This window comes from Anthonomus grandis, chromosome 11, assembly GCF_022605725.1.
Source record: "Anthonomus grandis grandis chromosome 11, icAntGran1.3, whole genome shotgun sequence".
Classification (NCBI taxonomy): Eukaryota; Metazoa; Arthropoda; class Insecta; order Coleoptera; family Curculionidae; genus Anthonomus; species Anthonomus grandis.
The window spans coordinates 13,218,802-13,290,890 of NC_065556.1; the positions used below are offsets into that span (position 1 = coordinate 13,218,802).

Here is a 72,089-nt window from a genome sequence, read left to right on the forward strand (position 1 = left end):
TAAGATATAGCTATAATTAGTTTATATATTTATAAGGATTTTATTTATTTAACCTCCTAATAGATAAAATTAAACATGTGTATATATAATTTTTTAAAAAGCTACACGTGTTTCGCTTCTATCGGAGCATCGTCAGGCCTAAATATACACCTACACAAATAACATTACAACTGATGATGCTCCGATAGGATCAAAACACGTGTAGCTTTTTAAGAAATTATATATAATGGATGAAAAATGGATAATATGTTAAAAAAAATATAACAAAATTCTAATTTCCTGGAATAATAGATGGATGACTATACTAATAAAATATCTGTTGGTAAGTTTTTAATTTGTTATATGTGACGACAAGCCAACACAAGAAACTGGTATAATCTAATGGTCTATGATAAGCCACTTTTTATAATTAAAATTCAAAGTGAGTAAGTATTTAAGTCAGGACAAGATTAATGTATGATTAATTTTTATAATTGTAATAACGAAAACTAGAAAAAACGTTAGTGACTTTAATCATATATATTTAAATTAAAAAAAACTGCTTTAACTTTTAGTGAGAGTAACTAAATAACTAAAATAAATTATAATACTTATTGACATCATCCAATCCTAAAATAACTAATTTTAAAGATTAATTGTTCTTGATTTAGGATAATGTTTAAGTAACATCGATTAAACATACCTTATAATATAAAAAGCTATTTATATATTAAGTTAAAAAAATTCTATAATCTTTGTTTCTTGTTTAGTAAAATAATTAAATCTACTAGCAATGATCATCAGACTACATATAAGACATAGATTTATTAAACTTTAAATAATTATTAGTTTTTATAGTAAATTGGTGCTACAAATTTAGTTGTATAAAGGTTGTTTAACAATAATCTCAAAAAATTAATAAAAATTGAACGAGAACTCCAACTTAATTGCACTTAATCAGCCGTCTTATATTTAAACACTCTAATTACGAAATTTAAATACCTTATATACAAGGTATTTTTAAAGTTTTAGTAATTTATTTTACCATCTTGTAGAACTCGTCAAGAGAAGTTAATATACCAAGAATTACCTGTATGAAACTTGCATAATAGGAGAGTAACTTCACATTATTAAAAATTATTTTTTTAAATATTTACTTAGTTAAATTATGTTATATGGTTACTGTTTTTACAAAAAATGTTTAAAATTGGCCCCATTCGTTCAATTAAAATACAATCTTGCTCGGCGAATCCACGACTTTTTAAGTTAAATCTGATTAATACCACAAATTTTTATTGATACCACATAAATAACTAAACTAAACTATAATATCAACTGACATTATACAACCCTAAAATAACTAATTTCAAAGATTACTCTAGTTGTTGATTTATGGCAATGTTTGAATAACAACATATAAAGATATATTAAAAAAAGTTTCATTAGTGATATTGCGGATGACGTATGTATGTTTTAGTTTCCAACTGACATCATCTAATTTTACTCTACTAAGCCGTTTCTTATTTAATACAAAAAGTTAATCTGCTATTGATAAGGCACCAGAGTAATAAGATATGGATTTGTTAAATTATACCCTAATTAAACTTGATAAGAAAAGAGATCTTTATTGATTAATTTAAATATTAGTTATCCTAATTGCATCCATAAAATTTGTAAAAAAATATATAAAGCATTAAAAAGTTAGCACAAAAAGTATCATTTGATTGTACTATGTAAGCTATCTTTTGATTAATAAAATAAATTAATCTGCATAATAATAGGCAAGGTCAAATGTTTAATTTTTATAATAATTGCAACTAAAATTAACAATATATGTTTTGTAACAGTACAAAAAAAAATTATCACATTTTTTTTAGTTACATTTAATTAAAATTATATAAACGTAAATAAAAACTACTCAAACCAAATTAAATAGGCGTTACTTATTTCACTATAGAGCGGATTATAAAGGATTTGCACTGAAATATTAAATTAACCTATATATTATTATTTTAAGTTATATAATTTTTAATATCTTTGTAAATGTCAATAGGTCATATATGACAAAATTCTTTTAGTCGTTTAAATTTAGTAATAAACTTCTTATTTTATTAGTCACCTTCAAATGTCTGTCTAATCTAATGCCCAAATATTTTATTGTGTCGGCTTCTGCTATTAAAATGCCTGAATATTGCTTAGGTGCACACTAATATAATATGAAACGTAAGTACTGATCAACAAAATTAAATTCAATTTCTCAGCAATCCGTAGTTTAAATTTAAAAGATAAGACCAAAGTCTATATATTGTAAAGTTGAAATATGTAGTCTTTGATAAAATGTTATTTAAGAAAAGTTAATGCCGTCTGAAAGGATGTATCACAACATACCCCATCCTATTTGAAAAAAAAATTGGGGGTCGGACCTATAGTCATGGAATTCAGGTGTAAATATGTCCCCCTGAAAACAAAAGTATACGAGTCCGACTTTTTTAAAATTTTTATTCAAACATTCAAAGCCGGTAAAATTATTTATGAAATAAAAAGAGGCAAATATAATTAATTTTAGTAAGTGAAAAATAATGGTGGAACAAATAATGGAAAACTTAAAACTTCTGATTAGATTTATAGAAATTGAAGGTTTCGTTTGTCGGAGGAGTAAACAAATTACCTAAGTTATAACACAGTGTCCAAATTTCTATTCGTAAAACGCAAATAACAGAAATATAATTTATTGTTTATGAAATAAATCATTTCAAGAATTGTTCGTTCTTGACGTAAGTAACCGAATCAGATAAAGCATATGAAAAGTTCCTAAACTTTCATTGATAAAACGCAAATAATTAAAATAAATAATGATATTAAATCACGTTGCCCAACAATCAAATATGTAATTAATTTCAAGGATTGTTCATTGATATAAGGCAATATTTAGCGTGTGCATTACATCGATTAAATATTAGCTAAAAAGAGAAAAAAATACACTAATTTATACAATTGATAAAACTTTTATTAACTTGACATTGGGGATGACGTAGGTAAGCTTTAGTACTTATGCATGCGGCGGTCGGCAACGGTTTGGTGAGGTTCAAGGGCGATACGTAGAATCCCCAGAAAGATTTCATTTCACGGTCATACTGATAAAAAATTATAGTCGAGTATTACTGGTGAGTCGACGCAGTCAGTGCCGGATTTACAAATATTCCGCCTTACGCCCTGTGTAAAATGTCGCCCTAAATAAAAAATTATGAAAAAAAATAGAAAAAAAATTACGAAAAAAAATTCCGTGCCACGCCCTATTTTAACACCAAAAACGTCACTGAAAATACCATCATTTGTAGTACAGATCAAGGCATTACTGAGTCAAAACGGTCTTAGAATACTATAATATACCTAAGTTTAAAAATCGAGATCTGAAGTAATAATTATATTTTGTTTAAATTTGATACCGATAAGTAATTTTCAGACTGTTTTTTTTTTTGACTTTTGGGTTAACAATCCATTTAACATGGGATATGTGGGGGGTTTATAACGGAATCTGCGTGACCCTTTCACTTGTTCCGGTTTATTCGGGAAATATATAATAAAAAACTAGAGGAATTTGTTATTTATTTGTAATTAAAACTACACTTTACATTATTTTTCGCCCGGATTTAACAGCAGCAAATGATTTTATACTCGTTTTAAAATCTAAACTGTTGGTTTATTCAGATTCTACTATTAAAATTGTCAGAGTATTCAACCGCTCTTGTTTCATAGTTGATCTTAGGTGCGTTTTTAAACGTTTAAGGGTAGAAAATGAGCGTTCTGCTGAACAAACGATTCTGCTGAATTCCAACGGGTATTCGCTAGGGCTGTAACCTTTCCACACTCCTGTTTAATCTATATAGTAAACAAGAGAGGATCTAATCGGCAAGAAGGAAAGAATAATGATTAATAGGCAAGTTTTAAATAAAATATGATTTGCAGATGACAGCATCGTAAAAACAGATAACCTTAAAGATTTGAAAATGCTTGTATTAAAACTAAGCGACTCATGCAAAGCTTAGTTTAAAGATGTACCAGAAAAAAACTAAAATTGTGCTAATACCTTAGGAGGGAATATAAAGTGAAATCTTATAATAGACAATGCCTCTATAGAGTCAGTGACAAAATAAAATATTTGGGAAGCTAGATAACTGAATCGCTATATCAATTACCAGAAATTAGAGCACGAATAGAAATAGCTGAAACGGCTTTTATTTAGATCTAAAAATTTGCCTCACATAGGAATATAATTTTTAAACTCAGTATTTTAATTAGTCAATTATTTTAAAAGTTAGAATGCCAAGAAGCTACGTATTTTCAATACTTTTCTATGGTGCGGAGGCCTCGACGCTGAGAAAGTTTGAATTGTATAAGCTTGGGATATTTAAAACGTGATGTTATCGACACGATGTTGAAAATTACATAAATTTATAAAATCATCAACGAGTAACGCCTAAGAGTTTAAAAAGAGGAAGCAATAACACTTAAAAAAAAAACTTGAATTCTTTGGTCATGTACTAAGAGGATCGAAATATATGCTACTTCAGAATAGAATAGAGAAAAACATGTTTATGTGTAGCTCAAGAACTTAAGAGATCATTATTTCGATATTCTATTTACATCCAATCACATTTTTAGACCAGCTGCCAATAATATGGGAATTTTTTTAATGTATTCCAACCTCGGGATTCGTTCTTTTACGTTCTATCTTCTCGACGAGAAGGGGAAGAAGAAGATGAAACATAAAAGAACAGAATTGTCAAAATGCAAAAATGTATAATCATAATCAATCAAAATTTTTTAAAAATTTCAATTTACAATCATAAATACTCTAAATAACCTAAGAACTAAATATTAAAAATCATTTATAGCGGCGTGTATTTCCTAATGTGTAAGAGATCATTTAGAGCGATGAGGCACATCTTCTTGTGATTTGAAAATTGTAAGATAGACTGTTGAACAAAAATGATGTGATGTTCACAATCAAGAACACTATAAAGTTAAATATAGTTCGCCTTTAAACATGATAAATTTTTTCTGGGAGCAGTTTGAAGATATGGTGGATTTGATAATAAATATATAAAACTATTATTATCTTTAACTAATTTTTAATTATCCACTACACGCTAAGACTTGACCACTTTTCTTTAATAATTTTTAATGATATCTTTTCTTTAATAACAATGAGCTACTCTTTAATTTTTAAGTTCTGCTCCTTTTAAATATTTGTGGAAACTCAAATACCCGCATAAGAATAATTTTAAATTATTTTACAATAGTTTAAAAAAAAAATCAAAATTTGAGTAGTGTTGAAACATGAACCAAAAGAGAAGAATGCATAACTTAATGGTATGTGATATGGGTTTTTTTATTTATTATTATTCTTTAATCTCTCTAATATGCAGCAACAAATATTACTATTTTTATTACTTTTATTTAAATATCAATGTGAATTCTAAATTAATTGAAAGACATGCTGTCTAACTGATTCTATATTATCAGCACTTATCTTTTAAATAAGTCTCTATTGCACTACAGTTAACGCACAGCGAACCTTACACTATAATTACTTTAATTATTCTAACTATTATATTATATTACATTATTCTATGTAAAGGATACTCTTTTTTAAGTTCATGAATATCAATTGGTATAGGTAAGCGGATCAATTGTTTGGAAAATTTGTGGTTAAAGACAACTTGCAAACTATCAAAGTACATACAAAAAATAAACAAAAGATCACAATACATAAAATATAAATTGTACATGGTCGTAATATAAATGTAAGTATAGGACCTAGTTTTCGTACAAAATAGAAAAAAATTAAGTACAAAAAAAGGGAAAAGTAATGTAAACATTTTAAATAAATGAATATTTGTAATGTGTTCCTATTAGTTATACCGATAACCAACAGACACTTTGACTGTTAGAATAATTAGAAGAGCATCCAGATTTCATATTATAAGCTTCATATTGCTTAAGAATTATGAATTTAACAAAATTATTTAAAACATGCCCCTAGATGGATAAACATCTGTTTGTGCATATAATACCTAACACTATGAAAAATAAATTATATAAACAAAACCAAAGTAATAATAATAACAATGTCGCCGGCGTAAACTAATAACTCGTAATAAATAGGATTACTAGCAGTATATAACAACTCCAATTAGCAAGATAAATATCAAATTAATATTTTAATACATTTTTAAAAGAAAATAGAAAGAAGTTGGTAACTGAAGCGATACATAACCAATTCACTTAAAAAACCTAAATTTATCTAAATTTAAGAAACATTCTGAAGTTGTCGTATGTCATTTGAGAGAATATTATAGAACTTTGGAGCTAAAAATTTTATAAATCTATGCTCTAAATTTTTACGAATGTTTGGTATTTTTAAATGTCTGTTAAAATTATTTCTTGCGTAATGTTGGTGATTTACATATGTTTTAAAGTGGTTTGTGTGCATAGATACATATAGATAATATGTATATGGATCGCACATTAAAAATATCCTCAGAGTATAGAAGTTGAGTCGAGTATCTTTTTTCTTTTTTGTTTATAACTCTCATAATATAATTCTGTACAACGTTGAGTTGTTTCAAAGAATTATTATATAGGCCTCCCCAGACGATCACTCCGCATCTCAGAAGAGATTCAACCAACGATCGGTAAACCAATAAGAGTAATTTGCTGTTTAAGATATTCTTTAGAATATGAAAGCAGAATTAGGATTTGCTGATCCCATTTTAGGTGCTTAGCTGGTGCTTAAGATGGATGGAGGTTTGCAAGCTTATACACAAAAAGTAAAAATAAAACTGAATTCAAAACCTGAAAAAATTCTTAATTGATTAGAAATTGAAATTGTAGAAGATGCGCAAATAACGACTTCTTAAAAATAACGTGAATCAACATTATCTAAAGCCATAGCAATAACATTTCTTCAGCAAATTGTAGAGATAAGAATAACCTTTCTTAGTTTTTCACAGGGTAAAAGAAACCCTTTTTCCATAAGTTGTTCTTAGCAGCATTTTTTTGTGGAAACATTTTAATATCAGCCATCAGTCACGTAGTCAAGTCGATCAACTATCTGGACGATTTCTTGCAAAAGGTTATAATAAAAGTTATTGACAATATTTGACATAATTGACATCAAATTTCAGTTTTTAGCGTAGTTTCTATATTTATCATTAATAACAGGAAGACATATCCTTGAATCATATCATTTGTTTATAATGAGAATGCAAATGCCTGAAAGTAACTTTTGCTATTTTTTTTTAATGTTAAGTGGAAATCTGTAAGATGAGTGAAAGACTTAAAATCATCTGACTGTGTAATCTGGCCTCGACGACATTCGTGGCTCACAGAACAAATTTACAAATCGCTTGTTTATTAATAAAATAATAATTGGCGACCAAGGTGCCGACCTTGGCATTAACATTCGTAGCTACGGAGCGTGAGCGACAAAAAAAATGATCGTTTAATGTTTGCGTCGCGTCGATTTTACGATTGAAAAAATATAGTGCAATTTTCACCTTCGACGTAATAATTTATTTACAACTGCTGATGATGTCCATAATTTAAAGTGATAAATTAATAATTTAATATTATGCCATATAATATTTTTACCTGCTGTGTTTTTATTACAGATTCTCTACAGTGCCTATTTGAAAAATACGATATTAATGTCAATGCCAATACTTTCCAGTTTGAAATCAAAAACATATTGCATAAGAAAAATATTACTGCAAAGGAAATAAAAGATATAAAATTATTTATTGCCGTTTTTTAGTTTTTGTGACGGTCAAGTAATAAAAAGCCTTTTGTTTTCATTTTAACAAATTATTATTATTAGCCAATAAACATTGCGTAAGTCTGAAATATTCATTAACCATTTAAAATGTTTAAACTCAATATATCTCTTTCCCTTAAAAGTGTGGCAACGTAGCACTTTAGCCCTGGATGCTGACGTAGGGTAGATGCAGGCTGGATAGATGCAGCTGAGGTCAAGGCCAGCCGATCTGAATTAACCAGTGTAGGCGCCACAGAGAGCTGAATATGATGTTACCATTAAGCATTTATGTAACTGGATGCTCTTGACGATATAGTAAAATTTAAAATTCGTGCAGACGAATATGAAATAAGCCGGACAGCAAAAAAACTTATGTGAGAAATTTATGCATCGCTATAAAGTTTACACATAAGTTTTTGTTTGAGGTGCGATAATTAAATTGGGCATTAACCGTTTTCAGGAATAGTGGTTAAATAATAATATTTTTTGATGTACAGGCTGTCCAATATTCCACACAATTGGGATATGTCTAAAAATTAAAAAATATTTCCAGAAAAAGAAACAAAAATTTAGGATTTCTTTTACGTTAGTTAAAGCAGTGGGGCAAAATTATAAAAAAAAAATTACACCTGTTCGAGGCCTTATATGCTGACAATGAATTAAAATTATTGATACGACGTTTCGTATTTTGGTAAACATTTTTTTCCTATGGGCGCCATATTTCATTTTACCAGATTATAATAATACATTTTAATTACAAATAATAACTTTTAATAACATAAATTGCGCTTTAACATTTTTAGGATAAATATGATATTCAGATGTAAACATTTTCCATCCGTCTCTGTCTTTCTCATGGAACTGTAGTTTTGATCAGGGACTTTAATGTATAATTTGTTGGAACACTTAATTTCCTATTTTTAAAGGAATAAAACTAAAAACCATAAGAGATTGTTTTAATATAAATGCCCTCAGAACATTATACAGGGTGCGTCAATAAGGCGTACGGTAAAGATAGCGTCTAAACTATAAAATATAGAGCCAAAAGTTCTATAGCAACGTTGCGAGGTTGTTAAAAATCTACAAACTAAAAATATTATTACATATACAGGGTGGGCCACAGAAAAATATTATTACATATACAAAGTGTTTCAAAAATTTGACCCTCAACATGGAGATCTCGAAATCTATTAGACATACAAAGATAATTAAATTGCGGCAAAGCTGAGAATTTTTGAGCTTACCAATATGCCGTTTAAAAAATTTAAAAACTCCAAATGATGCCGAATATATTAGAAAAAATCCGAAATTTTTAAGAATCGATTTTTTTTTCTGCGCTTATTTCTTATCCGATTTTAAATTAATTTGCAGTTTCGCACTGTCATTTTTTTCGTGCTACCTGATGGTGTTTTTACATTTTTAATACGGTTAATTTTTTGCCGATCATCAAAAAATTAAATTTGCCACAGTTGGCTGTGATAAACTGACAAGACAATATATAAACTGTCATAAATATCACATGTTTTAAATATTTGTATGTTTTGTTAGTATTTTAGTACAAACTGACCGTTATCCTACTAATAATTTAAGCAATTATGGTTTTTGCGAATTAAGAGTAACAACATATAGTTAAAATTTAATGTATTATGGACCGATGACAGTACATCTACGAATTTTGAATTTTCCAAGTATTCTTATATTATTCCAGGCATTTAAAATAAAATATTGTTTTATTCCGAGGCTTTAGGGTCATTTTCCAGGTGTTTTAAGTATTTCAAATAATAAATTTTAATATTTTAAGGTAAGGTTTTGTTTCCAATTTTTAATTTCAAAAATTTTGAAAAATTAAAAAATTTTCCAGATTCTTCGAACTTTCTTATAATATAATATTTCAGGCATTTGGAATAAAATATAATTTTATATTCCTAGACCTTAGGGTAATTTTCTACATCTTCCAATTATTTTAATGAAGTTTTCTTTTAATTTTAATGTTCTAAAATAATTTTTTGTTTTCAATTTTTAATTTTCCATTTTTTGGAAGTTTTAACTTTTTCCAGATTTTTGGAGTATTTTTATGATATTCCAGGCATTTGGATTAAATCTTGTTTTATTCCAGGACTTTGGGTCAAATATTACGTTTTACAATTATTTTAAAGATTTTTTTTAAATTTTAATGTTTTTGGATAAGTTTTTGTTTTCATGTTTTAATTTCAGAGTTTTTGAAATTTTTAAAATAATTTTTAAAATTCTCCAAATTTTTTCGGTATTTTTTTACTCGAGGCTTTTGGAATAAAGTCTAATTTTACTCCAGGACTTTTCTTTTTAACCATTTTCCACGTCTTCTAGGTGTTTCAAATAACTTTTCTTTTAATTTTAATATTTTAAAATAAATTTTTGTTTTCAATTTTTAAAATGAGTTTTTGAAATAACGGTTTAACATTTATTAATATTTATTTATAATTTAACAGTTTCCAGAGCTTTTGAGTATTTTTATATTATTTCAGGTATTTGTAAACAAATTTTGTTTTATTCCAAACTTTTCCATATCTTACAGGTACATATTTGTAATGCATACGAGTATATGTATATTATTGCAACATAATGATTTTATTTAATTTTAGGTTTTTTATTTAATTTATCGCTATTGCGTTTTTAAGCTTTTTTTTCAAATTTGGAAAATTGGTTTTGGATTTTTTATAGTTTTCCAAGTAAATGGAGAAATTTTTAAATTATTTCAGGGATTTAAAATAAAGTTTTATTTTATTCCAGGCTTGTAGAATCAGTATTTTCTAGATGCTTGGTGTGATTTTTTATGATTTCCAGGCTCTTAACGTAATTCTGTAGGTTTTCCAGAAAAATGGATTAATTTTCTATATTATTTCAGACATTTGAAGATAATTTGTACGAAGATTTCAATAATTTTTTTTAATATTTTACAGGAATTTTGCGTAATTTTCTGTCCTCTAGGCATTTAACGTAATTTTGTAAAATAAAATGGAAATGACGTCAAATAATAAGAATGTAACTGAAGTGATGTGTTTGTACTACTACGGTATTGCATTGCTAGTATTTCTGTGTAATGTGTAATATTTATTGACAGTTTAAATATTGTCTTGTCAGTTAAAGCCCAGCCTACTGCGGTAGATTTAGTTTTTTCCTCAAAAATTCAGGTTTTTAAATATAAAAACTATTACTAGTGATACATTAATTAAAAGGAAATTTTGTAAAGATTTTAAAAATGCAAAAATCGAATATAGCGCCTATTAGAGAAAACAAAGTTGATGATGGTTGGCAAAAGACAAAACACCATCATGTAGCAGAAAAAAAATTTCCGAGATTTTTATGTTGAGGGGCGAATTTGAAACACCCTATATATATTTTTTAATCGAACGGCCTATATATTATTTCACAAAATTATTAGGCATGAGGAGAGCTTTACTTTGATATAACATTTTTAGAATTTGAATGCGGCGTTGCCACACAATCACATTTTTAGTGATTTTTTGTCTTTTATAAGGGTCGTTTTAAAAACTACCTACGGATTCAACCTAGACTTACGAAATTTGTATCACAGTTAATCTAAGATATGTGTTAAAAACCGGCAGTGATATCTTATCATTTTCGTATTACAGAGTGATTGTTACAAATTCTTAAATTTATCCAAATTAAATACGCAATATCTCATAATTCTTTAAAGAAACACCTCGTATATTTTTATGATATTAAATTTATCTGTAAAATAAATTAATTTTTTGTTAAACATGTCTTCTACCTAATCCGTTCATTTTTTAAGATATTACGAGTTCTGTATAAGGTAGTATAAGGTTAGTCCTAAAAGTAATGCTACAGAACTATTAGATAGACAATAATAATGCATTCGTTTGTTTTATCGATTTCCAGAAGGCCTTTGATAAAGAAGTTATACTTTATCCAAACAGCATTAGGGCGGGTTAAAGCTATGGAGTCAGACGAAATCAAAATACAGAAATAGTAGGGGAGCCACGGGAATTTCGCGGGTATTGTTGGAAGTAAGTTGGCAAGGTGTTTTTTATTAATCTATAAGACGTACTAATTACGAAAAATGATCTTGCCACCCCCTTAACAAGTGGGGCTTCACGCCCCCCCCCTCCCCACACCCCCATAAAGGGTAAAAATTTCTTTCGAAGATATATCCATAACCGTTCGAGATACACAGTTGCGGTTTTCACTGGTGGGTTTGGCTTGACATTTAGAATGAAAAATATTATATGGACTTTAACAATATCTCATAAACTGTCTAAGATATTTTAAAAAATAGGCATTATTCCATAATAATATTTAAAGAAAAGGCAAAAAACTTAAAAATAGTAACAGATAGAAGAAAATTGTTTAAGCAAAAATTGTAGTCTGCTTTTTCTTCTTTTAAATGATATGCATATTACCTAGAAATGTACCCCCACCACTTTTTTATACCGACCAAGTCATTCCCAATAATTATAGGCGAATTCAATCACAATATTATAATCGCGACATAGCGCGAAATCTCAGGCATTTTTCTATAAATCTATATCGCTTACTGATTACTAAAGTTGTCTTACTACCTCAAGCAACCTCAGCTATACCTCCCACCCCTTGTTAAAGGGACAGTTCTCTCACAAATATCTTCGAAATTGTTTAAGATACAAACCTCGTTTTTACACTCATACATTTGTCGCTTTAAATTGATATCTAACAAAAAAAGAAGTTTTAGAATATGGCGTATAATACTTATTTAATACAAAAATCAACTTATGAAAATACACAAAATGATTATATAATGTTTAGGCAATTTCATCCTCTGAATCCTCACTGTCTATAACTTGATCATGTTCTGCTTTATTCTGGAAGATGTCTTCATTGCATGAACAAGCTTCTGTGCATCTTAAATTATTTAAAATGCACTTGCATTGTTTTGTAGTACATCCATTATATAGTTAATTATATAGTACATCGGGTGCTATGTTTGGGCACGTTGTCAATGTTGGAACATACATATTTCCTGATTTTGTCCAGCCATAATCATCTGGGTCAAGTTGGTTGACCATATTTTTATCAGAATTAATCCAAATATAGGTCTGTAATCTTGCTCTTTTTAGAGCGGGGATGAAACTTGATTGTGTTGGAGGAAGTTGTTCACTTTCCATTTGATGTTTGGAGAACAACCACCATCTTAATTCTTTGAGCGTATTTAAGTTGGATTTTGATGAGTACACTAAGCATAAAAATTGCTCAATTTCGGATAATATTTTCTGCAAATCAACTTCAATATTTCCAAGATCTGCAAGGGCTCTTAATATGTTTTCAGCAACCAAGAATGTTTTGAAAAACGAAAGTTTTCCTAAAAATCAATGAATTCTTAAAAGTAATTTGGCAATAGTTAAAAAAAAATGCATACCTTTTCTAACAAATCCCCCCGTAGTGTCGCATCCAGATAAAGCATGAAATGCGGGCAGGGCTTCTCTTTGAAGCATCAATGTTCTCTTTACTATCTCTGAAACATCTATTATTCTTTTATGTGTCCCTGTACCAGTTTGAAAATATATTTGGCATCGTAAACTTTGGTAATATTTTACCAGTAGAATAAAAACATCAGTATCCAGTGGCGAAGCGTGAATTTTTTTTTCGGGTAGACAAACAATAAAAATCGATAATTAGAAAAAAATTTGTATTCAATATTATTCACTTAATTGAAATATAGAATGAAAGCGCATGAAATATTAACTCAAAGAGAAAAAGTATGTAGTGATATAAAAAAGAAAAAAATAATTACTACAAGCATAAAAAGATATAGATAAAAATAAATACTACTTACAAAAAAAACACAACTAAAATACAATTGCCAATATCGAACAGTCGTTCATAAATAACCACTAAAATATCCACTAAAAAAACCTTTTCTATACACCCAAAAATAAAAATACTTATTAAATTACTATAGCACGCGTTCGCATCAAATGCCAAATGCAGATTGATCAAAAAACAAAACTGAAGATGTATTGCGGCCGACCAGATCAAGCGTGTCCATAAACAATAACCCTCAACAGCATAATAAAATAGCTGGTCGACTTCGATAGACAAAAGCTCGAATGTCTTTTCCGCGAGTAAATTTTGCATACGTAAAATAGGCTGAATACTGATACGGCCGGGCCTCTGTCACCTGCCTGATGCGTATTATGATTCGATTAGATGCTCCAAATTTCGGAAGACAAATATCAATGTGTCTTCCTGGGGCTCGTATACATTAATTGGGTGTCAGCCCTGCATTTTTTTTTAATTGGTGCGTCAGGCGTGCCTTAGATATTATAGATAGATAGATATTATAGCCGTTTAGATACTATATAATAATAGTAAGGAGAGCGACTACGTTTTGTGTTAATTTTTTTTAAATTTAATTCAACAATTACATGAAATATTTACGTAATAAATGAATGACAAATAACTGGATAATTATGGGTAGACAGTGTCTACCTTGTCTACTCATACGCTTCCCCACTGTCAGTATCTAAAAAATTAAGATAAATTTACGTAATGGTAATTAAGAAATAATAAATTTAGAACTTACCTGGCGAACACACTGGGATACATGTAGAGTTCTGATTTAATACATTATTTGAAACATATGCTGCATGTAAAATAATTTTTGTGTCTGCTTCTTCTTGATTGCTTCCAAGAGAATCAACAAATCCCGTTTCCTTAGAAATGCAACCAGTACCATAGGATATCAAGATCTTTTTGCCGGTAAATACACTAGACTGCACAATTTTATTGGCCAAATATTCTGTTAACTGATTTTTTGTTTCATTGTTTGATAGGATGTCTTTCATAGCTACATTAGATATGTTCGTTGAATTTTTAACATAGAACTGTTTTGATTTACCATACCTTCGATCTCGAGTAATTTGTTTTAAAGAAAAATCATCGTATCTGTCGAAAACAATGTGTACTTCATTATATTTCTGATATTTTGTGTGTAGACTTTAAATAAAATAATTAGCATAGTCGGAAAATGTTTGAATATGTTTTGGCTTAACACTAGAATGCAACTCCGCCATGCCGTCAATTATTATAGCATTGTATTTGTTTGAATCAAATTCTACAAAATCTAAAAAAGGAGAAGTCAATTACTTACTGACTGAAAATTACTAGTTATATCGACAAACTTACTACGATTTTCTTCTGGGACTAAATCTTCCAAGGCATGCAATAAATTGGCTTTATCACTGTGCATATGCATTGATCCACCAAGGCCAAAAAGTGCTCTGGGAACAGGTGAAAGTTCGTATTTTCCAATTACATCTTTTAGGTTTATACCCGGTCGCGATCTGCATACCACAAGCAGGCGGGAAAATAGTGATCTATCCGCTTTAAATTCCTTAACACATGTGTCTTTTTTAGGCACTACCTTTTTATTTGCTTCTCTACATAAGTGTAGCCTAAGTTTTTTTACTGGGGCCCAAAGATTTTCTTCACTGGTGTATATCCAGTTTTGCTTAAATTCTTCAAATTTTTCAGAGCCAATTTTGCTTAAGTCGCATACATCTTTTTTAATCTCCTTCTTCATTACTGCTCCTGAATACATGTTGACGCAATTTTTGGTAGACGCAATTTTTGGTATCCAACAGGCCATCTGGTTTGGTCTTTGATACCACGCTTCTGATAGTGGTGCTAGATCTAAAGGCAGTTCTAATATTGTACTTGCTGGCAATGCGTGGGATTTGTTCCGATGTACCCCTAATGTAAGTTATGGGTAGAAGTCTGGTTGTCGTGGTGGCCTTGTCTCTGATTTAATTTGGACGCGTCCTTTGGATGGTCCTACTTATTAGCTTCTTTGGATATCCATTTCTTCTTTCTTTCACAGAATCAGGGGATCTTCAGCCAGCCAAGCGTCGATATACCCAACATCTGGAAGCCTCTACTCTCAGGACAGTGTAGAATCTAGAGAGAGGCGTGTCCTCCCCCCAACTCATTTCACGGATGACTTTCCTTTCCACATCGCTGCACACATCTAGTATATAAGCCTTTAGAATAGTAGTTTGCTGTCAGTTTACACTTGATAACGGTTGGAGATACTTACCAACCGAAACGTCGTGTTACATTAAATAAATAAGACAATGCAAGTCCGACAAGATGTTTTTTTACCCTCTAACTGTCTCATTTCACATAAGTACCAAGCAATCATTCCTGAATAATTGTGCAAATCCAATGCAAAAAAATATTTTACAAAGATTTCAAGGAATGTCAAATGAAGAGTCCAATCTGCTGTTCGGATAGACCTTACTTGTAATAGCATTGCCTCAACCATTTCTATGTATTGCCAGATCATTTGAAAGGTTGCACTGCTCTCTAGCTTTTTATTGAGTTCTTCAATTTTTAGTAAATTTGCAAAAAAAAATAAAATTTAGTTGTCTGTAAATTGCGGAAGTGGGGGTGGATCTACAAAAAATTGTCAGAGACATTTTTTTATTTCAGAAGTGCTAAAAAACGTTTTAGTTACAAAACGAGTGCTCTATCTATAACGGTTTTGAAGTTACCAGATTTTAAAGAAATTTGCTTCAAAGGGGTGCGGAAGGGGGTAGCTCCACAAGAGGGGAGTGACAAGATAATTTTTTATAATCAGTAAGTAGTGTAGATTTATAAAAAACAACTTGCCAACTTCCTTCCAACAATGCCCGCGAAACCCATTTTTCTGCCCGTAGCTCCTCTACTAAAACGCGTCATCGTCACAAGGCTTCGCTCTGTCCCAGTTTGTGTTTTCGAGGGTGTTGAAAGAGAAAAAAAATGGGCAAATATTGGAGGGATACTAATTAATAATCTTAGATTCATAGACGATACTGCAATAATGGCGGAGCATGCAGAAGAGCGATACACCCTACTAAAGAGAGTTAACCGAGTACGTGACTAAGTAGGACTTACCATCAAAATAAAAAAAAAACGAAATTGACGATAAAAGTAAAAACTCTAGTATTCACCCTGTTATCACTCTAAATGGAAAATAAGTAGAGAGAGTCCAAAAATATCAAGGAAGAGTCATTAAGCTCGAAAGGCATTAATCTTCAATGTTCACAAATAGAAGTTTGCGCCTACGAATTAGAGTAAGGTTCATGGAGTGTTATGTGTAGTCAGTGTTACTATATGAGGTGGAAACCTGGACCTTAAAAGCCCAAACTGTCAAAAAGCTAGAATCGTTTGAGATAAGCATATATTGGCGCCTGCTAAGAATATCCTGAAAACATAGAATACAGAAATACTAAGGCACACTGGACATGAAAAAAACATACTAAAGAATATTACGATCCGTAAAACAGCATACATACAACGATAAATATATACTGCTACAGGACATAATGCACAAAAGAATAGAAGGGAAGAAGGGAATAGGAAAAAAGAAAAAATCCGGCCTTCTTAATATAAGTGAGTGGACAGGAATGAATGTTGAAGAACTGTTCCTTGTGGCACGAAATAGGGACGCATTCAGAAATATCGTCGCCAACCTTCAATAAGAAAACTTCATCAGAAGAAGAAGAAGAATAAAAGGAAGAAAAAGAAAAGGAAGAAGAATAAGAAGAAGTTGGTTTTTGAGTTGTTTAGTGTTTTTTGCGTATCCCTTAAGGTCATCCACATAAAATAAATGGACTATTTTGGTTTCCCAATAAATTACATATGATAATCCTGTTGCATTGTTGCTCATGTTTAGCGACAAATAGCACCATAAAGGCATCAGATCTCTATTTTTTTGGTTTAGTATTTTTTCCTAATTTATTAATAATACTATTATTAATATTATTTTTATTATTATTATTATTTTTAACGTTATACAAGGTGTTATAAAATTTGGTGCAAATATTTTGAGAGCATATTGTTGGAGTTAAAATAACCCTTTTTTTCCTATAACCATGTATCCTAAAATGCCTTGCCTTAGAGCTATTGACGGCGCTTGGAATTGCTTAAAGAAAATTGATTATTTGAAACCATATTTAAAATAAGGCGCTAATTCTTCTGAAAATATGCATGTCTCTGTTTTTTTGGGAGCTCTTTTAATTTTCTGTCCTAAAAGTTGTGTAAATATAGTTTTAAGAAAGGATTCAAGGAAGCTTGCCCTTCTGATGGCCCCTATCTTATGTTTCATTTTATGAGGCATTATTAAACCCGATTTTTGTTAAATTTAATTAATTTTATCAAGAAATATAAAAAACTATAATTTAAGCTTGTAAATGTAAAAAACTTATTGGAAACATAAGATGTCTAGGTAAGATATAAGGTAAGTCCCTCTGAATCCTTCTCTAAAATTAAGTATACACATTTTTTGGAACAGAAAATATCTAATGTAAAAATTATTTAATAACTATAGTCAGTGTTTCAAATAACCGATTTTCTTTAAGCAATTTGCGCGGGCTGTAGCTCTGAGGGGGTGCATCTTAGAACAACACATGTTTATGCTCTTAAAATATTTGCACCAAATTTTGTAATACCCTGTATATTCAAATATACATTCCTTAATCTCCTAGACTATAAGCTGCAAGGAAAGTGACAGTATTAAAAGTGATAGAAACCACATCCAAAAGTAGGTCTATGAACTCGACACTATCTTTCTGAAGCAAAACCGAGCCGGTTGCATATTTGCCTGGCCGCCTTTAATAACAACATTATGAAGGAAAAAAATTATAAGATTGTTGTTGCCGGATAAGTGGGTCAATTAAAATGTAAAATTGTTTGGTGAGACGCCGTTTACTTTTGGAAAGAGAGAGTTTATTTTTACGAGATCCGATCGTATCTCGATTCTCGTCGCCTTGTATTTTTTGAGAAAGTGTAATAAAGTATCGAAAGTTATACATATTTTAATTATTTTAGTAGTGCGTACTCGATTTTATACCGGAATTAAAGGGCCTTATTACACCTATAAGTTATATAGCCTTCAAGTGACATAAGCTTTTATCCTAAAGATATTAATAATTATTTTATATAGTTTTGTTATTGTCTTCCGATTCTTTTACTGCTAATACTGTAGTCTTGCAATAAAAATTTTAATTTTACACTGATAATAAACTAAATCAAATAGTTTTTATTTATCATAACTACATTGACTTGCATTGTTTACGCTTTTGTATAAGAAATTAATTGTTCTTGAAAAATTTTAAGGTTTAGGTCATCTGGTTCATTATTTCATATTCGAGGTTATGTCACATATAATATTTGGTAAAATTTATGTTTAGTTTCGTAGTTAAAAAATCAATTTATTATTTTTCATTTATCTATACTATAGAACCATGTTTTCAATTACATCTTGAAGTTTTTGTTTAAGATTTTATAGAAGAAATTTGTAAAATTTTGATATTATTAAATTTTGTGTCCAATTTCTTTTTTCATAAACAGGTATTTCTAGTTTATTGTGTTTTTACCAGGTGTGTGAGTGAGAGACTATCTGGAGCAGTATTTTTTATTAATTGAATTGATTTTCAAAAGTATACTTGTCTAATTGAAAGGAATAGCAATTTCTCACACTATCCCAACCTATGAGGCCATTAGTCAGTTGCGATTGGAACTGTTTAAAATGTAATATCTTTAATTGGTTAATCTGTTTAATAATAATAATAATAATAATAATAATAATAATAATAATAATAATAATAATAATAATAATAATAATAATAATAATAATAATAATAATAATAATAAGCTTTATTTCCAACAGGTTACATATACCCAGTTAGAGGAGAATCAATTAAATATATAAATGTACAAGTACGAATGCATGAACTGTGTGAAATCTATGAAAGTAGTGAGTTTGAGAAAATAAATAATAAAAAATCAACACTAAATTAGGATAAGAATCAAGAATTAATTTAAATCAAAAGAGAAACAGAAAAATATGAGTAAATAAATTTATTTAAACTAAAAACTAAATAACCTAGCCTCCCTCACCGACCATACGCAGGTGACTCAAAATAAGTGCCAAATTGTCATAGTGAATGTCACAGGAATCAGCAATAGTGTTAAAGTTTTGACACATAAAGTGAATAGGGCTCTGGTACAGAATGTTGGACCTGACTGCGTCCAAGTTAAAAGCTGGACACTGTCTAGATCCTGGGCGTGGTATATAAAAGCAAATCCTTTGCAAAAGGGATGGGCAGTCAACTTTATGGTTAAGTAAATTAAACAAGAATTTCACCGAATGCATTTCTCTCCTCTTCGCAAGTGACCGTTCAGTATATCTAGAGAGCAGCAGATTATGGTCAAAACCCCTTGGAGGATAGACTCCATCATCCTTAAATGCCAAATATTTAAGGAATCGCCGTTGGACTGATTCTAAGAGGTGAATGTGCTGGTTGTAAATGGGAGACCAAATGAGGGAGCTGTACTCTAGCCTGGATCTAACAAATGCATAGCAGAGAGTTTTGGCAGTGGCAGTGTTTGAAAAAAATTTGCAATTTCTAATAATAAAGCCTAGCATGCGAGTAGCTCTAGAAACAGTGTCTTCGATGTGACGGATAAAAGAAAATTTTTGGTCAAAGGTGACTCCAAGTTCCTTAAAACAGGTAGACCTTTCCAGAGACTCTCCATTAACTGAGTAATTAAAGACAACTGGACTTTTGATTCGAAAGTAGCTGGCCACATTACACTTGGAAATATTAAGGTTAAGCCGGTTCAAAGTGCACCAGTGATGTACAGTATTGATGTTCTCTTGCAGTTGACCACAATCTGCTATAGAGTCAATTCTATGGAAAAGCTTTAGGTCATCAGCATATGCTAACCGAGAGCAATTGAGGGTGGAGATCAAGTCATTAGCAGAAACGTTAAAGAGAAGGGGGCCCAAGTTAGAGCCCTGAGGAACTCCAGAGGTGGGTGAAAAACAAGCAGATCTAAAGCCTTCGACCACTACAACTGAGAGCGGTCAACTAAATAGGAGTTAAGGAGCTTTATCAAGCGATCGGAGAATCCAAACTGGCGTTCAAGCTTATTTAATAGAATGAAGTGGTCAATCTAGTCAAAAGCCTTTTAAAAGTCTGTGTAGGTAACATCGACTTGACCTCTATCATTAAGTGCTTCGCACACAAACTGAGAGAAAAATGCTAGGTTTGTAGTACATGAGCGGCCAGAAACAAAACCATGTTGATCGTTGGCCAGCATGGACTTAACCCTGGGAAAAATTAATTTGTTAAGAGTCAACTCGAATAACTTTAAGAAATTGCACAGAATGGATATAGGGCGGTAATTCTCTATTGTTCCAGCATCGCCCTTTTTAAAGATAGGGCAATGGGACTTTGGCTTGCTTCTAGATATTGGGAAAAATACCTGTGTTAAGGATCAGATTAAAAATGTGGAGCAGAGGGTAAGTGCAACAGAGCAGTCCTTAGCTAAAAAACTAGGAATTAGATCTGGGCCAGAGGTCATTTTGGTTTTGAGACACTTGCTCACCATTATAATGTCGGTAGCCGTGAGCGCGACGACGTCTATGCAAGTTAAGGGAGGTTCAGAGACGACAGGATGATCGCTGGGAAGTGAGTTCGTGCATACACTCCTGAAATAATCTCCAAAAGCGGACACAATGCTGTCAGGCGTATTGTATGATTGGTTAGAAAGCTTCATTGAGCCGGGGATTTGAGACTGATTACGTTTGCTTCGAATAAAAGACCAAAATTCACTCGGATCGGAGGTTATTTTGTTCTCAATACTATAGATGTACATTTTGTAGGCTTGTGTAGTTAGAGCTTTAATTGTCTTGCGCAGAGATCTAAACATCTCTAGGTGATGATTAGACTTGGAAATCTTAAAATCACGAAATGCTCTTTCCTTTTTATATATATTACGAATTACGTCCCCCGACAACCAGGGAGGGAAACGTCTTTTACGTTTTACCTTAAAGGGTACCGCTCTAGCCAAAGTGTTGTTCAGTATATCATAAAAAACATCACATGCAGAGTTGACGTCCTGCTGCACCATGACAGGCGACCAATCAGTATCTAGCAGCAGCTGATACAAAAGCGGAAAGTTAGCCTTTCTAAAATTAAATTCCTTTATTTCAGCTTTATTAAGGGGTAGGTTATTGAGAGAGATAAGGCCTGCATGGAATTCAAATGACAGAAAAGGATGGTAGGTATCCTCCGGGACAAGAGATTGCAAAGATTAAATCCAAACAGCGAAGATTGTTATTTACCACGTTATTGAATTGCTTATAGTTTAGGAAATCAAAAAAATTACTTAGATGTTGACGTTTACTATTGGGAGATACCGAGTGTTTAATATAAGTGGGGACATTAAAGTCTCCCAGGATAATCACATGTTCAGAATAGATTACATTAACCATGGAAAAGGCTTCGAGAAAGCGTTCTAATTGCACGGAGTCGATAGAAGGAGGGACGTACAATACAAAAATATACAGTATGAAATGATTAAATTTGACTCTACATCCTACCAGGTCGATTTCCGGTATTTTTTGGCTGATCGCAGAGAGGTCGAGGGCTTTCGAGCAGAGGTGGTTCAAAATCCCCAGTAGAACACCACCACCCCTTGAAGCAGCAGCAAGGTCAGTTCTTCTGTCAGAACGGTACATAACGTATGAGTTGGGAAGGATTTCACCATCAAGTATATCACTTTGGAGCCAAGTTTCTGTGATGGAGATAATATCATAGCCAGAAGTAGACGCAGCACTAAAGAAGGTATTGGTCTTGGAGTGTAGGCCGCGGGTGTTCTGGTAATAGCAAGAAACTAGATTTTTTAAGGAGTGGGAGGAGGGGGAGGGTGGGTGCCCTTGGTTTTTTGCCGCTATTAAGGGAATACCATTGCTATACTTAATGAAGAGGTTATCCTCACCACGGTCCCTGCGCAGCCTTAGTTCTTCCTTGACTTTATTAAGGTGTTCCAACTGAGCTGGGGTAAGGTCAGACTCAATGTATATCTTTCTTCCTGAGAACTTACTCCTGTTTTTCAGTAGGAATCTGACATCCCCATGGTTCGCCAGTGTGATCTTAACTGGTCTGCAGCCATTACAGTTGGGTTTTCTAAATCTAGACGCCTTGGATATAGGAATATTACGGCCACACACATTGTTAAGCAGAGTAGAGATGTCTGCTGACTTTAGGTTAAAAAGCATTAAATTGCAGTTACGTTTTTGCCTCTCCATAATTTCCTGCAACACAACATTACTAGCCTCGGCGAGAGATAATAAAAGGTTAAATTAAAGGAGATAATAAAGGGTTTAAGATAGATAAAACGTATAATCAGATATCTCATTTTACTCAGTATTTATTTAAGATATTTATCTCATCTTAGATGTGGTTCACTCAATATTTAAAAATGTCTAGCTTTATCCATATTACCGATACTAGTATTACGTGAACTTAATTAACGGTTTATTGGTTGAACATTATAGAGACCATTACACACCTCCATTATAGGTCTCTTATTTTTTTATAATTTCTGTTAATGATCTGAAAAATTGTATTTAGGATAGCAGTCATTATTGTGACGATACCCAATTTTTTAAAAATTGTATCTAAAAATAATGATACAGCCATTGAATCCTTAAATCTTTGTTACATAAAACTATGTTAAACATTATACAGTGCATCCCAAAACGCTCGGACCCGTCCATTTTAATTTCAAGTTTCGCATTTTTCTACGTGAAGTTTGTATATACAGGGTTGCTCAAAAATAAATTACGACCATCAAATTCATTTTTTCAAATAAAAGCACCATTTTTTATTTCATTTTTGAATTTCGCGTTGAATTCTACATATGTTTTATGCATCATGTCCTATACCTAAAGTTAACAGTTATCGAAAAAAAGACGATTCATGTAACAAATAAAAAAGAACAAAAATTAAGTTATATGTTCAAAATGGTTGCTATTTCAAGACACATCTAAACAATATAATTTCAGCTGCTTCTAAATCTTTGAGATTTATTATTCGCAATAGCAAGAATTTTCAAAACCCTAACGCACTAACAATTCTGTACTTTAGTTTTGTTAGATCCAAATTGGAGTATGGTTATCTCATTTGGCATCCAATTTATCGGGTCGATATTATAAAGCTTGAGTCTGTGCAACGCAAATTTTTTAAATATTTGGCTTTGAAAGAGGAAAGTGTTTATCCTGAGAATTAGACAATTATTTTTTATTAGAAAGGTTTGGAATGGTATCCTTGCAAACCAGAAGGCATTGATTAGGAATTACCTTTTTATATAAACTTTTAAATAATAAAATTTATTGTAGCGAGTTACTAAGCCGATTTGGTACATAATTCCCAGGTTAAACGCAAGGTGTTCCTTAACTTTTTATTGTCAACGTACTAGAACTTATATGCTAACTAGAGCGCCAATATATTATATCTGTTATTTGTTTAATACTTATTGTACACATTGTGATATTTTCTATGATTTTTTGAACGCAATAATTAGCAAGGTTCATTGATCTACTACTATCTTCTATTGTTTACTTATTTTGCAGTTTAGGTTAGGGTTGTAATATAAATATTCAGTAATTTTGTTAAAATATTTTGATTGAAGGTAAAATATATTTTATATTAAGGTTGAAGAAGTCCATTTTTGCAGTGGGCTTAATAGGTCATTGGGTAACTAAAGATACTTCTGAACTGAAGGTCTCAGTTCTTATTTACAAAACAATTATCATATTGTCGGAGTGATAATTGTTTTGTAAATAAGTTTTTGTAAATCCACGTTTGGATTCGTCCGTTCAATCGGAATCCATTCGTTTTAACCTTTTAACCTTGTCTGAGGCACTAGATCTATATTGGTATTGACGGAATTCCTTAATTTGTTACCCCTGATGATGGACATGTTATAATTATGTCCAAAACATGTCGGATTAATATTTTTTTTTTAAACAAATTTAGTGAAGGATGACCGAAGTATCTTTAATAACCCATTGATTAAAATATTTGTTCTCTTTTGTTTTTTTATGAACTTTATCAAGATTTATTTAATTTTGTATTTCTTGTAATTGGGTGACTTACCAGTTGGAAATATATGACTATTTATTTAATTATTCCCTTTAGTCAATTGTATAGTTTAGTTAGCATTTAAACTTTATTCAGCCATACTTTATAGGATTATAGAATTCTTCCGCTCTATTAGTTACATCTTTAGTACATAAGACCACTTGTAAGTTGTTTTAGTTTAGTTTTAATCTTCTTCCGAATATGCTAACATCGCGGCATCGTTATCAAAATACGTGTCAAGAGTAAAATAAAGAGTTTGGGTTACTGGTAAAACTTTTTATGATTTCAATTCCTATTCGTATTAAAGGCTTTTGCTTTAAAATAATTTATAATTACGCATCAGTCTGTAAACGTCATTTTTAATATGAAATTTGGTACAAGTAAGAATCGGATAGGCTTAGCCATAAGACATAAGATATGCCTAAAATTTTATGTAAAATATTTAAAAAAAACTAGGGTAATCTACTTAAAACTACAACGAAGTTGCCGGTTTTATATAAAAATGTAACATCACATTTCTAAACATATTTTTACTCCTAATCCACGTTGCCAAATTTTAAAAACCCATTTATCGAGAAATCAATCACCGCAGTTCACACATAACGACTTCCCACAATAATTTAGGGAAACCGTAAATTCAAAATTATTCGTATAAGTCTTTTAATGTAAATAAACGTAAGTATTAACTATTGTTGTTATATTTTATATTCAGTGAGGACACGCAAGTTGGAACAAATTTATTTAAAATTCAGGGGTGTTATTTTTCGATTTTTTTTGATGATGAATTTATGTATACAGGGTGGACCAAAAATGAGCTTCGACTATCAACTTAATTTTTTTAAACAAAAACACCCATTTTTTATTTTATTTTTTAATTCTGTATAAAATTCTAAGTATATTTTGTATACCATGTCCTATACCTAACCTCAATATTTATTAAGAAATTTGCGATTAAATTTTTTATAAATAACCATGAATTTTTGGAACAGTTTATGAAAAAAAAATTAAAATAAATTTTCAAATTTTTGATAATTAACTTCCTGATAGTAACCGAGTCGATATTCAAATTCTTGTAATACTTTACTTATTGTTTAAGGCCGGATACATTTCGGCTCTAATTCTATGTTTTAATTCTTCTAAACTTTCAGGTTTATCAAAATAAACTTTAGATTTAAGATAACCCCGTAAATAAAAATTCAATGGGGTTAAATCTGGCGACCTTGCTGGCCATTCAATAAAACCCCCTCTTCCAATCCATCTATTTGGGAAAATGTTGGTAAGGTAATCTCGTACTGTTCGCGAATAGTGTGGGAGAACGCCATCCTGTTGGAACCATATCGAATCTGCCGGTATAAATGGGTTTTCACCATTTGGCTAAAGTGCAATTAAACTAGGTACTATTTGATTTTGAAGCAACTGTTAATATTTTCAGAGGTAAGTGCGCCCTTAATAAAATAGGGACCGACAATTGACGTGTCCACAATTCCTGCCCATACATTTAACTTCTTGGGAAATTGTGTGTGACTTTCCATACTCCAGTGTGGATTTTCTGGTGCCCATTACCGAAAATTTTGCCTATTTACAGAACCATTAAAAAAACTTGCTTCGTCGGAAAAAACAATCTTACTTATACATTTATTCACCATTATTTCGCAAAACTCTATTCTGCGGATGTGATCATTTTCAATAAGCTCCTGAATTAAATGAGTTGTATATGGATGCCATTTATTCCTATGCAAATATTTTAGAACACATGATTTATTAACCGACTGATCTGCAGCATCTTGTTGATTGAGTTGATTTATGTCGATTTTCTTGTAAATCGAGCAAAATATCTAATTGTCTGTTTTCTGGAATCGTGGGACGGTCCAGGTCATATTCGTCTCTAATATGACCAAAATCTCTTAAAAACTTTTTTCAATTTTGTTAACCGAATGTATAATACGGGTACTCCGGGTTCTTATTGTTAAACAGATCGCAAACTTCGGCCTGTGTTCGAGTCTTGTCGCCATATCCTACCATCACCAAAATTTAAATTCTTTGTTTTTTAGTTTAATGCGCCCTACTTTTAAACTTTGCAACTGCACTTGACACTTACTAATATTGCCTAAAGTAATACATACTGTTTCCATGCGATTAAATGGTGACAAGGTGTCAACAATCACATGTACCTGTTAAAAAACTATGAAAAAACATGTTTGAATATGCTTAAATGACCCAAACAGTTGCAAATTTATTAATAAGATTAGTATTAGGTATAAGACATGGTATACTTAAAATTCTATGCAGAATTCAAAAATGGAATAAAAAATAGGTGTTTCTATTTAAAACATTGAAATTGATGGTAATTCACCCTGTATACATAAATTCATCATCAAAAAAATTGCTGTTTATTCCAACTTGCGTGTCCTTACTGTATACGTATTTTATATTACGTATTTTTATTTACTGTATTTCGTTTTAAGGCAAGAAATACTTTTTTTTGGAATTGTTTTCATTGATTGAGAGACAAAAGTCAAACGCATATTAGAGATGGTGGAATGGTTTACCCATACCCAATAAAAGTATTGGATTGATATCCATTATTTCGCCTTTTAAAAGACGTGTTTTTCTCCGAAATAAAAAAAATACATACATATATTATAATGAGAAAAATAATTAAGCTAATATTATTTAAGAAAAATATTGTCGTGACAAAGACTTCAGAGTTACCATTCGCACAACACCGTCCTTACCTGGGTGCGTACTACCAATTCAACTCAAAGCCCATTCAAGGATCGGTCTTTATTCATTTTTTCTGAGCACGAACAACCCTTTACGGAGATTGGAAAACTTTATTTTTCACCAATTAAAAAATAATAATAAATACTTAAGTGATCCCAAGGTACTGCTGGAAAAATGCCGAAGATCGGATGTTCACCTACGAAAGAGAAATTGAATAAAATCAAAAGCAGTAAAAAAACACAGAAATTATGAAGCATAGTATAAGTAGGTATGATGTTAATAATCTATATATCTAGGATATATTTAGCTAAATAGGACAAAATTAACTTCGGATTTAAGCATACAATTTTCACTGCAAGTTTAAAACTACTGCTACTTTGAACTATAGGTTTAAAATTCCCTGAACTCATTAATCCAATAATTTCCAAGTTAGGAGAAGATAAATATAGAATTTTCTAGGACAATGTAAAATTACTCCAGAAATCCCCTTAATTCTCGCTAATTTCTATAAAACTTAAGTCATAAGAAAGAGTTTTTAATTCCAAACAAAAACCGTGTTTAAAACAAACTTCAATTAATCCAATAGTTCTCAAGTTAAGAGAAAATGAAGAAAAATGTTTCCGAGAGCAAATGTTTTTTTTTTAGATTTTGTCTGAAAATTTAGTCATAAGAAAGCGTTTGTAACTCTAAACAAGAACCACGTCTACAATAGAGTTATATAATTTTGAAATTTATTATACGTAAAGCAACCTTTAAGGAACTCTAACAATGTAACAATTACTGAAACTATTTTTTTTTTAGTTTTAGTTTTATTTATGAAAAATATTAGCACATGTGGCTTATTTGACGACAAAAAAATACCAGAAGGCTAATTTTTGCATTAGGTTTGAAAATACGTCATGTTCTTTTAAAAGGACAGTAGTAAAATCCGGTAGGTACTGGAAAATAGAACTTTAATATTATTTATTTAAAATTTACATTGTATGGAAGTTCTTGAAACATTCTTTTGGGTGCAATGGTATATTGCATTTTTCGCACAAAAATTGAACCTTTTTCTTGCAGTTTTGCAAAATTGAACCACAACGAGATTGTTTTGCTTGATAAATAATTAAATGGTTCATACCGTCAAATCTTAAGTGTAAAACCGTAGTGGGATTCCGTCTTGTTGGGCCACGTTTGGTATCTTTTTTATAGGTTTCTAAAAGATTGCAAGCAATTTGCGTTCTAAACTCAAGCTGATCAAGACTTCCTTCATCTTTTCGGTGAAATTGCCAAGCGTTTTGAATAGCCATATCAATACCATGTACAACTAGAGGAAAGTACCATTTTTCCCCTTATAGAGATTCGATAAAGACTAATGTTTTGATCACTGCGGTCGACGCCGCCCATGAAAGAATTGTACTGCTTTATAACATTTGGTTGAGAAACAAAAATGTGTTTTATTTTTCATTCTGGAAGAAGCGTTTCACTAGATGATGTGGTGTTACTGAACAAAAGTTAGACGCGATCGTAACAACACTATTGTCATGCCAGCGACAAACCACAATTCCTGTGTCTTTATCTAGTATGTAATCCTATGCTCCTCTTTTCATTTTTTTCATAGCTGCTACTAAGATTAGGAGGCATTTTAGTATACGATTGTCCCTTATTGTACCTGTACCGAAAATGCCTCTAGTTATTAGTTCATTAAGCAGGTGCATGGATGAAAAGAAGTTATCAAAAAAAAAGGTGAAAATTGAAGCACATCTGCATAGGATAAAACAACTGACGAACCAAGTCCCAAGTTTTTGTATAAAGCTGTTATCTGCGATGAATTGCCTTGATATGGTGTAAACCACACAATGTATCCTAGGCGAAGAGTACCCACCCAGAGTTTATAATCCCAGCGAATGGGTTTGTTTCGTATAAATTGTTTCGTAGGGTGCCTTCCAAAATATGGTACCATGGCTTCATCTATGCTATGTTCTTGCTCGAAAGGAGCATGTTTTAGAAAATTTTTATTCAATGCGTCATATAATAATCGTATTTTAGCAAACTTGTCCGTATTATTTAGATTATTATTATCACATACATGAAGAGCTTTCATTATATGGGTAAATCTATCTCGCGAAATAGCCTCAGCAACTTTGGTACTATGACTGTCATCACGATTTTCCCAATACATATATCTTTTTGGTAATACTACGTAGCCACTCAAAATAAGCACACCCACAAAACACCGAATTTCGCTATCTGCAACATCACTAATCAAGTTTTTTTGTGCCGCGTTTGTATTGGTAAATGTAGTTAACATACTGAATAGGTCGTCGTCAAAGAAAAGCGTGAAGAGTTGTAATGGAGTACGATTTTGTTTGGGTTTGATTTTTGGTCTCCAATAAACATCCTTAGAATGCTGGTAAAGATCTCCGACAAGCCAGGATGCGGATGTTAGTTTTTCCGGAAATATTGAAGCATTGTTTTCTTGTATGCGTAGTTCAGAAAGAGGCATGCCTTCATCTGAATCCGATTCTTGAGCACGCTGATCTTGTTTATCAAAAATTAGCTCTACGTCATTTCTCAGCTGGATTCCTGGTAAATGATCGATAGTTGTGACATCCTCGTCTCCTGAGTCGCAATCTGTCACATCATCATTTGCATTGTCAGGAGGAAAATAATTATCTTAAATATTACCATCAGGAGGCATTGGAGTCTTATCTGTCTCAAGTTCTGTAACTAACTCGTGCAATTTTAACGGTCTCCTAAAAAAATATCAACATTGTAGTACATATTACTACTGTGCTTTTAAAAGAACAAAACAAAAATGGTCGTACGCAAGAATGTAAAAAAAACTCAAACCAATATTTACACTATAATTGCATTCAAGTAAATGAATTAACAAATTCATATTGCCTAAAGTGCTTATGTTTATATCCATGTTTCATAAAAAAACAAAACAAAACAATGCAAAGCCGGTACGTAAATAAAGTTATGGTGCGAGCGACTGATGAAATCTTTAAATAGATATATTTGACAGTAAATATCACAGGCGCCATCTATCAACGCTAAGTTAAAGTTATCGATATAACCACATTTTATCGATTGCCTTTTAAAAGGACAGTAGTAATATCTGGGTTAGTCGAGATATTTTATGAGTTGGAAAGCTTAAAAATAGAGATATTACCTGGTGACACTTGTTTCTGGCATCTGCTTATTGGTATCTTTAGGGCAAGGCTTGGGATCAGGAATAGGAGTAAACAACCGATTTATATTTTCAGATTGGATGAAAAATAAAGCATTTGCACTAAGGAAGCATAAGTTACCATACCTGTGTAATCTAACCACAACCCGAAGAAAGTAACGGTGCTATCTGCCATCATGTGTTTCTGCTTTTTTTCTTCTTTAGAGCAAGATAACCAGAATACCAAAGAAAAAAAAACATAAGGGATCACGAACAGGAGCAAACAATCATTTTGTGTAATAAGCTCTAGTACCTCCGGTTTTGGAGAAAAATACATACATATAAAAATACATGCGTCCACACTAAAGAAGCATAAACTACCTGTGTGATACAACCTTAACACGAGTCAATAGTTTTAAAGAAAGAAAGTTTGCAGGATAGGTTAAATGGTAAAATGGTAAAATCTAGATGAAAATTAAAAATTGTTGTGTGTGGATTATGAAAATATTATATAAAAAAGAGATCTCAGTATTTAGTGGTAGCACTTTATATTAAACGTTCTCCGTTTTTTTTTCACCGTAAGTTCACTCTACAGTGACCGCCTAAAGTTCCGCATAAATGCGATAAAAATTAGAGACATGATTTTTTGAGAAAACGCTCGGACCCGTCGATTTTTATTTTAAGTTGCATATTATTTCACATAAATTTTTGTATACAGGGTGGAACAAAAAAAAAAGATATGACGTCATCGGTAATTTTTTTAAAGGGAATGCTATATTTTTTATTGCATTTATGAAATATAGGCGAAATTCCAAGAAAGTTTCGTATAACACACCTTATCTCAAAACTTAAATTGCTTCAGAAATATTTACATTTAACCAACAAGAAAGCAAGTAAGTACGTCTATATACAAATTAAGATAAAATAGAGGACAAAATGTTATAAACCGTGAAAACTCTTATTAATGTATCAAGTGTTCAAACTGATCCCCATTTACTTCTTGGCAGAAAGCAAGACGATTTACAAACTCATGTAAAACACTATCAATTATTTCGGGTGATATACGTCTAATTTCATATCTAATTCTATTTTTCAAATCTTCTACGTTGTTTGGCTTCTCAATATAAACTTGACTTTTCAGGTACCCCCATAGAAAAGAGTCGCAGGGATTTAGGTCTGGTGACCTGGCCGGCCACTCTATTGGACCTATTCGTCCTATCCATCTTCCTGAAAACACTTTATCCAAGTAATTACGGACATCTCGAAAGAAATGTGGGGGTGTGCCGTATTGCTGAAACCACAAATTATTTATCGGGACAGCAGGGTCTTGTTCGTCTGGGTATAGGGCAGCTAAAGCAGGGATAAGATCTTCTTAAAGAAAATTCAAATAGCGTTGTCCTGTTAAGTTTTCTTCAAAAAAGTATGGCCCTATTACTTTATTTTCCACGATACCAGCCCAAACAATAATAGATTTACGGTACTGTGGTGTATGAGCCTCAGTTGCCCAGTTGACCCAGTTGACCAGATTTGACACTGACCTGTACCCACAATTTTGCCGATTTACGACACCGTTTAAACAAAAAGTTGCTTCATCCGAAAACAAAACTCGTAACACAAAATGACGGTTATTATTGCAATGTTCATCATTTACTCACAAAATTGGTTTCTTCGATCAGGATCGTCCTCATTTAATGCGTGTATTAGTCTAATTTTATAAGGGTGGTATTTATTTGCTTTTAAGATGCGTCTTACTGACATTCCGGCTATATTATTATCAACTGAAATTTGCGAAGTTGCATTGTTTGGATTTTCTTCAACGGAGAGCAGAACATTTAATTTTGTTTCTTCAGAAATTTTTGGACGTCCTGATCTTGGCAAATCCCTAACATGATCTGAAGTTATAAATTTGTGCTCTATACTACTAACTGTTGACTGAGAAATAGGATAATTTGGGTATTTGGCATTAAACAGTTCTTTTACTTCTTTTTGCGTGGGCACTTGATCCCCATACCCTAGCATTATCAAAATTTCAATTCGTTGGCTTTCCGTTAAATTAGCCATAATTTATTCTAATAAAAACTATTAATTTTCGAACTGACAGTGACATTCGAAAATAAAGATTCTTTATAAGTGCAACCATGGAAATAGAAACAATTGGCAGTGTTTATAACATTATTTTTATCCTCGATTTTACCTTAATTCGTAAATAGACAAACTTATTTGTTTTCTTGTTATTTAAATGTAAATATTTGGGAAACAGTTGAGTTTTGAGATTAGGTGTGTTATACGAAACTTGCTTGGATTTTCGTCTGTATATATTTGGCACTATTATTGTAACAGTGATAAAAATATTGGTATTTATTTTATCCAATTTTTCTTAAACAACCGCATTATTTATAATACATACATAATACAATACACTTGCAAACTTCGTATTTGCATTATTTTTCTAAAGAGTTCTTACATAAGTCATATGCAATAACTCTGAACCTTACTCAATTTTTTTCTCAATTGATATCATAACATACATGACATGCAGTTTCGCTGCGAAATATGTATGATCTTGACAAGGCCGATCATATTTCTTTTATGCAAATGTTTTGCTAGTTCAAAAAAAAATTCAAGGGCATTGGTATGGAGTAACAGGTATTGTTACACCGAAGTTCCTTGAGTTAAGATAGTAATAAACTAGTTGATGTCAAAAGCAAACGTATTGTATTCTAGCTTTATGCACGCATGGGTTTTCTTGAGATTATTTAAAAAAATTAAATATATATAGTGTCAAGTTTCACGATCACTCTAAACGTATTAGTTATACTTTTATTATTGCATTTGAAATAATTATATAACAATTTTAAAGAAAAAATGTAAGTGTTAAAATGTATATAAACGTTTTTTTATTGTTGCGCATTTTATCTATAGTAGTAAATCGCATAAGAAACCTAAGTCAAGGTTAGGGTAACGTACATTTATAGTAGGTAATAATTATATTACACTAGTAATTGTTGAAAGTTACTGATATAATTAATGACATAAAAAAAACTATTCTAAACAGAAGAACATAATTCACACAGGGTGGTTCACTAAGAGGTTAATAATCCAAAAGCCTTGTGAAATATAAATTCTGCTGTGTAATTTATATTCATAATTTAACTTGAATTTCTCATGTTTTTAAAACTAAAGCTCTCCTAAGCTGGGAGCTATTGGGAGCAAAATTGGTCTGGAAATGAAGGTTTTGCTCTAAATTATGGATCATATACTTTCCAGGACTTTAAGAAAAATTTGAACTTGAATTGTATCCACGGTTGTTGGACATTGGGAGACTGAATCTTAATATTATTAGCAGATAGAATATAGTCTTAGCATATAGTATAGGTTATGCAATCATCTAATATCTACGCCCAAAGGGTTTTATTTCTTTCTCGGATTCGTCCAGCTTTAATTCCTGAGTGTACTGTGGTCAGTCCATAGTACCTCGCATGTTAATGCAAATTATATGTCAAATATAATTCTACTGGTTCGTTTTTGCAAAGATGATAGGCCAGGTCTTCGTTATAGACAATTCTATTTACGTGTTTTAAGTCAGATATTTCAATACAAATTCAGGTCTTCTAAATATTTGAAGATTCCTGGCTGTTTGTAACAAAAATCTCAAATATGTTATCTCATTTTAACTGTCGCATTTATTTCCTGCGATTTTTGTGTTGTTTTTTAACTCAGGTTCGTATTTCTCTGCGTTTGAAACCCATTATAGACTCTGGTCCAATAAAAGAGATCCTGTTCTTTATTCACTTTTTTATTTCCTGGTACAAGGTTGTGCTCCGGTACCCACATGAGTTATACATGGTTATGGCCTTCGACTTTCTTTAGTTAAGCAGGTCTATGCCAATTTTGATGCAGCCATCGTGTTTGCAAGGTCCTTAAGGACTGCCTGGCTCTTATAACATTAGGATCCGCTGGTTATTATAGATTTTCTTATTATTTTCTTTCGCACATTCCAGTTATACAAAGAAATATTTCTCTCTGAAAGAGTAATTCCAGATTTCCTAACGGAAGGAAAATCTCATGTCTTTAGCATCATTCATTTAGCATCAAAGAATGAATGAAAGTTATATCTGCGAGTCAATTGATACGATTTTATTTGAATGTTTTGTTCTTACATACTATTCGGATTTTATAATGTCCTATTAAAATGAGTTCACTCTATCTTTATAATTTGTATTTTCTTGTCCTTGTATATTCTTGTATATTACTAGTCCTGGAGATTGTGTACGTTATTTTAATAGACCTTCTTATACCTAAAAAAGGTAGGTAGTCGTTGTATTTTATAGTTAGATCAATATATCTTTGCGTTCACGCCATCATTCTTTACAAGTATTCAAGATAATCAGCATACTATTGTAGTAGCTTTAATATACGTCAAAAACTTAGAGAATTATGAAAAATAAACAAAATAAACAAAAATAATAAAACTTCACCTTTTATTAAAAAATATATTTTAATCTGATGGTTTAATTAAGTGTATTTAATTCTCTAAGAGAAAGCGAGACAGAGAGTAGGAAACTCCAAGTCAACCGCCTGGAAAAATTTTTAATTTTTTTCATGGACTTAATCCCACAAAAAAGAGAGAAAATGAGAAAATTAAGTTAAATTCCTGAAACAATTTTATTGTTTACTCCAAGCAGTTAAATGCAATTTAATCATCTGAGAAAGAAATAAACAGAGAATAAGAGAGTACAACTTAATTGCCTGGAATAATCTATTATTTAATTCCAGGCACTTGACTGCATTAAAGTTTACTATAGCTATTTCACAGAAGATTATACCACTAAAATACAACAATTAGCTTAAAATGTGTGTAATTTTTTTGTTACTTAAAAAATCTGAAATATTGCGAATTGAAAATTTAAAAATATATCTTATTACCTGAGACACTCTGTATAAATTTAAAATACCCGGTCAACCGTCAATCAAAAGGTAGTCTTAAATCGTAGTAGAAATTTTATTAAAAAGTCTTAATTACCAGCATTACAAAACACTGTATACCGAGGACAAATCTGCTAAAAAAATACAAAATCCTCAACATATTGATGACGTCATATCTTATGTATATTTAGTTTTCATGTAGAAAAACCCTAAACCCAATATTAAAATCAACGGTCCATTTCATTTTTATTGAATTTATCCGCTACTTTACGGATGCACTGTATAATAACGAATAAAATACTTTTAAATTTACTAAAAGTCTAAAATTTTAAGATCAATACCACCTGCTGCTTCACAACGCAAACATAATCTCCCAATATCCAAAACAAAAAACTGAATCATGCACCCGGACCACCACCACGGTATCTGAGTGCACGCGACCTTTTCATGACCCCTTAGGGCCTTGGCAATGACGTGGGTCGCGCTCGGAGAACCCGCCCCTCAATCGATATAGGACGAGGGGGGCAAAGGGGTCGAAGAGACGCAAGGGGATGACGGCCTTGACCTCAGCTGCACCTCAATATCTAGCTGCAGCCGGTTGCATGGCTGCGACGTGACCTGCCGGAGATGCACGCGAGAAAAATGGGATTCGGTTTTCTTCAATTAAAAACTCATTATTAATATAATTAGCAATTATTTAATAGTAGCGCTTACTAAGGTTATTGTAGGGGATATAGCTATAGCAAGCGAAAAAAATTAGATATTTATGGACTTAAAGCAGGCAGATAACAGCTCTTCTACGCCAGATAAGTATATTCGAATGAGGGTGATTTCGATTTATATGCAAAAGGATGGCAATATGCTATATTTAAGAATAAATAGTCCATCAGCGTTTGGATTAATGCAGTTTAACATAATTGTAGCATATTGCAAAAAGAGGCAAAGTCTAGATATTGTTTACCTTTACAAATAGATTTATCTGCTAACTTAACTCCATACAGTGTGGCCCAAATTGGGTGTATATGTATGGGTATCTTGGAAACTATAAGAGATGGAAAATTGGTTAAATGAGGAAAGTTGTAGGGCATTTAGTTACCAATTATGTGCCGCTTTCAGAACGATTTTATCTTTATCTTTTTTTTGAAAAAGGGCTGTATTTTTTTATTTCAACGTATTTTTAAAATCTGTAAAAACATTATTAGGACAACTTTTTAAAGACAACACATACCTGAATTCAGTTTCTGTTTTCGACGTTTCGGTTCTGAGATTCCATCCTCAACTTCTTCCATTTTGTTTTTTTGCTAAATTAAAAAGGTCTTTTTTGTCCCTTTAAAATGATGTACACAACACTTTATGAAAATATTTCATTCTTATGTCAAAAAGTTATAAGTATAAGTTTATTTTTCGCGTAGTTGGCCATTACTACGGAGGCAACTTGTCGTATAAACAATTATTATTGTTTAATGATTTAGGGTCATTTACTGACAATTCTGCAAAATATTATTTATTTGATTTAACTTTTTATCTTGTTTAGTAGTTCTTATCTTGTTCATTTCTTGTTCTTGTTAGTGTTAAATAGTTTTTTCATATCTAGTTGTTTTCATTAATTTATTTAATTATTTAAAAACAAGGCTCTCCTACAGATAGACTAAGCAATCCAATAATAGGAAAGCACAAAGTATCTTATGAATTTAAATACAAGTAAGCGCTTTGCCAAACATTACATTTTCAACAAACCTAACAAATATACCAAGCAATATAAACTTAAATAACTTATTTAATAGAATCTTTTATAAACAATAAAGAAGCATATATACATACGAATAATGACAATAGGGAAAAAAAGGACAATATTTATCGTTCTTTGCGAAATTAGGTAGAATTTCTTAAGTATCGCTTAAATGAAGCCATACTGGAGAAAAATATATCATTATTTAAATTAGTTTCTTGAAAATTATTAAAACTACAGGCGCATCTGAACAATGGAGAGTTAGACAAATAGTTTAAAGAATATCTTGAGATGCTAAAGGTCGATCTATTACGCAAAATATAAGGATTAACGTTGATATGTAAATTTTCGAGACAAAATTTCGGGCAGTCTATTAAATTATTAATAATTTTATAAATGAATATTAAATCAAAATTGTTTCTACGACTCTCTAAGGGCCTTATACCATAAATCTTTAAGTTATCATAGTAAGTAAACAAATTTCTTTGTCTATTAAAGCGGAAATTTACTATATTTACAAACTTGCGTTGAACTCTTTCAATTTGGTCAATATATTTGTGATACATCGGATCCAAGCCACTGTCGCATATTCTATAGTAGGTTTAACGAATGCATTATATAGTAATATTAATGATGTTAGATTACTAAAACCCTTTGTAATTCGAGATATAAAACCGCGATTTTTTAGAGCTTTCTGAACAATGTTTTCTATATGAATGTCAAAGAGCAGTCTGGTATCCAACGTCACACCTAAATCCTTAATAAACTCTACATACTTCAAGATAGTGTCCCCAAGATAGACATCACATTTGTTTTGTGTATGAGATGGTTTTCTGCTGAAAAGTATAGAATGACTATTTTCTGGATTAATAAATAATTTATTTAAGGTACAGTACCTTTCAAAATTTGCAAGATCAGATTGCAGGGCACGAAAATCTGATACCTTCTTAATTGTTGTAAAGATTTTTAGGTCATCTGCATATGCAAGATATTTACAGGTAGAGAAATATTAACCAATGTCATTTAAAAAAACTGAGAACAAAATCAGTCCCAAATAAGAACCTTGCGGTACTCCTGAAGTTACGGTTGTACAAGAAGACTTTACTCCATTTATAACAACGTGCTGAGAGCGATTTGTTAGATAACTTTTAATGAGTTTGAGTAAGCCTCCGTGCACACCGAAATTCTCCAACTTCACAAAAGGGTGATGTACCTTATCAAAAGCCTTGGAAAAGTCGGTGTACACGGTATACCACTATCCATAATTTCGTTTATACTCTGAATAAATGGTATTAAGTTGATTATTACCGATCTTTTTTTGGAAAAAGCCATGTTGGTTAACAACAATAGCTTCTTTGACCTTAAAGAATAATTGTTTTAACAGCAAAGATTCAAAAAGTTTACCAAAGTGACTAAGTAGGGAAATAGGCCTGTAATTCCGTACATAAGTTTTTTCTCCAGATTTAAATACTGGCACAATTAAAGCTGTTTTCCAAATATTAGGAAAAATGCCTCTGGATAAACATTGATTATACAAAACATGAAGGCTCGCACAAGCTAGGACAGGATTTCAAAAAAAATGAAGGAAACCCGTCTGGGCCAGGTCCCTTTTTAGGATCCATAGATATAAGTGCAAATGTAATGTCATTAATATCAATATTGTTAACTACTAAACATTCTTGACATTGACTAGGCTCAATTAAAGTTGCTGTATCAGAAGGTTCAAATACTCCACTAAAATACTTAGAAAAGAGTTCATCAATGTCAACAGAATTCGAAGCTTCCTGATCATTAAATTTCATTTTTATTGGTAAGCTTTTAGTGTTTTTTTTTGTTGTGAAAAAATGACCAGAAATATTTAACGTCTTTGACAATGTTTATTTCTGTTTTATAAATATAATCCTTATAATCATTGCGTATATTAATCTTTACTGTTTTGCTTAAATTTGAAAAGTTGTGGTAATCAGATTGTCTTCGGTACAGTTTCCGCATTTTATGTGCCTTTAATTTATTTTTAATTAGATTGATTGTGTGTTTAGAAAGCCATAGAGGGTATTGTTCCTTATTGATCCTAATTCTAGGGATGTGATTAATAACAATGTTATCTAAAACTGTATAAAAACATGCAATGTTAATATTTACATCTTTAGATGAAAATAATTTGTCCCAATGAGTAGAAATAATAATTTCATTGATAGTGTCGTAATTGGCATTATTAAATTTTAACTTGGTATATGAATTACTAACAATGTTTTTCTCCGATATTAAATTAACATTTATATCTAAAGACATGTGATGGCTATCTTCAGGCACACATGGATCCATACTTTTATTTACAATAACTTTTGTAGAATTAGAAATAATAAGATCCAGAAGCATTAAAGACGTGATTAAATTGCTTTTGATTAATAAAGTAAAAAGCATCAGAAAATGATTTGCTGCAAGAATCAGTGGCGTTGATAGGCAATAAATCCTTAACATTCGGTTTTTGTGACCATATTAAATTAGGTAGATTAAAGTCACCCATTATTAAAAAATAACTATTAATATTAGTGCTTAATTTTCTAGTTTAGATAAAAAGTTTAGATAGTTATTTACTGCCGCATGAGGTGGAATATAAACAGTGCATAAAAATAATTTTCTGCCCCCCTCTAAAGTAACGCTCACCCATATATCTTCGATTATTGTGTTAGAATTACACCACTTAGAGCCAAGTTCCGTGTGGTATACGTTACGAATCGCCAATAAGACACCGCCACCATCACTTTTGCCACTAATGTTAGCGTTCCTATCAAGTCTAAAAACGTTATAGTTGTTAGGAAACAGCTCCGAGTCCAGAACGTTGGAATTTAACCAAGACTAGGTTATTGAGATACAGTCGTATAGACAGGTGCAGGCAGACTGATAAAAGTCTACTGTCTTTGTCCTAAGGCCTGTGGTGTTTTGGTAGTCAAACCTGACACCTGCCAGGTCCAAAGACTATTTGCTAGGCATGTCATAAACTTTAGAACTCATGGAAGTTTTGAAATACCAACGTCAGAAAGTTATCAAAGGGACAATGAAGCTCGCGATGAATACATTTTAGACCATTTTAATGCGAACCCGAAAACATCGACTCGAAAAGCTGCAACTGATATGAATATACCGAGGACTACCATTCAAAGAGTCCTTAAAAAAATATCGTCCATAAAAGCCTACTTTTGTTCAAGGATACAGATGGCCCAAGAAGAATAGAATTTTTAAACTGGTTTATAAGTCAACGTCAAGAAATACCTAATTTCAGCAGGAAAATTATTTAGACCGACGAGACGTTTTTTAGCAAATGCGGAGTATTTAACAAACATAATCGTCATTTTTGGGGTACTAAGAATCCTCATATAGTGGCTGAACGTAGGCTACAAGTAAGATTTGGATTTAGTATATGGTGTGGTATGTACGGTAAGTTAATTACCCACTCCACAGAATTATTTTCAAGTAAAATACTATAATTGTTTTTAGATAATCACCTTATTTCGCCCTTTATTTATAACCAAACACTGACAAGTCAAAGATATTTAAATCTTTTGGAAGAGCAGATATTACCTGCCGTGCGAGCTATAATAACTGAAGAAGAAATACGGAGTGATGTGTGGTTTCAACAGGCTGGGGTGTCCCCCATATAATACTCGGGACGTTCAAAACTTGATAACGCAAGCATTTAACAATAAACTTATCGCGAACCGCGATGCTGTAAATTGGCCAGCCGGGACTCCAGATATTACACTCCTAGATTTTTATCTTTGCGGATATGTTACAAATGAAGTTTACGAGTTTAAGCCTCCTGCGATTCTCAAACAACTAAAGGACAGGATTCAGAATGTCTTAAATAACATAAATAAAAACACCCTGCACAAGGTAACTAGAAGTGTTTTAAATAAATGTGAAAAATGTTTTAACAAAAATGGCCGCCATTTTGAAGAGTTTCATTTAATATTATTGTTACATGTAGTTAATTATTTTATTTAGAGATTACGTAAAAGTATAAGTTAGCAAGTTTGTAAGTTAATAATAATTGTGTGTACGACAAAATGCCAATAAAAACCATGGCCAACTCGATGGCGAAAAATAAACTATTTAATTTTTTGACGTAAACATAAAATATTTTCATAAAGTGTTATACATCATTTTAAAGGGACAAAAAAGATCTTTTTAATTTAGCAAAAAAACAAAATGGCCGCCATAAGAAAAAAAGAAGTTGAGGATAGAATCTCAGAACCGAAACGTCGAAAACAAAAACTGAATTCAGATATGCGTTCTCCTTAAAAAGTTGTCCTAATAATGTTTTTACAGATTTTAAAAATACGTTGAAATAAAAAAAATACAGGCCTTTTTCAAAAATGCGACTTTTTGATTTTTTCCAAATATTTCAATATCGGAAAAAGAGAAAATAGTTCTGAAAGCGGCATTTAATTGGTAACTAAATGCCCTACAACTTTCCCTATATAACTAATTTTCTATCTCTTATAGTTTCCAAGATACCCATATATGTACACCCAATTTGGGCCACACTGTATATCTATTTTGTACCTGAATATAAAACCTAACAGATATTGTACAAAATTTAATTAAAGTCGTATAAACGAAAAAAAAATCTGGAAAGAAAGAAATAATTGTACAGAATAAGTCAGGACAGACGCACCAAATTCCATGTGAGTATTGTACACGTAAAAATAATTTGAAAACATCTATATGTTCTTGTCCGATTTTCATTTGTTTTTGAAATATAGCGTAATTACAAACAAAATTTTGGTTTAACATGGTTTTAGTTATAGCACTGTTTTAACAAATGTTCAAAAATATAGTTTAACCTTACCGTTTGTTGTATTAACGGCTCAATGTTACCATTTACCACATTAACCTCTATAAACATTCTACTTCGTCTGCGAAGGACTCTTGTTGCTTTTCTAAATTATTCATGTCCTTCTTTGACAAACACTGCCGCATTACTGATGCGTCTAATAAGGGCCTCCCGAATGTCGACTTTCAGTTTGTACAAGGTGTTCCATTTTGGGTACTTTTGCAGGATATCTCCGTTATTTTTAGAGATAGAGACTTGCGGTTTTCGCGACACTGTGCTAGTTTTTCGTAAAACTGAAGAAGGTGTTAACAAAATTTTCATAGCCCTTTTATTTTTTAGGATACAGGGTATTTTTGAAATTTTTGCATTTTGGAACCCCCCTCGTATCTCCGTTCTTTTTGAAGTTTTGGTAAAAGTAAAAACTCATTCTTATAAATTTTTCCGTAAAATCCAGTGGTGTAGATATATTTTTTTTGATTAATAGTTTTTGAGTTATAACCCTTATAACTTATGTTTTCTTAAGCGGAACACCCTATATATTTATAGTTCATAATATTGGCCTTTTTTACCTTTTCAAAAATACATAACAGTATGAACTCAAAAATACGCAAATAACTAACAATTTTCTAAATTAAATGAATAATTTAATAGTAGGCCATGAATAACAATTTGAAAGAACTCGTCCATTATCTCAAAGAGACCTACGTAACTATAGAAAAAATAAAAAATCCAAGTCTCAGTCTCAAAATATCTTTTTGTGTGTCAATCAGGTTACATGTTTTGCTAATAAAGCATCATCAGACCTACAAAAAACAGAAAAACACACGTAATTACAATAAAACCTTACACTAAAACAAAATCAAATTTTAAAATTAGTTAAAATTACCTTATAGCTAGATGACCTGCTAAGTACTGACAAATAAAATTTAAATCTGAGAATACCCACATATTTTATAATAAAAACAATAACATGGCACAAAAATTCAATAAAAAATATAAAACGGAAAAACGTGACTAGTGTAGTATTTTAACCCACGCTCTAAAGTTGATCTCGGTGAAACACCAGTCCGTAATAACTCGGCCAGCCCTGTCTATGAATGTTAGTGTCAAAGGCAAATATGCGTATCGTGAGCAGAAACAGGAGGTTAGATAAGATTATTAAAGGTAGATTGTAGATTGTAGATTGAGAAGGGAGTCGTTTCGGCTGATCCGCCGCCTAGCACTGCTACCTGTGAGATGTTTGTGCATAACTCTACTTGTCTTAGTTTGTCTCAAAAAGTCTTAGACTTCTGCCGTACAAAGCTATATTTTTGGGAGGTAGTTGTCCCACTTCTTGAGGTGTTGGTTGTACCCCTTCCATTATTAAAGGTAAGTCCTGACTCAACGGTGAAAACATAATTAGCGCATGTCAAAATTGGACTCTTTTTGGATTTGGTGATTTCCATTTTCTCCAAGAAATCCAACTTTTTACCCTTAGGGCACTCGTGAATAGTGGAAATATTTTCAAGGACGGAAAAACTATGACCCGTTGGTTAGCAATGCTGATGTAGTTTCTGTGGTGTCGGTGTCCCTGAACTTATTAACGAGGCTTAGATGTTCCTGTACGCTTGTGGGTACTCTCCTTCCTGATTGTCCCACATAAACAGCAGGACAATCCCTACAATTAAGACAATATACACCTAATTTGGATAGAGGGTCACTTTTATCCAACGTCTTTACTAAGTTCTTTCTTAGCGAGTTAGTCGTTTTGAAAGCTATGGAAAGGCTTAAAAAATTTTGCAAGTTGTTGAGAAATGCCGCCGAAATAACTAAGGCATCTAAAATTATTATTGTTGGTGATGTTGCTCGGTGGGTGGACGATGTGATACGACAGTTTATATTTATTATAAAATTTGTAATATAATTTGTTCAAGCTGTTAAGTGAAAAATTATTGTTTACAGCAATTATTTTTATATTATTATGTTCTTTTTGAAAAGCATCTTTAGACAGAGGTAATTTAAATAAATGGTAGAACATTGAATTAAAGGCTGTATATTTGTGTTGATAAGGAGAATTGGAGTTAAACTGGAATATATTATCTATTGCAGAAGGTTTGCGATATACCTTAAAAGAAATACTGTTATTATTTCGGTATAAAAGAAGATCTAAAAAGGGTAATTTTCCATTTGTCTCTCTTTCCAGTGTAAAAGAGATCTGATTATGAAGGGAGTTAATAAATAACAAGAAATCTAATAAATCATTCTCGTCACCAATTCACAACACGCACACATCGTCCATGTACCTTTTATAAGCTCTTAAAAAGCCCGCAAAACGACTTTTCATGATTTTCACCTCCCAGTGACTCATGAAGACCTCGCTCAAAAATGGTGAAAGACAAGAACCCATGGCGAGACCAGATTTTTGCCTAAAGAATTGATCATTAAATTTGAAGAAATTTTGTTCCAAAACTAATGACACAAAAATTAATGATAATGCTTTATTAGCGAAACATGTAACCTGATTGACACAGAAAAAGATATTTTGAGACTGAGACTTGGAGTTTTTACTTTTTCTCATGAATAACAATAATAGATAAATAAAAAGTTACAAATTAATAACGATGAATTGCATCATTCTTATTTTTTTATAATAAAAGAACATAAAAAACAAGTATATAAATTTAATAAATACTATAAGATAACAACCATATAACAAAACAACATTTTTACAAGAGATGTTCGAAGTGACCACCATCTTCTCTGATACAAAATTGGCACATCTGTGTAAGCCTTTGAATAGCATTCAAAATAATAATTTCTCTGCTTCTCAGATTTTGAAATGTTAAATGAATTGCGTCTTGAAGTTCTATTACTTGATCTTGTATATACCCCCATAAAAAAAAATTCAAATCGAGGGATCGGGGGACCGTGGAGGCCACCTAACAGGTCCGTTGGTACCCATCCATCTTTGAGCAAAGTTATTTCAAGAAATGCCCTTACAAGCCCAGAGTTATGAATCATCTTTTTGTAGGTAGACAGTGCTATATTGGGCTTGAGGGATATTTTCCAGAAGTTCTGGAATAACTTCCTCAAGTATGTCTAGGTACCATCTAGTTGTGAGTCAGTTTTTGGCACTCCAATTTCTTTTTCGATTTTTCTGCATGAGCTCGAGAGTGTCGCTTCTATATAACCTAAAACATCTATTTCTTTTTCTTCCCTATTTTCTTTATTGTATGCTTTAGGACACGACTAAACAAAAGATCCGTGCTCAAGTAAATTGTCCTTTAAACGAGCAAATATACCAAAAAACGGTTGCCTTCTCTCTGGATATCTACCAAGCATAAAATTGCAACATTAGAAATTGGTAGGTAGTCATATAACGGCTTCTAACTTACCTATGGAAATATAGTTCCGAAGCTTCTTTAGCATTTACTCTCAACATAGAACTACTTAACCGAGGCAGTGTCCCAACTTTCTACTGCAATAGGGGTCAATCAATTATTGACCAGATAGTAATGTTCACCTGGTATTGTGAACCTTTTCAGCTCATGGAGAGTGTCCCTTGAGGTCACAATGTTGGAACACAGGCACATTCTTTTTGAATTAAAGAAGCAGGCTCGGTGCGATATCCCAGCCTACAGAAACCCAAGGTGCACTGACTGGGACCACTTTCGAGAGGAACTAGTCGGTGGTCTTGCGGACATGCCGGCAAGGTACACACTTCCGGCCGACACAGAGATCGGGACTGTCAACCTGACTCGTGCGATAGTCGCAGCATTCGTCGGCCGCTGTCCCCTCAGACGGATACCCGCCAATGCCAAGAATGCCTGGTGGAACAGGAACACGGAAAAGCACCGTAACACTACGCGTCGGCTCCTTCGCAGGGCTGAGCGCACTAAGCTTGCCACTAACTGGGATGCGTTCCACGCAGCTCAAAGGCAATACAAAAAGACACTCAGGGACTCCAAAAGACAGTGCTGGAGGCGGTTCTGCGATGACGTTGAAAACACACCATCCGCAGCACGACTGTGCAAAGTACTGTCCAAGGAACCTGGAACTAAATTGAAGTCGCTGTCACTTCCAGATGGCGGCTTTACTACCAATGAGCGGGGGTCACCGGAGGTCATGCTGCGCACTCACGTCCCAGACTCCTACTCATCTCGCGATCCTCCTAGCTGATCTCGGGCTCCTATTCGCTTAGAGTTCGAGACTGCTAGAAGAATAATTACCTACGAGAGGGTGAAATGGGCAATCAAGACATTCCCCACCTTCAAATCTCCGGACATGGATGGATTATATCCATGCCTTTTGCAAAACGGGTAGAAACGGTAAGAAGTACTAACTCCACACATAGTCAGACTATTCAGGTCGTCCCTTGCTCAGGGCTACGTCCCAAAGTTATGGCGTCAAGTGAAAGTCATCTTCATTCCGAAACCCGGAAAAAGCGATTTTACAGATCCCAAATCGTACCCACCTATCAGCCTTACCCGCTTCATGCTGAAGGCAATGGAGAGGCTGATTGATCGATACCTTAAGGAAAGCATCCTAGTTACCAAACCACTGCATGTGCACCAATACGCCTATCAGGCGGGCAAATCTACGGACCTGGCCCAACACCACCTTGTTAGGAAGGTGGAGGGTGCTCTGGGTAGGGCAAGGCCTGTCTGGGTGCGTTTTTAGACATTGAAGGGGCCTTCGACAACACCCCTTTTGCATTAATCTGCCAAGCACTCGAGAACAGAACCCTATTTGGTTAGCTGGATAGAGGCCATGCTCTCGAAACGTCATGTATCTGCCCAGCTCAATAACGAGATTGTCGAAACGTTGGCGGCTAGGGGCTGTCCGCAGGGAGGAGTATTGTCCCCTACCTTGTGAAGCCTTGTGGTCGACAGCCTGATAAATCTTTTAAAAATGGTGGCCTATACACACAGGCCTACGCTGATGATCTGGTAATCGTTTGCCCAGGGAAAGACGCCGTCTCAATGCGGGGCCCTATGATGAGAGCCCTGCGTATGGTGGACGTATGGTGCCTCTCAAGAGGGCTCAAGATTAAGACCAAAAAAGCAGAGCTCCTACTATTCACGAGGAGACGTAACTTTGGCATGCCCCCTGTTATATCTCTAGGTGGCGTGCAGCTGCATTACTCCAGGACAGTTCGATTTTTGGGAATCAATTTGGATCCCAAACTCTCCTGGCATGATCATGCAGACACTGAATGAAGAAGGCCACCTGCGCGCTATGGGCCTGCAGGCGGGCTTTCGACAATACCTGGGGTCTGTCTCCTAAGATCCTCCACTGGATCTATTCGCGCATTGTGAGACCTCTTCTCACATACGGGCCTATCGTTTGGTGGCCATGTACGGAGAAAGCGAAAAATTCGTGATCAACTGGACAGAGTCCAACGTCTTGCATGTCTCAGCATAATGGGTTCCATGCGGACGGTGCCAACTAGAGCGCTTGAGACTCTGCTGAGCCTTCCGCCTCTGGACCTCGTTGTGCAATTCGAGGCAATGAGGACTGCGTACAGGCTATACGTCCTCGGCGAACTACGTGCTGGCGAGACCGGTCACGCAAATATTTGGTCACGGGCCATACTGGAATGTCCTCTCCTTCTGATGGGCAGTGACTGCATGACTCCAGTGACTGTGGACTGCGAGGGATTCGTGACGCACATTGCAGGCAGAGAGAAGTGGCAGCATTCCAACAGACCTGCATTGCTAAATAGGGGGACCATCTGGTACACAGATAGCTCCAGAATATATAACAGAGCTGAATCAGGGCTTATTGGTGGGATCCCACATACCAGTAAAACATATTCTAAATAATCATTATTGATTTGGGATACCTTTTACACTGTTTGCATTGTAAAACATTCTACAGTGTAGCTATATTTTTATAACAAACGGCAAATTTATCTTAGCCACTTGCTTTTATCTGAAAAAATTCATATCCTAATAATCATTTAACATAAGACTCGAAGATGTTTTTAACATAATATTACCAATCCGTGGCACTATTACCAATTTCAAGCACGATTGAGTCTAAACTCCACAACTCCATTAAAACTCCTTAACACGGTATTTACGTTGAGAATTCCTTTATGCCTCATAAGTATGTTAAATTTGTGTCTATTTCATGTTGCATAACATTTTCTTTAATTTTAATTTTGTTCATGAGTGTTAGAGTAAAAAGAGTCATTAACGTTAAATTAAAAAAAATCTTAAACAATAAACCATTACGGTAGGTCACTAAAATAAAAAGAAAACACGTAGGCGTCATGGTTATAACATTTAAAAATTAATCAAGAAACTAAAAGTTATGCGTAAAAAACGTGAGAAGTTGCATAAACACCTTGCCATTTAAAAATTATTAGCTGCAACGGTTGTATACTTTCATCGCTTATCGTATATCTTATAAATAGTCTATCACAGATCTAATTAAAGGCAATTCGTATGCTGACATTTATTAAATCTGGCGTCGACAGTCATGTAAAGAAATTTAAACTAATAATAATTTTTAACAAATAAATACATAAATTTAAAAGAGAGCCGTTAAAATGTAAAAGCATGCGGATATTATTACAATTGTGTAACGAGGCGAGTACGTGGAAGGTCGTAATGTGAATAGGGGAAGCTATGAAAGGACAAGGTTAAAAAATACTGTACTAGTTATAGTTACGACGAAATAAAGAAATTTATGCAAAATAGTAATGTATTGACTATAAGTAGATACAGGGTGTTTTTTTATTAATGCGACAAAATTTAGGTGTGTGTTCCTTGTATAAAATTAAGCGAAAATGTTCTTATGTTCAAATGTTATATAGTCTTAAGTATTTAACTGAATGGTTTTGAAACTGGGTTTTCTTAAGATTATTTACGAAACTTCAAATTTGCAATTGAAAAATTAAAACTTTTGTTTCTTCATAATTTTTTGTAAGAATCTGTACTTTCAAATCTAAGATGCTTAAAACATATGTTTATGGAAAAATTTTTTCCTCAAAATCATTCCTAATTTTACGTTTGTGAATATCATCTATAGACTGCCGTAAAGAAGACGAATATTTTAACAGTTTATATATAATATGTTTTCTACAAAATGAAATAAATATAAAAAATATTTAAAATTTGCATCACAAAGTATAATTTAGTTTTATGATAATTTTCCATAATTTATAGTTAAACATCGTGGAAAAATCCTAATTTACCTTTAAATAAGTCTAGTAAAAACATTAGGCTCTCTTTGTCATTTAAGAGGTCATATTTAAATAGTGTGAAAAGGAGGAAGTGTCCATAAATCTGCAAAAAAATAATACTGATGCTAAGCATTAGAAGGAGGAGACTCAAAGAAACTCAGAAGGAAGAAACTCATATCAGCATGTACCTTTACGGACGTAAACCAAGTGCGTTGCTATCAATCAAAACACTAATATCTTCTTATATATTAAGCACTGAAACTGCAAAGACGTATAATAAAGGACAGTAACGTAAGCTCCCTAATATAAGCCCTAGAATAAACCGAAATTATAGGAATTAAAGGGACGAAGCATTGCGTACGATACGGCAAAACTTTTAGCCAACAGCAAAATAGAGAAAAAAATCTATACTGAAATAGCAACCAGGAATACTGAATATTACTGAATTACCAGATAATAACCATCGGAATGCGTTCATACCTAATCTCTGTACTATCCATTCTAGATTAAGACATACTGTTCATAAGATTGGCCTGTCAAAAAAGGCTGAATGCATTTAAAATATGTGCATTATATATTTTATAAAAAACTTCCAGGCGAAAATTCTTTTACGTGAGTAGGCAGATTATTCTATAGGCGAATACTTATTTAAATAATTTTTTAAGATCTGAAGTTCCATGCATAGGAATAAGTTTGGTTAGAGTAAGCAGGTAAGTGTTTCTAGTATAGGCAACTTTTTAAGTTAAAAATAGATTTCTTAGAATTTTTTAACATAAGTTTTTTAGTATAAGTTAGTCTTATTTTCATGTACAGGGGTCTTTCACAATCAGCTCGCTGTTAAGTAAGTCAACTGCTATCGGTTTCATAATCGCGAAAGAGTCCTATTTTGTCATTAATTAGTAACTATCTTTCTTTGATACTTAATTTTTCTATATTGTATTCTTTTTTAAAGCAAATTTATTATTTGAATTTGAATTTTATTTTGATATAGATATACAAAATCGTCTGCGTATTATTAAAATTTAAAATGTTATAGGCAGTCCTTCATATCAGCCATATAAATAGAAAAAGATTCTGATCCCAGGGGTCTAGTGGAATACCTGTTATAATTAATAGCAAGAAATTTGAGTATTCTTGATCTAAGTCCCTTATCACTCGAACACAGTGACACAAAAGAAACAGTATCTTTTGAAAATCCAGAGTTGCAGCCATTTATGATCGATAGTTCGATACTACTTTACCAAAAAACCAACACAGTTAAACATCTTATGTCTTTAATTCTATACCAGAGTTATATAAGGTACTTATATTAAGTAATAATACGTACATCAAAACGACAGACAATTCATTAAAAAGTTGAAAATTTATTTAAAAAAATCTTAAAATTAGACACATCTGAATTCATTTTGAAAACACTGCTAAATATTATTTTTTATCATAAACACAAAAATTCATTGGTGATTAATAATATACCATAATTTAAAGAAGTAAAATATTAAACATTTGAATTAACAAAATGTTATGAAAAGTTAATAGATTTTCCCTGTTGTTAATAATAGCTCGACATCTGTTTGGGATGTTCCTAATTAAATTGTCAATGTTTGTGGCTGTTGCTTTTGCATACAATTTAGCAACTCTTCTCTTGTTGGGAGCATTATTCCTTAATTTTAAAGCGCGCTCTCAATATATCCCAAACGTGTTCAATAGGATTTAAGTTACGGAATTGCGCAGACTATAGAACCTAAATATTGTAATACTCTAGCGGTTTCTGCAACATGCTGACATTGCCGTGCATATGTACAATATTTTTATCAATTTTTGTGGCACATGTATGAACAATGGCTTTCATAATTTCAATGGGAACCAATTTAGTCGGAAAATCTATCGAAACTCCAAGCTAAACCATCAAAGTTCTGCCTTGTCAACTTCCTGAATAGTTTGCAACAAAACGCGTTGCCAGGTGTTTGCCACATCCTCAGCCTTATGGAATCAGGACAAAACTAAACCTTGATTCATTTGTAAAAAGAATTTCCATATTTGATGTTCTTTGGCCCATGCTAATCTTCTAAGTACTGGAGCTTTAACGAGACGTCTGGCGTAAAAATTATTTTCATGTAGTCTGTTTCTTATTATTTAAGTAGTTACACTAACGATGTGAACATTTTTAAGCTTATTTCTTAGCAGGTTGGCAGTAAGATTAGGGTTTCGTAGTGCCTGAAGGCGAATAAACATATCATGTATAGGTTCTGTTGCTCTTGTTGGACAGGCATGTCTTTGTCTATACCACTATTTTTTTCAAGTCTCTGTCACAACCTTTCTATAGTGCTTTTGGTAAAATTTACATATACTGCGTCGTCGCGGATGTTCACCCTGTATTATATAAACAGCTCGCACAATTAAAATGAATTCTCACTTTCTCTTTGATCTTTTTACTCTCGAGAGAGTATGACATCATGTCTCAATTACTGAGATCGTAGTCCTCCAGCCTTCCCTGTCTTGAGCTGCAAAAAAGCTTCCTGTAAATCGTGCCCAATGATTTCTTTGGCTAAATCCACCCAGCGCGTCGGAGACCTTTCTCTTAGTCATTTGCCATTGATTTTCCCCTTCACAATAATTTTTCCAGGCTATTCGTTCTTTCTGAAATGTGCCAAAAATACCGTAGGTTACATTGGTTCATCCAGGTTAATAATCTTGTGTTGATTTTTAGTTTCTTAAGAATTGACGGGTTAATACGGTGTTCTGTATATGATATTCGCAACATTCCTCTGTAGGCACATATTGCAAAAGCATCTATTTTTCTTCGGCGGACCATTTTAAAGTCCAGATCCTAGAGGCATTTGTGGCAATAGGAAAGATCAAGAAGTTTAATAATTTCACTTTGTTGGGTTGAGATATTGCAGAATCAGCAGAATTTCCATACTTAAGTTTTTTTTTATTATTGAGTTACGTGCCATGACGAATTTGCATTTAACTTCTCCATCACAGCCGCCTTTGTTTGTGATAAGTCATTCTGAATAGTTAAATTTCCTACTCACTTGAAACCATCGATCTGGCTGACAGCAGGAAAGCGGTCTGTCATCATAATTTTCATCTTTTTTTTATTAAGCTTAAGAACTTCTTCCGAACGAGCTAATATTAAGGTGTTATCTGCCTATTTCAGGTTAATAATTCTTTTTCCTTCTATGGTTAATCCCCATCGCCCGCCTTGCAGAACTTTTCTTAATATATTCTCCCCGTATATATTTGAAGCATATCGGTGACAAAATCAGCCTTGTCTTACACCGCACATTAGACTAAAAGCCTTAGACAGCATGTTATTGACTCTCGCCTTTTTGCAACTGTTGTGTTAGAGATTTTTAAGCAAAATAATAATATATTTTGGTATTCCCATGTTTTCCATTTCAAATAGTCGAATGCTTGGCCGTAGTCGACTAAAGCACTAATAAGTGTTTATATTAAATTATTATTACTATAATTATTTAACAGAAATCACTAGGTGACTTGCTGTCTCTTAGAAGGCTTATGGCTTTTTCTACTTCAGCTTTTTCTCTTTTTCTACCTCATCAATTTTTAGTAAACTATGGTCTTCGTCGTTATCAGTAGAAATACGTTTTTCGCAATGTTGTCTACATACTTCTTGCTTGCTTGTTTTGGGTTATTGGCTTCTGCTTCCAATCAGTGCAATTAGCCGGGTGATTCGGGAAAAGCCGTCGGGTATGTACCCTGTTTCCTGAATAGAAGATTTCACAATTATTAATTAAGACTTTCACAATGGTAAATTTATAACTTTTGCCCGTTGTCGCCTCCCCCACGATGCGTCCGGCATGATCCGGCCTGGTTACCGGCGTGAATAAGTTTAGCCACGAACGGCATAGCGTAAGAAAGGGTCTGGGAAAGGGATACGAGGAATTGGAAAGGACAAAGAACTACCACGTGTTGACTGTGTCAAGGATGACGCGGAAGTGTCTATATACTTCTCTTATGTTGTTGGCATCTATAATTGTCTTTGCGTTGTCATTTTTTATTATTTGCAATGAGTTTATGCCTGCGGCATAAACTCATTGGGTAGATATTTCACTGTATCATATAATTCGTTGGATTTGTTTCTATATGCATGTTCTTCAAGTTTTTGGCATACAATTGCGATGGGCTAGTTTTAGTTGTTGTTGTAGGACTTTTATATTTATTTGTCAAGAGCTTTTTTATTCTCCGGGATACGAAATTTGGGCAGTGTCCTTTTTCCATCTATTGGGCCGATTTTTTTTTATCATCCACGGTATTTTCTCAATCGGTTTTGGATTCATGGTTTTGTTTACCCTAGACACGATCCTTGTTTCGATCGTTTCCCAGATTTCATTTGAGTCTCCTTAAGTTATCGCGGTATCGGAACTTTGCAGTGTTTCTAGAAAAACTTTTTCTTCGGGTATCCGTAATCTTTGACTAGGCTTGAAAAGATTCAAAGTCTTTAGTTTTATAGTAAGGCTAGACTAAAAGTTTTGTGGTTTTTTGTTCTTATAAGGGTATAGCCTATTTGGTTTTTATACAGTGAGGACGCGAAAGTTGGAACAAATTCAGGGGTGTGTTCGAAAAAAAAAAACGCTCGGACACGTCGATTTTTATTTTTTGTCACGATTTTTTTGTTAATTAATTAATTTATACAGGGTGAATCAAAAATAAGCAACGACAATCAACTTCAATTTTTTAAATGGAAACATTTACTTTTTATTCCATTTTTGAATTCTGCATAGAATTTTAAGTATATTTTGTCTACCATGTCTTATACCCAATACTAACATTATTAATAAATTTGCAACTGTTTGGGTCATTTGAGCATATTTAAACATGCTTTTTCATAATTTTTTAACATGTATATTTGATTATTGACACCTTGTCACTATTTAATCACATGGAAACAGTATGTATTAATTTAGGCGATATCAGTAAGTGTTAAGTGCAGTTGCAAAGCTTAAAAGTATGGCGCGTTTAACTGAAAAACAAATAATTGAAATTTTGATGATGGTAGGATATGGCCACAAGACTGGACGCAAGCCGAAGTTTGCGATTTGTTTAACAATAAGTACCCGGAGAGAATTAAACGTTCGGTAGTAAGCAAAATTGAAAAAAGTTTAGAGATTTTGGTCATGTTAGAGATAAATATGACCTGAACCGTCCCACGCTTCCATAAAATAAACAATTAGATATTTTGCTCGATTTACAAGAAAAGCCGCATAAATCAACTCGACAAGTTGCTGCAGATCAGTCGGTTAGTAAATCATGTGTTCTAAAATATTTGCATAAGACTAAATGGCATCCATATTAAATTCATATAATTCAGGAGCTTATTGAAAATGATCACATCCGCAAACTAGAGTCTTGCAAAATAATGATAAATAAATGTAACCCACAATGTTTAGGTAAGATTGTTTTTTCTGACGAGGCAAGTTTTTTTTTTACATGGTTCTGTAAATAGGCAAAATTTTCGTTAGTGGGCACCAGAAAATCCATACTGGAGTATAGAAAGTCACACACAATTTCCCAAGAAGTTAAACGTATGGGCAGGAATTCTGCGCACGTTAATTTTGGGTCCCTAATTTATTGAGGGCGCACTTATCTCTGAAAAATATGTAGAGTTGCTTCAAAATCATATAGTACCTAGTTTAATTGCACTTTATCCAAATGGTGAAAACCCATTTATACCGGCAGATTTGATATGGTTCCAACAGGATGGCGCCCCTCGCACTATTCGCGAACAGTACGAGATTACCTCACCAACATTTTCCCAAATAAATGGATTGGAAGGGGGGATTTTATTAAATGGCCAGCAAGGTCGCCAGATTTAACCCCATAGGATTTTTATCTATGGGGTTATCTAAAATCTAAAATTTATTTTGATAAACCTGAAAGTTACTACTAAACAAGAGAATTAGAGCCGAAATACAACAAATTCGGCCTCAAACAAAAAGTAAAGTATTACAAAAATTAAAATATTGATTTGGTTACTATCAGGAAGTTAATGGTCTACAATTTGAACATTTATTTTAATTTTTTTGTTTTGTTTGTTTTTATAAACTGTTCCAAAAATTCATGGTTATTTATAAAAAATTCATCGCAAATTTCTTAATAAATATTAAGGTTTGGTTTAGGAAATATACTTAAAATTTTATACAGATTTAAAAAATAAAATAAAAAATGTTTTTTCCTATTTAAAAAAATTAAGTTGATTCTCATTTTTGGTTCACCCTGTATACATGAATTCATCATCAAAAAAACTGCGAAAAAAAATTAAAAAGGAACGTGTCCGAGCGTTTTTTTTTCGAACACACCCCTGAATTTTAAATGAATTTGGTCGTTCCAATTTGCGCGTCCTCACAGGCCTAAAGGTGATGTCCACGTTGATAGACATCGAGGATGATGTTTAATTTTTGTGTTTGAGCTCCAGATCTGTGCAGAACTGGTTAAGTCATTCACCGCTCTGATTTCTTTCACGCAGTCCATATTTCTCTACAATGTTTCTTTTATGCTCATCGTTCGTTGTTTTCCTTATTTTGGCATTGAAATCGCCCGTTACAATTAGGATCTCCTTTTGCGGTATGTTCGAAAAGACTTTCTTGTTTTTTATATTCAGCTTTCAGATCGTTATCTGAATGATCGGTTTTTAGTAGATATACCTAGATATCCTGATTAATCTATCACTGATAACCTCGTTGCTCTCTACATATTTGGTGTACTTCTTGTTAACCAAAACTGCGAATGCATTCCTTCCAGTATCATTGGCTCCCGATATCTGGATAGTATGTCTTTGAGATTTTTTATACTGATAAGTTTTCTCTACAGAACTTTCTTTTCAGAATATGTAATTTTCCGGTTTGGGGAAGGCCTCGGGCGGTCCATGTTCCTAGATGAATTGAATTTAGGAGATTACTTAAATTTGTTCTGGACGACAGTACTGGCAGCAAAAAATGCATTGAATATATTTTTCAGTTTACCAAATATACTTTAAATAATTTAAACTATTTTCTTAATATCAACAAGAATAACTTAATATGATGAATGTAGTAAGGTATGTTCAATGGTCACTTTCCCATTAATATTACTGTTGTAAAATACATCATGCCATAGCACCTGCTGAACTGCATTTTTTAATGCTAAGGTATGAATATTGTTATAATCGCAATATTTTATAGTTTTCATATATTTTATCACAGGATACATAAATTTACATTAGTTAAATGATGATCTGTTATTCTCTTAGGCATAAGGACACCAGTTTTCCAGTGAAATACACAATTATTACATTCAAGAGAAAAGCTGTATTCGAAACAGCGTTGATTCTAGTACAGCCTCATATTTTTCTATAATTTAACTATAAAAGATTCTAATCAATTTAAAATCACTGACCTACTTAAGATGAGTTCTAAAAAATTAGGAAATTTATATGATAGGAGGTTCATATAAATAAGTCTTTAACAACTATGTTTTTATTAATTTTTAATTTTAATAGGGTTATAACAAAGAATTAAGTCTGATTATATTATAGTAAATAGAAACAAGGCATATCTAGTTCTAGACGTTTTTACAAGAAACTGAAGTATATATAATTAGACAAAAAAAAAGTTGAACTTTTTAAATAAGTTTCTAATTTATACCTATCCACAGCACGCTAAGGTGTTTTGAATGGAGAGAGAAACACAAAAAAAAGATAAAAGATGTATCACCATAAACCATGTCTTAATTTCATAATATTAAGATTAATTATCTATAGTACCCCCAAGGTATTTCTAAATTCGTATATCTCAGTTGACTTATGAACGAAGCTTACCATTCGATAACTTTTTTTTTGGAATGCTGCAAGAAAATTAAACCTTGGCTGTAAGAGGAATTCTGGCTTACCAGACAAGTTTTTAAATACAGGAACTATTTTTCAGGTTTAAATACTACAGCTGATACAACTTTAAATGAAAAACTTATTTTTTATAAAGCTAATAGGTATTTTAACACAAGGTCTTACCTAAATTTTACACAATTGGATGAGCCAACATTAATTAAAATCATTAAAACAATACAAGGTAACGCAATAGGTGAAGACTTCATAGGCTTAAAAGATCTAGAAATGTGCCTACCATATCTTACAAAACCAATATTAAATATTTTTAATAGCTGCTTATTACAAAATTTTTATCCTACAATTTGGAAAAAAGCTATTTTGAAACCTCTAGCAAAGGTAGCTGATCCAAAAGGGTTTAAAGACCTCAGACCCATTAGTATATTGCCTCTGGTATCCAAAATTTTAGAAAGCTTTGTGCACCAACAAATATGCAGCTTTGTTGATTTTTACAATATCATCCCAGACTGCCAATCGGGTTTTAGAAAGAACTTTAGCAATACCACGAGTCTAGTACACCTTCTTAATAACTGTAGGATAAATGAGGAAAAAAAGGAAATAACATATCTTGGATTATTGGATTTTAGTAGAGCTTTCGATACTTTAAACCACGAAATGTTATAAGCAAAGCTTTATTATTTTGGTTTTTCGAATAACGCGATTGATTTCTTTAAGTCATATCTTAATAATAGAGCGAATTGCATAGTAATCAACAAGGCTTCTACAACTGAAAAAAATCAACTTATTATCCTGTATCTACCGGTGTTCCCCAGGGTTCTATTTTGGGGCCGTTGCTTTTTTCATTGTATGTTGAAGATATGAAATCCTGCATAAAGTACTCAATGTTACAACTATATGCTGACGATTCCCAGCTGTATACTTCATTTTCACGTGAAACTCTACCCATAATAAAAGAACAATTTAATAGGGATTCAGAAAATATAGATAACTTTTCCTGCGACCATAATTTATAATTAAATTCGTCTAAATCATGTGTAATTTTTCTGGGTGGTGGAAAGAACGCCCTTAATGCAGCAACAATTTTAAATGCAAAAATTCGTAATGAGCAGCTACCAGTAGTACGCGAGGTCAAAAACTTAGGAGTATACATTGATAGCGGTATTTCATTTCAAACACATATAAAGAATAAGCTCAAAATTGCATACATGCGCTTAAGAAAACTTTACGGCTTAAAAAATCATTTACCTCTTAAAACTAAATATTTCTTATGTAACACACTTGTTTTATCCTTATTTGATTATTGTGATGTGGTATATTCGGATTCATTGACTGAAGACTCCGCTTACTCAATACAAAAACTTCAGAATTGTTGTATGCGTTTTTCTTACAAAATTCCATTTAGAAGTCACATTTCTCCTTATTTAAACAATAACTCAATTCTAAATATGAAAAATCGTAGAAAATATCACATGTATTCCTTCGTGTATAAAGTTATAAAAACTAGGGAGCCATTACATTTAGCTAACAATTTTACAAATTTTCTTCATGAGCATAACACTAGATTTATAAATTTATTTAGAATACCACAACATAGAACAGCAAATTTTCAAAAATCTTTTGTTTTTGTCGCCTCTCAACTTTGGAATAGACTTCCGGCTAATTGCAAAAGTTTTCCGTTTACTGCATATAAAAAATATATTCGTAATAAACTGCTTGATTCTCAAAAAAACAATACTTAATCTACAATAAAAATTAAAAGAGCTGAGCCGCTCGATCTTCTATTGCTGTCTACTTATTATTGTTATAAATATTAATTAATTTACCTTTCCTGCATATCCAGAACCCCCGCCTGCTTCGCCTTACTTAAATGCTTAAATATGATACTCAACACATGCATGTCTCGATTAATTAAGAAAATCTCTTTTTTTACTTTTTACTTTTAAGGTTTTTGAAGGGCTATGCCACACAGGTTCTATCTTATGATGAACCTGTGTAAACGGTTCTCTATAATCGAGGCATGGTCCTATTTATCATGTATTTGGTAGTTTGTACAACATATGTATATTATTATGCTACAATTTTGTATATGATTATTTATTTACCTTCATGATAAATAAATTTGTTTTGAATTTGAATTTGAATTCTTATATAAAGACATTCTTAGTCTTGTAAGTAATAAAAAGGTCACATTTTTTTCACCTCCCGTCATTAGATAATCCACAATAAGCTTTCTATCCGTTTAAAAATAATTAGCTATGCAAAAATGCCATATTAATAGCAATTACCTACATGAAATTACTTTTTTTCTCTGACCGCTACCTATCTGTGTGAAGACCTTGGTATTTTTTTTTAATGTGAATTCATTAACACACCCCGCTGGGTGTATGAGTAGGTTATTTTTATATTTTTCTGATTTTTTTTACAGTTTTAAGTATATGCGCTTGAACAAAAAATGGGAAAGGAAAAAATGGTATGATGCAGGTTTCGAAGTATTGCGCTATTGTTGAAAAGTCTCGGCCTTGGGTTTTACATATATTGATTTTTAAACTTTCGGATTTTTCTTGGTAAAGCACCATGCGTTTTAGTTTTAAAGAAACAAGGACAAATTTTTTTTTTCTCATCAAGACCGATATATATTTTTTTCCTATTACTTTTAGAAAGGAAATATATGCCGAAAAATTAAAAAATAATTAGTTATTTTAAAATACCATGGACTAGAAGGTAAAGAAAAAATCTAAATTTTCTACCTAATTATCGGAAGAGTTGATCCACTATAATCTAAATATACAAAAACGCATTAGAAAAAACCTGTAACTCACAAGAAAGTGAGGTTCAAATGAGTTTTAAGATCAAATAGCGTCAACGGAAATAAAAGAGTTAATATTCTATAAACACGTTATAGATACTAAGCAATCGCCTAAGTAGGCATTGGCTCACTAAATATAGATTAAATTAAAATATTAGTTTTTGTAAAGGCAGCATTTTCTGAGAGTTGATTGGTACAGATATTTTTAGTTATTGCTCGTTTGTTTACTAGTATTAAGAGTAACAAAATATCTCGTAACCGTAGACGTCAAAATTATCACCATGTTAGCGATTTTAACAGGGGTAGAATTATTGCCTATCGAGATGTTGGTTTATCCCACAGATGTAAATAGCTCCGTGCGGAGCTATTTACATCTGTGGTTTATCCTATCGCGAAATTGACCGCCGTGTTAATTGTACTGCAATAACGGTAATGCGTGTGTATCGGACATGGATAGAAGCAGGTAGAGGAATACGAAGAAGGCCAACTGATCAACCGAGGCGTACCATAAAACGTCAAAATAGGCGCTTCTGATAACTAGCCTACAAGACCGTTTTGCTACTATGCGTCAGATCACTGATTAACGGTATGGATCTGTTATTACGCATACACTCTATCATCGCATTGAAGCCTTTGGATTTTTTCCATATTATCCACAGCCACAGTGCTTCCTCTGACTGTGCACAACTGTCGTCAATATCTGAACTGGAGCAAAGAATGGTAAAATTGGGAGGCAGAAAAGCATAATTTCATCTCCAGCAATAAATAGCGATTCTGTGTAGGTATGTACGCTGGTCATAGAAGGTCAAGGTGCCACCGACTTCTGTGCGTTATGTTGACGATGTTCTACAAACTACTTTACTGCCTTATCTAGAGTTCGACCCATCCTTTTTCAGCAAGATAACGCGCGTCCCTATGAAATTGAAAAAAGTCCCTCATACTAGGGACTTTTTTCGAGAAGCAAGCATGACTGTTTTGCTAAAGCCACCCCGTTCACCAGATTTAAATACCATCGAATTTGTGTGAGATATGATAGGAAGAATACCACTTTACACCATCCGTCACAGACTCTGGCACAACTTATCCACGAAGTTGCTAGAAACGTGGTGCCATAACCAGATAAAGATCATCCATTTTGTCGAAGCTTAGACGTATACAGGAGTGTATTCAGCTGCGGGGTAGCCAAATACATTACTATTTTTGTTATTACTTGTCTATAAAAAATATTGCAAATGTTATGTTAAAGAAATTATTCCTTCTGGGTGTAACATCTCTTATATCAGTGTGTATATCAAACTATGGCAAGTTGGTTCAATAGCAAAATAATTCCCTAATGTAACAACTTATTAAAGTATTAAGCACTTTTTTAGAATTTGTATAAAAAACAATTTCCTATGCCCAAATTGCAAAAGGTGGATTCGCCTTAAAAAATTAATCTTTGAAGTACCAAAACCCCTTTGGAAATTTTTTAAAAATTATTACTTCTATTCATTCTATATTAGAGGCTTATTTAGCAAACATTTTTGATCTTATTGTATTTGATTCACTGTTATACTCTATGATTAACAATCCTATAGCCTCCCCAATAGTAGTCTCCTAGGGGGTCTCAGATGGAGGTTTTATATTTAATTTTTCCATCAACGAAGTCGTAAATACTGTTCTACCTACAATAATTTTCTGCTCTTTGCTGGTGATCTTAAATAGCTTAGAAAAGTAACGTGCCCTGGTGAAGGTCTTGCATTTCAGGCGGATTTCCATTATGTAGCACTTTGATGTCAAGTCGAAATTTATGCTTTAAAATTCTTAAAATAAGACATCTAATTTATTTTATTTATTATATTCATAATTACCCCTATAGTGTGTAAGGTCGACAATTGATTTGGAATTGCTTTCAGGTTTTAACTTAGATATCACTGCACTATAGTATAAATACATATCTGAAATTTTGTGGATTTATTATCCGGTACTACATAACGGAAACATAGACTCTAATAAAATACTGAATTTTCACTTTTTAAGAACCTACATACCCCTGTAGCTGCAACGTGCAGAAGCTAGTGCAAATACCACTTTGGCCTCAGTAAGTGCATTATGCCCCTATGGTAAAAAAGGAGAGAGGTCAGCTTCAGCTCACCATTTAGTCCAACGAATCAATAAGTGCATCGACGTCGCCGAGAGGAGATCCCTGATCTCTCCAAGAGAAGGAGAGAATACACTGAAAATTCTGCCGCGAGAGAAAAGGGCAAAGTTTTTGCTCCATATTATTGTCTGCTTGGTTGCATTCCCTACATAGTGTGGCTCGTCTTTAATTCCCGTTTGTTTCCATTTAAGTAAGAAACAAATAGCGAACTACCTACAATTTATCCGGGGAACTGGTGATAAACAGCCTCATTACCTTTGCTGTAAGAATTCACCTAGAGTATGACTGTAACCGGAATTATACATTTTATAGATTGAAATGAATTTAACGTATTTTCTGCAAATAAAGTCACTATAAATTTAATAATCACAAGCTTTAATATGAGACTCTCTGTTCAGTACTTAGAATTATGAAAGCAGAAAGTCTTAAAGTTTTTTTTTTAATTCGAACATTTAACCATAGGACAAATAAACATATATGACATCAAAACTAAGTTACTAACTATAAAGTCGACATTTTTTGGAAACTTAAACTTATTCAGAACTCTGTACAGCTACGATCTTAAATCTAAAATTTTATTTCAAATTTATGTTAATTCTGCTTTTTGCCAATAAATTTAAAGTTCGTGAATTGCTTATACCTTTAAGAATGCATGTAGCTGTATTTCTCGTCTGCATTTAAATAAAAAAAAATTAATAATAAATAATAATATGAAAAAAATTTTAGTAAAAAGATTTTAATAGAAATCATTTGTATTCATTCATCAATTTTTCTCTTAACACCAATTTCAAGACATCAAGATACGAACAGATATATTTGAAATGTAGATTTAAACTTAAATGACCACAAAACTACATTAAAAAATTTAAAATTGGATGTCTAACGATGCCCAAGATAAAAACCAGCGACTTTCAAGACTTTGCTATAAATATCATGGTTCATCTTCTAATTTATCTTTACTTTCAGTGAAGGCACTGATAATAATAATAAACACCTGTAGGGATTGAGAGATCTCTGCCAATAAAGATTAAATTTCGTTTTACTTGATTACAGTAGTTTGACTATCCTCTTTATACTTGCGGTCACACCCTTATCCTTTTTAATGGTGTAGAGTCTTGGTCTCTTCTAGATGTGAACGTACCGTCGGATAATGATAATTAAATGGAAAGAACACATCACTACCGTTCTGAGAAGAAGAAAGAAGGGCAAATATATCATATACGAAGTAAGAAACGAACCCTATATGACAAGAAAACTGTCCAAGGAATGAGATTTTATAATACCGAATCCCAGGAGAAAATACGGACAAAGATCTATTGGCAAGAGAAGAATGTTTTGGATTATAAATTAAATATGTTGATAGCTAACCTCTGAAATGGAAAAGGCACATAAAGAAAGATAACTTTAAATAATATAATATAACTAAACATATTTTCTGCAGACTCTGGTAGTCAATGATATTTTTTGGAAGTTAAGGTTGGAAATTTTTTTTCTGTTTATTACAGTTGGACCAATATTACTTTTTTCCCAAATAGGTCAGTTCCGAATATTTCAATTGATTAAATGACTTTTAACAGTGGTCCTTAGCAGTCTCGCAAATATCAGGGTGTAAATAGGGCAAGATGCTGATAATTTCTTGGAAATTTAAAAGTTTTTATTAAATTTTTGAATTTTCAAATATTACACGTTCCTTAAAATGTATAAATTTGTAAAACGTGATTTTGACATTCTGAAACATTTATTGAATGTTTCAAATATATTTAGGATAGTAAAACTGTTCGAGCGCTTTCAAACTCCAATAGGAATACATACAATACAGGTAGTCACATCCATTCTTTAGTAACCCTCATTTTCACTACAAAGATCTTTAAATCACCAACTGTCGACGTTAATTGCTGATGGAAACTGAGCATATGAAGTGGTTCTTAGGCTGATATTGCACGGCCAGCATTATTTTAGTCTCGATTATAATTTATTGTCAATTTATTAAATTTATAAGAGAAAATGTCCATGATTTCCAGATGCCCAACATGTCGACAAATCACTAAATTATTGTAGTTCTGTCTAACGTCTAATGGTATGAGTAAAGCTTTTGATTTTGAGTTAGGAGGTCTCTGGTTCGATTTTCTTAGATTTAGAATGATTTGTATTTTTTATTTCACCGTATCGTTCAATTTAGCCTCAGTTATTTAGTTTTGTTTTAATAACGTAGCCTTATTTCCTTGTATATATTTTAATACCACCTTTTAGTTTCAGTTTTCATGATTATTGATAGATGTTATATTTTAAGATATATTTATTGCTAAATGGAGTTTCTAATGATTTACAAATATAGCTAAAGTTGTTTTGATTTCAACAGATATGATGTCCAGTCGATCGAAACATGTGGCATCTATCTTTCAACTTTCAATCACATACTTGTGAGACCTTGACTTCGGCTTATTGTAACTATTGATACTAGAAATATTGGACTTTTTTTGGAATTTGCTGAAAATTATTTTATCCATGTAACTCTGGCAAATATCGTATCCGTCCATTAAATAAGTAAATAGCTGTACGTGTATTTTAACCACAGCGAATAATCAGCCGGCTAGGATAGAGAAATCCTGGACGGCAGGCTAACTGATCATAACCTTAAGTGATGTGAAAATATCATCTGATGCAACATATAAAATATTTATTCAAAGCTCAAACATTTCTGCTTTATGCAAAGAATATCATTTTTTCTCAAGGTTTAGAAAATTTAAACGTTAACAGAACCTTTCAGGAATGATCCCTCTAACTGATTTCCTAAATAATCCCTATAACAAGGATATTTCTTCTTAGAGTTACTTTTATACTTACCTCCATACAGATTAACTAGATTTTTGGGTTAAACTAAGATGTAATATACGTAATTGTAAGCCAGAAAGATGATTAAAAATTATAAATACGACTTCCAATTTGGTGGTTCTAAAGCTGGTCATACAGATTGGTTGTTATCTTCTTATCATTATTCCACTGATACGATGATGATTTTTTGGTTTTTTGGCTTTGTGCTAAAAAAGCCAATGAGCAGAAACACTTGTCGACAAATATCATATTGAATTCTTTCGTTCAACTTCCCTTACTTCCGTTGTATCCCAAAATTCAAATCTTCTTTAGTCAATTAACTAACCACTATAAATTTTTTTTAAATATTCTCTGAACTTACGAAATATTCTTAGAACTTCGATATCTTTGAGATCTCCTAGTCTATAAGCTGAGCAAGTACTGTTTGTTTCAAGGCGCTTATCAATTTGTTGCACTTTCTTTTACTTTTACTCTCTGATTCAAACAAAATTTCTACTTCGCTTCACCTACCTTAATCTGACGGCTATTATCCATTAAAAAACCGTCTAAGATATGTTGAATTTATTTTAGCGTTCCACTTTTAGTATGATTGTATGCTAATATTATTTTATCTTATACGAAAAATATGTGATTATTTTGTGAATTAATTAGGAGAATCTAGTTTATTGAGGTTGTTTTTTGAGAAGAATGACAGTTGTTCCGTTATAAGAAACTATGAGAGAACTATAAGAAACTCTTACGTCACCTTTTATTAATAGGATATTGAGGTCTTTCTTTAATAGATACTACTAAAGAAGCGATTTATTGGTGGTGTTGATTTAAAAACGCAACACTCTTACTTTTATTTTTATTCAAATGGTAATAATTTTCTACGGTACTGTAAGAAAATAACTTCTCGAAAATGATATTAGTAGACTTATATTCATTAAAGAGAATTTAGCTGGTAAACTCTATCTACTTAGAGAATTAATAGATTTTTTTAGAGTAAGCGGAAAATTCTTCAGATACATTTATCGATGAGAGCCAGTTAAATGGCCACCACAATCAACTAACTTAAACGCTTTATATTTCTTTCTCCAGGAACATATAAGGTAGGTTTGTTTTTAAAATAAAGCCTTAGCCTACAAAAATAAAAGAATCATGATTTTTTCCATCATTTCTCGAAACGTTAGAGTTTCAGAGCATATTATGTTAATGTGTATAAAATAATAGAAAATATATTTACCACTTATTAAACTAAAATGTGTTAGAAATGGTAATTCATTACCCTTGTTTTTTCTTTTCTAGATGCCGTCTTCGCTTCGAAGGTTAGTAGTCGTTAGAGCCATTTCAATTTTTTAGACCGTAACTCTAGACAGTTTGTTGTTACTACAACTAAACCACACTCTAAGGTTTTTCAGCCATGAGATCCTTGCTCTCGATATCTTTCCTTGGATTTTTTCTTGCATGAAAACCGCGAATATTTGATATGTTTCCCCTTTCACGACATGTCCTCTAATCTTTCCAATAGTTTCCTTTTCCTAATTGTTTGAAGTATTTTTCTTTCTATATCATTACGTATCAACATCTCTGCATTGGATATTTTCCTTTCCCCATTATATCCTCTGTATTCGTCGGTGTAGCCTCATCAAATGCTTTAAGTATCTTCTCGCTAATCTTCAGCCTCTAGGCTTCCATTCTGTAGTATAATATGAATAGGATGTAGTACCTCTTGATACGAATTTTTAATTCTAGTTTTATGTTTCGGTAGCCAAAAAATTCCTTCATCTTGATATTTGTATTCTCCTAGTCGTTCAGTGGGTGGGTCCGAATCATATCTTATCCTATCAATATCTAATAGCACATATTTTCTTTTGGTTATGTACAATGCTTAGTTACAATGTCCTCCACCTCCACTTCCACTTGGCATCCCGAACAATGACCATCTTTTGTAGATGAACGGACACGTTTAAACTCATTTATCTGATTGTAAACAATTGCAAACAAACGAGAACTCTATCAAATTCAGCTCTAAATTCTTTCGGAGCAAAGCCTTTGAAATTAAAATATTTAATCACCTTTCGAATCTAACTTTTCTCCATTGTCATAAACAAAGATAAGTCATCTTAATATTTTCTGTAATATGTTGTAACGAAATTCGGGAAAACACTTTTATTGTCAACGTCAAAAACACTAACTCGCCTTGACTGTCGTTTAATTGTTTCCAAGGTAAAAACTGACTAAACAATTAAAACTGAATGAATTGTCACGAAGCGTGTCCTTTTTAAAACCCGATGGCACAGTTTCGAAATATTAAGAATTATCTTCATTGTTTTTGCCCAAAGAGACCAATAATTTTAGGAGAATACTGACAGTCAAAGCAAGCAAGTATAGAAATTCTAGAAAATTAGAACTACAGGGATTTACAATAATATAACCTAAATAACCTAAATTGGGGCCAAAATGGGGCTCTCGAACAAGATGAACTACTTAAAAACTAAACACTATAGATAAAAATAATAAACCAAACGTGAGTAGAACCCTAAAGAAACCCTACAAATCAACTTTAACTACAGAATACTAAAAAAAATTGTACAAAAACTAGGAGAATAATTAACGTATTTATATTTTCATAATAATATTTATCTACTGTGACGGTTTTGTCAAAGCTTGTTTTACATCATTTACCTTCGACATATATATAAATACGACAAATATTTGAACGGATACTGATTTGCTAGATTTACTTTTTACTATGATATAGATTTTTCTAATTTTTAACTTTATGCAATCGAAATTGTAGTGCTAGAAATGCCAATTTTCGTAGATCATCACAATATAGATCTCATCTATTTTATTAAAATGAAATACAATAAAAAACAAAATTTACCGTTACATACTTTTTGTAATTTGTTGTTCTTAAATTAAAAATAAAATTTAGTGATTTTGGATTTTCATTATAAATTTTGCTTTATTAGATATTGCGGATCTAAACGCTTCTATTTTTTTTTTTGTATTGTTCATATAGGTATAGGTGACCTTAATATTACTTTATTGAATAAACGTAACTATTTGGTTAATTTATTAAATAAACTTAAACTACATCAGACTTCTGCCATTTCTCCTAATTTTGTTTCTCTTTTGGATCTTTGTAATTGATGAAACTTTAGTTGAAGACTTAATAATTGTGTCGTTAAATATCAGTATAAGTATAGTAACTCTTGTGCTCTATTAACTCCAAATACAACACTAACTATTTGTTTTTTGCGGCTAGTAAAAGCTTTTGACACCATTAAATATTTTTACTTTTAAACATTATTGTAATATTTAATTAACTTTTAAATATTATTGTATACCTAACTATAAAATTAAAATAGGCGATGAGGTAATGACCAATGTCGAGACCAATATAGAAAATACAATATTAACATCAGACGACCATAACATATCAGCGCAAGAAGGTGATCCCAAAAAAATGCAGTCAGTGGATTGTGATGAAAGTAAATTTACATTACAATTTCTTAACCTAGTATTTTATTAAATAGTCAAATATTTCTCAGATTCTTTAGTTGAAAGTCCTGCTGATGATTCGGATCTAGATCCGAGCTATACGCCTGATGATGAAACTTTACGAATAAAAAGAAAGAGAAAATTCCATGATTGTACCTTCCCATTTTGGTGCGTTATTAGTATTTTTTTTATAGAATGTTTTGTAAAACCTAACTTTAATGCAGATTCAGATATTGGTACGGAAAGTCATGAAGGTAATAACGAGAACTCTCCAATAATAAAAAAAAATCTCAAAAGAAGAAAAGAGCAAAAACAGAAAAGCAGGAAATAGAATACCATTTAAAAAAGTATCATGTTTTGTACGCATGTTCTTGTAAAAAAAAAATGTGCAGATCAGTTTTCAGATGAAAGACGATACGAAATTTGCCAGACATTTTGGAAACTTACTTTTGGAGAAAGGCGTCAATATTTTAATGCACACATAGAATTTAAAACATTTAAGCAGAGAAAAACCGACAGTAATAATAAAAGGCAGTGCTCACTTTCTTATACTATGGACAAATCTGATGGGACGAGAGTTCAAGAATGCAAACTTATGTTTTTGCATACACATGGATTAAATACTGACGGCATGATAACTGAATTTAAGAGGAAACAAAATGTATCAAAAGGGCTTGATATTGTTACTGATAAACGTGGAAAGTCAACGCCTTCAAATAAGAGAGACGGAGAACTATTTAAGCAACATATAGAGTCTTACAATCCACAAGTTTCCCATTACAGGCTCTCCCATGCTCCTAATAGAAGATATCTGCCTTCGGATTTAAGTGTAACATCTATGTGGAAAGACTTTTTTGAACATCATGAAAAGGTCTCGTATGAAAAATATCGACATGAGTTTAATTTGTTAAATATCGGGTTTGAGCAACCCAATCAAGACGAATGTAGTGATTGTATATTACATAAAGAACACGAAAAAATCTCTAAAGAATCAAAAGAATCTTGCACTACATGTACCGATTTTGACAAACATCATTTATTGTATGTTGAAGCAAGAAAGGCTTACGAAGATGACAGGGATAAAAAAAGATATCCAAATTCATTTGGAGTTTATAGTGTTGACATGCAAAAAGTTCTCCTTTTAACAAAATGTCTCTAAAGTCGTCTGTTTTTGTCAGAAAGTTAGTTGTGTTTAACGAAACATTTGCTTCGCTGCTAAACAATGGGGAAATTATTTATGTTTTGTGGCATGAAGCCATTAGTGGTAGATTAGCAGAGGATGTGGCATCGACTTACCTTGCAGTAATGCAAAGAGCCTCTGCTGATGTAGAATACTACATATTTTGGTGCGAAAACTATAGTGCCCAAAATAAAAATTGAAGGCTTTATGCTGCATTCGTATCTATTGTAAATTCTAACTGGGGACCAAAATGCATAACAGTTAAATATTTTGAAACAGGTCATTCTTATATGAAAGCCGATGCTGTTCACGGCCAAATAGGCAAAGCGTTAAAGAAGAGAGCTAACGTTTACGACTTGAATGAATTAAATGAACTTATTCTTACAACATCAAGAAAAAACAAAAAAAAACAGCTTATGTCTTATGAAGAGTTTTATGAATTTAAAGAAGGGGCAAGGCAAAAGAAAAAAGCAGATGAAACAAAGCCATTGTTAAACGAAGTTAAAGTAGCAGAATTTCGAAAGGGTTCCAAAAATTTATTTTTCAAAAAAAATCATACGGATTTGGAATTTATTTCATCTGATTTTTTAAAACCCAAATATAATTTAAAATTACAAGATGTAAAAAAAAATAATAGGGGTATCAACCGTGATAAAAAAAAATGCATTCTTAAAGATTTAGTGCCATCAATGCCCCCCGGTAAAAAAAATCTTTTGAGAAATACTTCCAACTTCGGAAACTCTTCTGACTTGCTTTCAACGCGAAACTGAATTACCAAGTCTAGTAATAGTTACCAAAGATTAGTATTACTTTTTTGTTACTATCAAGCTTTAGAATTTTTATTTTGTTCTATTTTGGCTGTTTTTCTTCGGTTTTCTCAAAATATACAGGGTGTATCAAAAGTGATGGATCAAACTCAAACAGGAGATAGAGGGAGTCATTTACAATCAAAATCACCCCTTATGTTGTTATGCAATTGTGAATAGGTTAAAAGTTATAGCCATATATGTGTATTTTTTTAATTCCAGCACCTTTGTCAAATAAAAGCTTTTAAAAAAATTATACAGTTGATCAAACAATCTGTTTTTTTTATTGTACCTTGAAATGATGTGCCTCTCCAACAAAAATATGTTTCTTAAACATTACTTTCTAAGAGCACTAGAAAAACAATTTTTTTGGACTTTTTACAACTAAATAAGTTTAACTTTGATGCCATTTTTTTGCGAAGAAAATATAAGACATACGAGTGACCCTGAACCTTAAAAACTTCTTTAAATCATACTGATTCCAGCAAAGTACTTGAATAGATTATTAAAATTTCTTATTGTCTAATTAAATTTTTATTTTTTTAAGAAATAAGCAAAAAAAATATTCCATGGCTAAATCAATATTTTGCTTTATTATTTTACGAAAAAATAATAAAATTAATATAGTAAAGTGTCTCAAAAATGTTTAAAAATACATAAGTATGTCGACTTCTAATACCAATTTATCTGCGGTTATTTTGAAGAATGTTGATTTGTCGTGTTTTTTGTCGTAAACAAAATTTAAAAATAATTTAAAATAGGTAGTGTTGTGTTGTCCAGGTATTGGCTAAGTACATACAATTTTGTATTATTTATACAACTGAACACATAATGCCTTATACCGTCCGTGAGTATGCAGAAATGCATTATGTTTATGGATTTTGTAATGGAAACGCTCGAGCGGCTGAAAGGGAATATCGTGAACGATATCCTGACTACAGGGTCTTTCGGCCGAAGATGACATCATTGAAATGGCATTAAAGGAACCTTCAACTAGTGTTCGCCGCATATCAAGACGGTCTGGTATTCCGAGAACAACAGTACACCGCATTCTACGAAGAAACCAGTTACATCCCTATCATGTAGAACGGGTTCAAGATCTATTACCGGGTGATTATGACAAGAGGTTGGAATTTTGTAGAGAAATGCTTCATCGTAATAGGCAGGATCCACAATTTTTTAACAAAATTTTATGGTCAGACGAATCTAGTTTTCAGAGGGCGGGAATATTTAATATTCACAATTTACACCACTGGGCATATTTTAACCCCAGAATTGTTAGAAATGACCGCTTTCAACATCAATTTAGTGTGAACATGTGGAGTGGCATTCTTAACGGTTCATTAATTGGGCCGTTTGAACTACCAGCCAGATTAAATGGTGAAATCTATAGGAGATTTTTAGAAGAAAACTTACCTGTTTTACTTCAGGATATTCCATTAAATATTCAATCAATGTGGCTGCAGCACGATGGAGCGCCCGCCCATTACAGCCTTCAGGTGAGACAGTTTTTAAATGAGGCCTACCTTGGTCGTTGGATTGGACGGGGAGGTACAATTCGTTGGCCACCGCGCTCCCCCGACCTCAATCCAATAGATTTTTTTCTATGGGGGTACTTTAAGGAGTTGGTATACGCCAGGGAAAATCGTAATGAGGAAGAGCTACGCCACCAAATAAT

The 72,089-nt window shown here is 32.3% G+C and overlaps 2 long non-coding RNA genes across 2 annotated transcripts; both read right to left on the minus strand.

Annotated features, from left to right (window-relative positions):
* Positions 1-12,783: 12,783 nt before the first annotated feature.
* On the minus strand, positions 12,784-17,995 carry LOC126742094 (uncharacterized). Its single transcript, XR_007662483.1, has 5 exons — positions 14,981-17,995; positions 14,699-14,918; positions 14,379-14,642; positions 13,212-14,318; positions 12,784-13,154 (listed from the first exon to the last, which is right to left on the minus strand). It is a non-coding gene; the product is annotated as an uncharacterized LOC126742094 (long non-coding RNA).
* A 26,792-nt stretch (positions 17,996-44,787) lies between these two features.
* Positions 44,788-46,266, minus strand: LOC126742316 (uncharacterized). Its single transcript, XR_007662530.1, has 2 exons — positions 45,519-46,266; positions 44,788-45,454 (listed from the first exon to the last, which is right to left on the minus strand). It is a non-coding gene; the product is annotated as an uncharacterized LOC126742316 (long non-coding RNA).
* Between the last annotated feature and the right edge of the window lie 25,823 nt (positions 46,267-72,089).